Here is a 72,089-nt window from a genome sequence, read left to right on the forward strand (position 1 = left end):
CACCCATATTGTGGTCTACTCAACAGTGATTGCTATATGCTAGATTCTCTTCCATTACTTTCCCCCAAAATACTGTTTATTAGACCTTTGGTACTGAAAGTGTGGTCCACCAACCAGGGACATCACTGGGAATTTAAGAAATACTGAACCTTAGGGCCTATCCCAGATGTACTGAATTTAAATCTTCAACTCCCCACTCAAATGCCATTAAAATCTGAGCAGCACTGGTCTATACCACTAAATTAAATCCTTTCCAGATTGCACACTATACACAAACAAAACTATGATTCTGTGTACCCCCACAGGACCAGCAAGGCTCAACACATGATAGAGCATTCTATGCTGCTTAGAGCACACACTGTAAATGACTGAAAAATCAACTAACTTGGCACTGAAGGCATTTCAGAATTGTCTACTCCAACTTCCTTTTCGTGGGTCAGGAAACTACCCCAGAGAATATGTGGGCTATTTAAAGTCTAAATTATTCTTTAATGACAATATAACCCTTTAATAATTCACAGATTACCAAAGAAGATAGCAGGAGGGGAAGAAAGAATGGGGGAAATCAGAGGGGGAGACGAACCATGAGAGACTATGGACTCTGAAAAACAAACTGAGGGTTCTGGAGGGCAGGGGGGTGGGAGGATGGGTTAGCCTGGTGATGGGTATTAAAGAGGGCATGTTCTGCATGGAGCACTGGGTGTTATACGCAAACAATGAATCATGGAACACTACATCAAAAACTAAGGATGTAATGTATGGTGATTAACATAATAAAATTTATAAAAAAAATAATTCGCAGGTTATCAAACACCAGGATGAGCAAATCAGTATGTATTTATACTCTTTAAAAGACATGCTATCAATCATAGTATGTGTAGCTGTTCAAGAACCTTAGGAATTCAGTCCCAAGAAGATAGATGTTCCTTATGAATGTCCCCCAAAGGCCAACGCTTCACCTCTCTTGGCATTTGTCATTAAATAAATTGCCTATTTGCCCATCTCTAAGCCCCAGTAGCCTGTAACCGTAAGATGCTGTGTGACACTACCGTTGACACCACCGTACACACATGCCTGGTGGACTGCACAAACCTAATAGTTTTGTTGAATTAATGAACTAATATAACCAAATAAAATCAACTAACCAAAATCAGACAACTGTTAGTGGTAAAGACAGTATTAAAAGCCAGTCTTTTAACACCTGGCAGGAGAATTAGGGGCAAGTATTATTAACTTAACCCACATTTTTGACTAGATAAAACACAATTAAATAAACATTTGCTGAGGTCTTAACCTATCCAGGAATTACATTATATACAACTCCAGGAAGGCAAGGATGAGCAAGAAGAAAGCCCTTTTTTTTTTTTTTAAAGATTTTATTTATTTATTTGACAGAGAGAGACACAGTGAGAGAGGGAACCCAAGCAGGGGGAGTGGGAGAGGCAGAAGCAGGCTTCCCGCCGAGCAGGGAGCCCGATGCAGGGCTCAATCCCAGGACCCCAGGATCATGACCTGAGCCGAAGGCAGATGCTTAACGACTGAGCCACCCAGGCACCCTACTCTTGAGATTTCCTTGGAGGCACCACATATTGACATTTACTACAAGTAGACTTTTTTTGCAGGGGGAAGGGGGCTCTAAAACTCAGATGACTTCAATATGATTACATTCAAGAGTGAAGATGATTGGGACGCCTGGATGGTTTAGTCGGTTAAGCGTCTTCCTTTGGCTCAGGTCATAATCCCGGGGTCCTGGGACTGAGTCCCGCATTGTGCTCCTTGTCCAGAGAGGAGCCTGCCGCTCCCCCTGCTTGTGCTCTCTCTCGTCTCTGACAAATATATAAATAAAATCTTAAAAAAAACAAACAAACAACTACAGCTCTCTTCTCTTTAAAAAAAAAAGGGGGGGGGGAGATGATTACTGGAGGATGTAAATTTGAAATGTAATCTTTTCCTTTAATCATGTTTCTTAGCACATTCACTTTATGTGGGCTGCATATACGAAATTTTCTACTGGAATGTAGCTGAAATAGTGGGGCCTTCAGCCCAAGTTACGCAAGCTCTCTTTTGCACTACAAGTAAGTTACTTCTTTCCAATGGAATTCATTGTAAAAACTGCTGATACCAAAACAACCGTGCCCATCCAGATGTGGATCCACCAGGCCCACCACACCCAGGAGCAGGACAGGGGGAAGGGATCCTCTGGCCAATGTCAGGGGTGCCAGTCATGCCAGAACTAACATCCAGAAGCCCATCTGTTTACCTTCAACCATGACCAGAAATTAAATTCATCCAGAATGCACAAGTAGCTAAATAAAGCCTACATAACCTCATATAATTTTTGAAAAATCAGCCCACGCTTTCCACAGTAGACACTTAATGCAAATGCGTATTTTAACATAACTTAAGATTTAATGCTTAGATTATTATTTTTAAATGCTACCACTTATTGATCACTGTATCAGACTGTAAATAAAACTTTCAGGGGCGCCTGGGTGGCTCAGTCGTTAAGCGTCTGCCTTTGGCTCAGGTCATGATCCCAGGGTCCTGGGATCGAGCCCCGCATCGGGCTCCCTGCTCAGTGGGAAGCCTGCTTCTCCCTCTCCCACTCCCCCTGCTTATGTTCCCTCTCTCGCTGTCTCTGTCAAATAAATAAATAAAATCTTTAAAAAAAAAAAAAAAAAAAAAAAAAAAAAACTTTCATATTATTTCATGAAACCACAACTCTGGGTAAACATGGACTTTAAGAAGAAAGTGAAGATTACAGAAGCTAACTGGCCTAAAGTCATAAGGCACATGGCAAAACAGTATTCACCCCAGGATTTGCACTAACTTCCTCTCTACTGCTCTTCTTCATTTACCAATTGTTACTATCCTGTTCACCTTAGAATCCTGTTCACCTTAGAACCTTATTGCTAATGGGCACTTAGGCTCTATCAGTAAAGAGTACCTCTCCTCCTGCCAACATCATTCACTCAATAACCAAGAGTTGACCATAATTTATATTTATGTATAAACTCCATATTATCATCTATATTCATGTACTAATAAGTGGCATTTCATAAGGACTTAACACAGGGAGTTCTTGAAAACAAGTATCCCAATGTGTTTCGTAAACAGAACTCAATAAAGTTTTCATGACATAAAAAGTTACCTCATATCTGGTAGTCATGATTCCAACAACTTTTAATCCAAATAAATAATTCTAACATTTCTTTGTAGCCAAATACATTTGCTTTCAAAAGGTGATATTTTTAAAAATCTTATTTCAAATAAGAAAACATCCAATTTTTTAGTTTCAAAAAATATACTTTGGAGGTATGTTATTTAAAATTCAAATAATACAATTATTAAAATACATTTATAAATAACTTACAACTTTACTGTGATGATCATGACCACCATAGTTGGCTGCTTGGACATCAACTCTCAAAAGTTAAAAGCCAAAAACATCAACACAAAGCCAAGGAGGACAACAGAGATAGGTTGAGAAAAAGATCTACAATCAGAGTGGTAAAGAAGTTAGGAAGGACACAGGATTACAAACATTAACAGAGGTGGTGAACAAAGGGCACATGATAGGAAGGAGTCAGAGCATATCAACTGATTCAAGCTGGTGAAACAATCTCCCAAGAGTATTGTTCAAATTCATGGTTAATGTTGATGCCAAAGGAAGAGGATGGAGATCACATCCAGGATGATGTGGAGAAGAAAACTGAAAGTGCCTGAAGGAACTGCAAGGAAAAATCCACTCAACAGGACAGAAGAGAACTGGTCACAAGAAGAACAGAGGTGACCATGAGCTGATGGAAACGGATATTCACCAGAGCATGGTGACACAGTACTCAAAACAGAGAGGGAGGGGTCTCTTTTAACTGCAGTTTATATTCTAAAACAATACATGTGTTTAGCACTCCTTACCACTGAGCTTGGGGATCATACCATTTAGCTTGAAGACATCATTGATTAAAATGTGTTACCCTAGAAACTAGTAATACACTATATGTTAACTAACTTGAATTTAAAATTTTAAAAAAGGAAAAATTGTTACCATAAATTAAATTAAAATGTTATCAGTATATCAAGTTACCTATCATCACCAATTATAATTGTTATTCCTATACAGGACCACAGTGACAGTAAAGTGAGTATCACTGTAATCCTTCATAATCAAGGGTTTAAGACAATTGTGGTCTCAAAGTAGAATCAAAGACTCAGGAATTTTAGTTCTTTGCAAGAACTGTCTGGCTAACAGAAAAGAACAGTAGTGGACTTAATAAAGAATTGTATTTACACCAAACGAAGGTCAGATAACATAGCAAAGATGCTTCTGTAGCAGTCTGGCAAGGGAAAAAAGGTAAGAAAATTTGAAATATGGTAGCATATGGCAGCACATCATAGTATGGACATGGCAAAAAAAAGGCGGGGCGGGGGGGCAGCCAAAAAGAAACACCACCAATATTTACATTTCAAGCAGATTAAATAAAACATCCTCAATTCTAAATTATTTTACATTTTAATTACTCTGCAGTTGAATGTAATTTACTTTATAATTTTATAAAGCCCAAGAGCGTAAGTTTATACATTTGCATTAGTACAGTTTTATGCATTAAACAATGTTTTAACAATAATTCAAAACAATACTGAGTCCACAAGTACTATTTTTCTCCTTAAAGAAGTCCATACATTACTCAAGATTAAGAAATCTAGGCATTTAGATATTTTACTTTTCTTGTGTACTCAATTATTTTCATTTGAGTATTGCAATTACTGAATAAAAACCTATCACCCACTTTGAATTTGTCACCCACTAAAATTGTCTGGAGTTTTTAAAATTATAGCAAAAGAATGATAATTTATGATAATAAGCTGGACATCTGACAATCGTTACTTGGCCAATGTGGCTTGAAAAGGAGCAAAACAGTAATACATTACTTTGTCAGTTATCAACTGTGAAGAAAATCTACTATTTTTTCTCTATTAAAGACTGCTAAACTACAATTCATCCCACCCTTGTATAATAAAGCATTTACATTTACCTTGCTTGTTGACTGTAAAAGGAGTCGTCTTTGGACCCCCCAAAAATGACATTATCAAAACAAATTTTACTACATTTTAATAGGAGGATATCCTGTTAAAATCTCACATTATACTGTAAATTTTCCAGGTTACTTTTTTATCTATTGTTTTTAAAAAAGCAATTATACTACATGAAGAATATACACTCAATTGTTAACAGTGTCTTTATAATCTTTGAAAAAATATTTTAATTTTTTTTTAAGTTTTTTTTTTTTTTTTTTTTTTTTTTTGACAGAGACAGAGAGCACAAGTAGGCAAAGCGGCAGGCAGAGGGAAAGGGAGAAGCAGGCTCTCTGCTGAGCAGGGAGCCAGATGTGGGGCTCGATCCCAGGACCCTGGGATCATGACCTGAGCCGAAGGCAGACGCTTAACCAACTGAGCCACCCAGGCACCCCGAACAAAATATTTTTAAAAATGATCCAACTACTGCACTGAACAAACTAAAGTTTTTACTCTCAACTCAGTAATTTGCTTCTTTGCTGGCCACAGGTTTCTCATTACTACTGGATTCTTAGTGCCAACTATTAGTCTTCCTTTGGGGTAAAATATTAACTTCACTTTTGTATAATTTCTTGGCTGCAAAAACTTCCAGATAAACAGCTGTGCATTTCTGAACAAGGACAAGATAAAAGAATTCACACAAGCCTACATTTGGCAGCCAACGGATCACTGCACGAACCTTACGTGGTATTTGGTCAGTTACTCATTTTAGAAAGAATGATTCCTGGAACCTTTCTAAGTTAAGAAAGTGAGATCTATCTGGCTTTGATCATTGATTTCCTAATGAACTTGCCAAAAAACTCGTGGCTTGGTCTTACACACTACATGGGAAATGAGATGAAGCCTACCCTCAGGAACTTTTTTTGGTGAGAATATCCAACTAAGGATGTAAACACCATGGCAACCTCTTCATATCCACTGTACTCACTCCATGAGTTCCCCAAACTCCCTTATTCCACAAATTGATGGTTTTGACATCATTTTCTGTATCACCAAATACCTTCAAATTTTTCTCTTCAGAAAATGCATATGGTGTATCTTTTATTTTCAATGTTCCACTATACTTTTAAAATAACATTTTCAGTGTGAACTATGGTAAGATTTCCATCCACTCAACATAACTTCTATAAGGCATATTAACTTTAGCATAAAAGGTATTTTATTTCCATACATTTCCTGCTTTTTAGTAAACACAGTTCTGGGTGGGAATTAACTGCCAATGCTCATATAAATTCTGTAATACACTGTATCCATTCCATTCCTTTTTATAATGTTTCTATTTTACATACAAAATACATATGCTTCCCAAAATTGTGAGAATTGGAATCTTTTTGTGAAAATAACCAAAAATCAATCAAGATGATACTGGAAAATTACATTGATACTTATCAGAAAAGTAAAATCAGTGCCTTTTAGATCCTTCCCAGCAATAAACAATACTATGATTCTACACATAGGTCTAAAAAATATACTTCTAAAATGAAATCAGGGGGAAAAAATTCCTTAAATACCTACCAAATCCCACTATTCATTATACTAGACTTTATCATTAGTACTTACATTCTTTAAACTGTACATAAGAACACAATCATGTGCTCATTAAAAGGGTTAACATAGTTTTGACCAAAGTCTGTTAATTCCATGATGCACCTACCTGAACTGCCCAAAGCCATACACACCAAATCTATTAAGGATAATGTACTAATATTTTCCAGCTGTGTCCTCTAAATTTTTAAAACAATATTAATTTCACATGTATTTATCAGTAAAAATATATACAGTGGGAAATATTTAAATCAATGAATTGGCATTAAGTAATCCAGACTAATAAATCATATGTGAGTAAAACTAATGTACTCTCCAAGCACTTACTCAAACTGAAGTGTGATAAATTATTTTAAAAGGATAATTTGAAATTATAAATTTCCTCTGTATTACACCCAGAAGACTCAAATGCCACTATCCTTACAAATGTTTATGTTCCAAAATTCTGAAAAGTTACACTTAACCCATAACAAATGCCATCACTTTAAAAATATAAGAAAAAATATGTTAAAACCAGCAATTCTGAAAACTAGTAACTAAAACCATTAAAACATAACACTGACCTAATAGGACAAGAATTTCATTTTTGTAATCTTTATTAAATGTGTTGATCATCCCCTAGGATTGCAACTGGTAGCCTTTTAAACAAATTTTGAAGGCAATTTTACAGTTCATTTAATACCATACACTCCTATAACCTTAGCCACTTTAGAAGACAAAGGAAAAATTGCTTCAAAAATGCATTCTTAGAAATGTTACTATAATTAAGAGCGGTTCTATATTAGCTCCTTCTATAATCAACCAGTGTGTTTCAGATTGCCATGTATATCTTGATTGTGACATGCAAATGGATTCTGCTTTGGAAACGGTCTAATTGGCATGCAAAATTCTGCAGAGATCCACAGTCCCAAAAACAAAACAGGGGAAATAAATATCCTCAGGCCAACTCAGACAACATATACTTGGGGAAAGAAACCCTTCACAACAGTGGATTTGGAAAAGGAAGAGGACAAGAGATCAAGGTACCCAGATTTTCAGCGCACCAATATAATTTAACATTCAAATGGTTATTAGCTACACTGTATGACAAGACACGCTTCCAAAGTGGAAAAGTAGTTGCTAGACTGATTTAGACCAGTAATGGTCTTAAAATGAAGTCACTGTAATTCAAGTTAATCTTCAACCATTTAAAAATTTTAAGAATGTATTCCAATATAATTCATTTCAAACCTACTTTAATAAATTACACATGCACTAATTTATGGGTATATAATTTCTATGTATCATCTGAAAGCATTTTAAACATCTTTGATAATTAAAAATAGCCATGTAGAAATTAGTAAATTTAGACAAACTGTCACTAACTTTCATGTATTATTAACCAAAAAAAAGTAGCTCAGAGCTTTAACTGTGAATGACTTGATAATAACATGTCAGGCATCTTTGAGAAATTTGTCCTTGTTACCTAACTGCCTTTCTATTTTCTTCATGGAATTCATAAGAAAAGAACATTTTCAACAAAGTAGTATACCCAGTGCTTTGAAATGAAAAACAGTGACTTAAAGCCTTGAGTCATTTTGGTAAAGGTAGACCATAAATGAGCTTTCAATTAAGAATTACTATTCGCCAAAGTGGAGGTTAAGTGAAACTGGATAAAATTAATTGCGATTAGTAAGTATTAGAAGCATTGGGGGAAGAAATGTCACAGAAAACTAAAGAAAAAAGAGGTTCCAAAGAAAAAATGGAATGTGTATTCAGATAATTTGCAATTTATAATTCCGTAAGAACTGCTAGAATTCAAACATTTTTAAATAATAGTCTGGTAAACTAAAATTCAAAATATAATACCTGGGATTCCTTTCTCCAAGGAAGAAATTAAACTAATTAGGTAATTTGTTCTCTGAAATACTCTGCAAATTCCAATTCAGAAGAAGTATATAAAATAGGATAATAATAAAAGGTGTTTATAGATGAATAGCTACAATAATTCCAATTTTTGCTACCTCAGCAAGGTACTGTATATATACCACATCAATATAATAGAAATGGCACAGTTTCTGAGGACACGTTCCACATTTTATTTACATTTTAAGACTAACTTTAATCTCAAAATCACATATCCATACACCTATTTCCTTTTTGTTGATTTCACTTAAATGCATGGTTTGTCAAACAAAGACTGTAAACAAATATTTACCATGTCTGTTACATGTAACACACAGGAACGGCTTTTAACAGAAATTCATCGACCTCCCCCACAACATTTTTTTATTATAAATACAGGTATCAAAACAATCCTGAACATATTTTTGATACTACTAGTAGTCAGCACCCACACCGCTTCAAAAATTAACACAATTTGTGACAATATTCATTGTACCTGCTACTTTAGACAATTTCAACTGAAGCTCAAGCAAGATGGATAAAGCATGCCATTTCTGTTTTTCCTTCTTGAGATTTTTTTTTACTTTTCAGAAACACATATGCTTCCACAGCATCTGACTCTTCTCTCCATGCTTTCATCTTGTAAACCTGAATTCTATTTTGAGTACTCCAGGTTTATGCTTAAATGACAGTGCCTTAACAAGAGAAAAAAAATTGTGCTGCATTTTTCCTCCTGTAACCTGAAAACATAATGGTGTACATATATTAAATATATTCTTACAAATGTCCAGGTCATGTTTACCAGCTGGAATTCTTGTACTTAATGTGTGGGTATTCTGCATTGTGATATTTAATCAAGACATTAACATGAGTAGAAGGTTGTTGATTTAAGACAAGTTTGAGAGCCACTAAAATTAATTGTTGTATGTTTGTCCTTCTGGTGGCTGTGGAAGCTTCATATTTTCTTTGGACATCATTAGACGTCTTAGCTCTTGAAGTACAACTTTAATGCTATATGAATTTTGCCATTTTGCTAACACTGGTATGCTCCGTGCATCCACCTGAAATGGGGGGAAAAGAGCAAAATTAACTACAAAGTTTAAAGTACTATGGCACCAATTTATTAAACATACTTTAATGAGAAGAAGTGCTTTTAAAATTCATAGCCTGGCTCTATTTTCACAAAAGAGAACATTATGAAACTACAGGTTCATATCATACTTAGGAAAAATAGTTACTTCTGTAACAGGTATTTCCTAAAAATGTATCTTTTGTGTGTATGTGCTTTTCTATATCTTACAATAAACATGTAGTGAACTTTGGACATCAGAAATAAACAAATGTTAAATAACTACACTGTAAACATATTTAACAATTGCTTCTTGATGAGATAAGGTCTGAAGGTTCCTCTCCATTTCCAATGCCACTACCCAGAATCTGGGCAATTATCTTCACTGGGATTTAGGAAAAAGCTGTGAACCTGATCTCTGCTTTTGGATTTTTCTTTCCAGTGCCTTCTCTGCACTATACTAAAATAACCTTCCACTGAAGAAGATGGATAGAATGGGACTGCAGCTCCTTCAAAGCCTTATTCCCAGATAACAGACATCACTTGACCTGTCTGGCAGTTCCCTGGAAAACCCCACTCACAGGGTTTTTCTTCATCTGACCTCAAAATTCACCCATTGAGTACTGCCTACTACTCCTCCCAACCACATCCACACCTACCCCAGGAATTTGTCAAAAATAATCAGCGTCAATTGCTTTAATATCTCTGCTGCCTGGGGAGACAATACAAACAGGAAGGTGATCAAAATATTTCAGAGGAAAAACTGGGAAATAAGATGCCCATAGGGGCTTTGAAAAATTCCAACATATCCCTGGGAATCTAGAAGACTACACATGTACAGGGCTGTGCACAGGCTCACAAAGCTGTGGCTTTGTGACTCCCACCTGTGGCTGACCTTGAATAACACATAAAAAAGATTATAACCAAGCGGGATTTATCCCAGAAATGCAAGTTTGGCTCAGGATTTTAAAAATTAGTCAATTAATAAACCATATTAATAGAGAACAAAAACCATAATTATTTCAACAAACACAAAAAGACATTTGATAAAAATCCAACAACTTTTCATGATAAAAAACACTTAACAAACCAGGAATAGAAGGGTACTTCCTCAGCCTGAAAAAGGGTATCTATAAAAACCTACAGCTAACATCATACTTAATATCACTGCTACTCAACATGGTACTGGAGGTTCCAGCCAGGCAATCAAGCAAGAAAATGAAGTAAGAGGCAATCAGACTAAAAAGAATGAATAGATCAATCTCCATTTGCAGAGGACATGATCTAGTATATAGAAAATCCTAAGATATCCATTAAACAAACTAGCAGAGCTAATAAATAAATAAAGCTGCAGGATACAGAATCAATTTATAAAAACCATGTCTATATACTTGCAATAAACAATCTGAAAATAAAATTAAGAAAACAATGCCATTTACAACTGGATAAGAATAAAATGCATAGGTATAAGTGTAGGACTGATATAAGGAAAACTATAAAATACTGTTCAAAACTTAGACCTAAATAAATGAAAAGACATCCCCTATACATGGATCAGAAGACCTAACATTGCTAGGATGACAATACTCCCTTAATGGGCAAGGGGTTTCCTCTGAGAAGTTCTAAAATTAGATTGTGGTAATGGGTCCACTACCCTGTGAATACTAAAAAAATACTGAATTATATGCACTTTGAATGAATTCTATGGTATGCAAATTATATCACAATAAACTGCTTAAAATAGAAGAGAAAGATAATTTTTAAATAATTCTCTTACAAGTAAATGAAACAGTAAGAAGAGTATTATAATGTTAAGATATATGAGTGCTTACTCTAATGCTTTAACTTATGGAGTAGCAAGCCCCTTAGCCTATTTTAAGTATACTCCATTAGTGAACAACAGTTTACAAGTGGAGAAAATACCAAGTTCTTTCCAAAGCAGAAACAAACACTTCCAGCTGTAAAGTTACATGATAGTTAAATAAACATAAGTGATTGCAAATCCTGTGAAATACCAACAGAGTACACAAAAAAATTGGGGGAAAAAAAGATGGAGAGAGGAGAGAAAAAAAGAGCATGGGAAAATAAATATCATGTCAGAACAACTCTGCATCTTATCATTCTATAATATACAATAAACTCCAAAACTTGAGACCTCACAGCAAAAATAACTATGATTTACGTTTTACAGTGCTAACCATCCACAAGGAATAAATCTGCCTTGCTGCATTAAATAAATATAAACCAAAATTACTAAAGCAACACCCATAATTCATCAGGTACTTAAATAACCTCAAAATATATAAAATTATCCTGGCATATCACCAATGGTCAATGTGAGATTATGGCTATTTATTTACTAGTTACGAAAGTAATACTTTAAATTCTTAAATATCAATCAAAAGAAAAACTGATGTCCAGTGTATTCACCCTACCTCTAACCCTCTACACACTCATCTACACTCTAATAATTAAAATCAGTATTTCCTTTTCCTGTTTTCAAATCCCCATTCCAGATTGACAATATGAAGTGTTGGTGAGAATGTACGATCACAGGGTACTGTTATACACAGCTAGCAGGACAGACGTGGATAAAGCCCTGTAGAGAGTAAGCTGGCAATATTCAATCAAGTCGAAGGCAAGCCCCACACCTCAGCAGACATTCCACTTCTAGGTGTATGCCCTGGAGCAGTGCTACTCAAAGTATGTTCCATGGAATGATGCCAGGCCTTGAACTAATTTTTTGCTGGTGCACCACAAGATAAGCACAGAAATTGAGAGTATGTCAAGAGTTCTATGATAATTTGACATAGAAATTTTTATTTAAAAAATCTGAACTTGTATTTTATCTTTATTTCATTTTCTTGGTAATTTTTATTTTATTTTACAAAAGTATTGATCTGTAACATACTGGAACCAACAAACCAACCAACCAATACCCAAGTCTTAGAAGCACTGCCCTAGAATAAAAGAATACATATATAAGAATGTCCACAGTAGCAATCTTTTCAGTGAAAATTGAAAACAGGGGTGCCTGGGTAGCTCAGTCATTAAGCGTCTGCCTTTAGCTCAGGTCATGATCCCAGGGTCCTGGGATCGAGCCCCACATCGAGCTCCCTGCTGGGCGGGAAGACTGCTTCTCCCTCTCCCATTCCCCCTGCTTGCGTTCCCTCTCTCGCTGTGTCTCTGTCAAATAAATAAATAAAATCTTTAAAAAAAAAAAAAAGTTGAAAACAGCCTAAATGCCCAGAAAGTGAAAAACAGATTAAGCAATAAAAAGGAACAATCTAATTTAAATGACTCAACATGGATTAAGCTCAAAAATCACTGACAAAGGCAATACAATACACAAGTACACACACACATGCATAGTAAAAGCACAACAATCATGCTCAGAAATGATAAGCACCAAATTCAAGATGAGACTACATCTCTGAGGAAAGTGGAAGGGGAAACTGGGGAAAGGTACACAGAGCTAACAACTATTGAAAATACAGTCTTTAAAAAAAAAAATACTAATAAGGGCTATTACAAACAAGACCAACATTCTAAAATTTGACAAGGGAAATGGAAGATGTTGGTTATATCATCTTCTAAAACTTGTCTACATGTTAAAAATATTTCTTTTAAAAACACCAAAAATGAGGGCGCCTGGATGGCTCAGTCAGTTAAATGTCTGCCTTCAGCTCAGGTCATGATCCTGGGTTCCTGGGATCAAGCCCCGAATCTGGCTCCCTGCTCAGCAAGGAGTCTGCTTCTCCCTCCTGCTTGTGTGCTCATTCTCTCTCTTCTCTCTCAAATGAATAATCTTTTAAAAAAAAAAAAGACACCAAAAATGAAAAAAAAGAGAAAAGTGGTAATGAACTTATAGTAATTGCTACAAAGAAAAAGATTATCAGAGTAAAAAAAGAAACAGAATTCAGACTGGAGAATCAGGAAGGACTCCTCTGAGAAAGTGATGTTTACAATAAGAAATGAAGCATCTGTAAGGATTAGCCAGAGTGGAACAGATGTCCAGACTGAAGAACAGACAGTGCAACAGTCCTAAGGCAAAATGAAAGGTGTGTGGGGCAATGTGTACCCTGTGAGTCCCAATGAGCCACAGCAAAAAGCATGCACAATGAGGCTGAAGTCGTTAAAGGATATTAAAGCACAGAAGTGACATGTCACAATTTGTATTTTAGAAAGATCCTCTGGCTCCTTGCTCTGCAAAGATTGGAGGAGGTAAAAAAGCAAATTCAGAGATAGTGTTGCAAGACAAGAGATGATGGTCAACATTCATTCAGTGGCAATGTAAACAGAAAAGTAAGACCTGACTCAAGTTACATTTTCAACAAAGACTGACAGGACTGATGGTAGATGGGTAAGGGAAGAAAAGCAGAGAGAGAGACAAAATTTCAAAAAGTAGATTAAGACACCCATGAGATCAGATAAACTTGTTAGAGGTGTGCCTGAAATTTAATCCTGAATTTCCTAGTTCCCACAACAATGCAGAACCCACCATTAATTAATTTAGAGAGTCTATAATATGAAAACAAACCAGCAGTTGAGAAGAACAGCTCCTCCTGGTAGAGAAATTTAACAAAAATATCTTCCTCATAAAGGCAATGCTGTATGTCACAAAAGAAATTCCCTAAACAATATTCTTTCTGTAAATTCAAAATGTTTTATAATACTGCTTCTATAACATCTCTTAATATTACCTGACATAGAAATAATTATTTCTAGAATAACCACTGAAAGAACAGAAACAGAATTCAAAAAGTTGAGAACAACCATTTCAAAAGTACACAAGAAACAGAAACACATGGAAAAACAGAAACCACAAAATAAGGTAATTTATTAAACCTAAATGTATTAATATATTGTATATTAAATGGACTAAATATTCCCAGTAAATTACAAAGATTGACAGACTGACAAGAAGGACTCTCAGAACCCAGCTTTTAGTTGGCGTGCACCAGGTAGAGAGGTTTGGAAGTGACCCAGCAGGTCCGGAGCTGAGATTTCCAATGACCTGTTCACCTTCTTCCTGTTAGGGTCATGCTTTCATCCAGTGCACCCAGCAGCGAGGCACCAGCCATTCTGGGGCCTAGCTGTGTGCTTGCATATTTGACTGAGGTTGGGGGCTAGAGGGATAACTCTATGTCCAAGGCTCGACTTGTAGCCAGAGGGAATTACAAATGTGGAATAGATGAAATATGGAATATGCTCTATCGTGTTGGAATAGAACTGAAGGTACTAGCATAAACTCATGTGTTTTTTTGTTTTTGTTTTTCATTTATTTGTCAGAGAGAACGAGTGAGCAAGAACGAGCAGGGGGTAGGAGGCAGAGGGAGAGGGAGAAGCAGGCTCCCCGCTGAGCAAGGAGCCCAATGTGAAACTCAATCCCAGAACCCTGAGATCATGCCCTGAGCCGAAGGCAGATGCTTAACTGACTGAGCCACCCAGGTGCCCCATAAACTCATGGTTTTTAATAGATATATTAAGGTAGGTAAATAGGTAGATAAACAGGAAGAAAAGGAGGAGGAAGGATAGGTAGACACATGTGATACACTGGGTAAAATTTAAAAAAAAGTAAGAGCATAAAAGAAAATCTTTAAGATGTTAATTACCATTGGTGAGGAAAAGGAACACAGGGATGGGATGAGGAGGAACACACAGGAAGTTAAGGATATTGATAACACTCTATTTTCTAAGATGGATGACGTTCATTTTATTATTATGTTGTTGTAACACCTCCTAACATGTATTTTGCATGTCAGTGTGCCCTCAACATGGCATCTTAAGAGTCTGGATTTAAAAGTCTTAACATAGGGGACACCTGGGTGGCTCAGTCGGTTAAGCGTCTGCCTTCGGCTCAGGTCATGATGGAGTTGTGCATCGGGCTCCCTGCTCAGCCTGGAGTCTGCTTCTCCCTCTCCCTTGCCCTTCCCTCTGCTTATGCTCACTTGCTCTCTCTCTCTAATAAATACAATCTTAAAAAAAAAAAAAGTCTTAACATGAACCTTAACAAACTACTCATACTGAAATTCAGCCTTTCCACTAACTTCCCTATGTGAATCTGGTAGAACATGTCATTTTGGTTTATTTGCTTTCAACAGACAAGTGCTTAACCTGTTTGTTCTAATACAGACATACTTGTTCCTCAAAGAAAAGCCTCCTCTTTAAGAATATTCATCCTCTTAATTTCACCAAATGTACCTTAACCTAAAGAAAAATAACATTCAGGGCGCCTGGGTGGCTCAGTTGGTTAAGCAACTGCCTTCAGCTCAGGTCATGATCCTGGAGTCCCGGGATCGAGTCCCGCATCAGGCTCCCTGCTCGGCAGGGAGTCTGCTTCTCCCTCTGACCCTCCTCCCTCTCATGCTCTCTGTCTCTCATTCTCTCTCTCTCAAATAAATAAATAAAATCTTAAAAAAAAAAAAAAAAAAGAAAAAGAACATTCAAAAGGAAATAATGGTCACCTTTTCACCAAAAAGGATTCAACTAAAATAGGAATACTGAAGCAATTAATAAAACCCTAAGAAAATTGCTGTCTTCACATCTATCTAGGCTGGTACATAAAGGTTTTTTAAGGATAGGTTGATTTATAAGAGAAAAACAACATTAAGACTAACTTCTTTTATACTTCCAGCTCAACAAAGGTCCTTTTTAAATTCTGTTTCTCCTGACTACATATTATTCATTATATAAGAATAAAATGACTATTTTAACTTACCATTCCACTGGAATTATTAATTCCATTCATATTAATTTTGGTTACAAATCTAACTGATGGAGGAGCTTCTGGGTATTTAGGTCCACATTCTACTTTCAGGCTATATATTCTGTTTTCATAATTTGTCTGAAAGGCAAAAAATAATAATAGTAATAATAATAATAATAATTACATTCAAGTGCTAATAAAGAGCAAAAGTACAATATGAACATATTTGATATTACTTTATGATCAAGAATTTGCTTTTCTACATTCCAATTTATTTGACTTATATGGTCAGAAAAAAATGGAGCAAGCATACTTAAAAGTCAAGATTTTATAATATTAAAATAATTCTACAAAGTAATATCGAGACAATCAGAACTTGCTTTTTGTGGTACAAACAATACCTATAACAAAATTAAAAGTAAAAAACAAACAAAACAAATTCAGATTTTATTAAAAAGTTTATATTGTGGGGGAGGGACTACTTGACTTGTATCAAACATATGTAAAGGTTCCCATTTGTCCAGAACAATTCTATCTATTCCTACTGTCCCAGTATTAATTATTAACAACACTTCTTCACTCTCAAAAGGGTCTGGCTGGACAATGAATTACACGGTTATACAGCAATCAAAAACTTCTAGCTAAAGGGAAACCAGCATATTATACCACCTTACGGCAATAAAACAATTATTTCATGCCTATTATATTTATATTACTTCATTAACCTTGTGATTCATTAAATTCCATTTTCAGAGCTACAACAGCAAGCTTTATGTCTCCATATCATTTTAAAATAGTTTCTTAATTAAGAAGTTGAACATCACCACATTATAAAACAACTATTTTAAAGCTCCCAAACTAAAATACTTCCAAATTATTTAGGCTTATTTTCATGCTATAATTAACTCTTTACCCTATGGCTCTTGCTCACTTGGCTAACTTATTAATGTAGAATTAATAATAGCAAAGAAAAAATAAATGAAAGTGACAAATTTAATACCTGTTGGTTACTGCATAAACCTGGAAAAACAAATTAGCTAACCATCTACAGATTTCACTTACCCAAACTGATCCACAGCTTCCTTTCCCTTAAGAGCTATTCCCAAGTGGAGGTCAGATCTGGGATATTAAACTACTGTAATTTAAAGTGTATGCAACAATCTTGTACATATGATTATTAAATATTTTGACACTTTAAAAAGAAACACCTGCATAAAAGTCATCCCAGTTTAACGGCATAAATCAATTAAACAACACGCCCAGCACTTTGGATATGTATAGACAGGACTAAAATCAGGGAGATCTCAAGGAAATAATCCAGTCTGTGGTTCTCCAATCTGGATACACATTAGCCTCTCTATAAAACTTGCATTAAAAAAAATAATAGCCCCCAAGAAATTCTACAATGCTGGAAATACTCACTGTATGTAGAAACAACCAGAACTCTCACACTTTGCCGGGAATAGAGAATGGTATAACCATTTTGGAAACAATTTGGCATTTTCTTATAGAGAGAAATAAGTGTCCACCTACCCTATGATGTAGCAATTCCAATCCTAGGCATTTTATCCCCCCAAAAATGGAAACAAACATGTTCACAAAAGACTTTTTAAAGAATGCTCAGAGCAGCTTTATTTCTAATAACCACAAAGTAGATAAAATCCAAATACCATGAACACATTGTGGTATATATCCATACAGTAAAATACTACAGAGTAATAAAAAGAAAGACACTCCTACCATATGGAACACAGCTGAATCTGTAAGATACTGTGCGGAGTCAAAAGCAGCAGACCAGTAAATACAAACACTGCATGATTCCACTTATACCAAGTTCTACAACCTGCAAAACTGCTCCAAGGTGCAGGAAGTAGTGCCTGGGGTGGAGGTGGGAAGAGGCACAGGTGACTGAAATGTTCTGTATCTAGAGTATAGGCAACAAGGTATATTTGTGGAAACTCATGGTAAGATTTGTACATTTCATTATACATAAGTTAAAAAACTCTAAGCTAGCCTTTTGATCTAATTCAATGCTTAGAGTAAACATCATCTAAACTTTGGACACCTTGGACTAATTTTATAACCTCTAAATTTTATTTATTTATTTTTTAATTTATTTTACTTATTTGACAGAGAGAGAGACAGCGAGAGAGGGAACACAAGCGGGGGGAGTGGGAGAGGGAGAAGCAGGCTTCCCGCCAAGTAGGGAGCCCATGCGGGGCTCGATTCCAGGATTCCGGGATCATGACCTGAGCCGAAGGCAGACGCTTAACCGACTGAGCCACCCAGGTGTCCCTATAACCTCTAAATTTTAAAAAACAGCCACATCTTTCTGTTATCTAATAAAATAGTAAAATAAAGTAAAAAAAGGCACTAATATTTACTAAATATATACTAGTCAGGCACCTTCCTATTGTCTAATTAAGTCATTTAATTCTCCATATTTCTTTAAGATTTTATTTAAGAGAGAAAGAGAGCACTTGTACATGCGTGAGCAAGGGGATAGGTAAAAGGAGAGAGAATCTCAAGAAATCTTCGTGCTGAGCCCGACACAGGGCTCAATCCCACGACCCTGAGCTGAAATCAGGAGTCAGACGCTTAACCGACTAAGCCACCCAGGCGCCCCTCCATATATATATATATATATAAAGATGGATAGAGTATCTTCATTTACACATAAGGAAACTTGGAAAAGTTACTAAACCTCTAATGCTAAAAAGTATTGCTTCAGAAAATTTAAAACACAAACATATATGAAAAACAAAATTGCTAATCATATAAATCCAACAAATACTGGAGTAACATAAAGAAACAGGGATCTTAATAATGCATAAAACAATTTAAAAACCATTAACCAAGTAACAGTATGGTAAGGTAAAAATTTTCCCATTATCCGGGTTAGATGTAGATACCTAAAGCTGAGGACAAACTGCTTTAAACATGGTACCTTCTAAAGAGAAAACAACTAAGGTGAGACAGCAACCCCTGCAGGTTTTATTAAAAGGCAACTGAGGGCGCCTGGGTGGCTCAGGTCATGATCCCAGGGTCCTGGGATCGAGCCCCGCATCGGGCTCCCTGCTCAGCGGGAAGCCTGCTTCTCCCTCTCCCACTCCCCCTGCTTGTGTTCCCTCTCTCGCTGTGTCTCTCTCTGTCAAATAAATAAATAAAATCTTAAAAAAAAAAAAAATTCAAAAGGCAACTGAATGAGTGCACAAGGCATTCACCCCACTGGGTCCCACATGCCTCAGTGAGGAAAGCTAAGTGGAGAGAAAGCGGGTGATGCAAGGGAGAAATCACTGGCTGGCTGGAAAGATGCTGTGCCTTTTTAAGGTGCTCCCCTCTTGCCTCTTCCTGGCACCCAAAGGAAGTGAGAAGAAGCTCCAAGACCCCCACCCCCAGAAAGGGGGAAGGCCCAATGAACAGAAGCCCAGCATGGCCACTGGCGGCACTGTGTCTACATGCCCTTTTCAAGCAAGCCAGATCCACTCGTCCCCAAGCTAGAGCAGCCTTCACTATGCACTGGGCATAGCCTGGACACAGAAGCTTCCTGCAGTTCAGTGACACCAGGAAAGGCAGCTAATCTGGGGAGCCCTGCTGGTGACCCCAACGGTGAGATCAGTGGGAGCTGCTCTTCCATATTTGGGAACTATGCTATGGGACAGCCCACAGAACCACTAAGGAACTCATACACAAGCTTCAAAACATTCCTAACATTTGAAGTCCATTGGAGGTAGTGCCTGGAGAAAAACGAAATCTAAATAATTTCAAATTTATATTCTACCAAGTTCAGACTGTCAAATCTTCAAACTATTCATTAAGAGTGTTCATAAATCACTTTTTTTAACCAAACATGGTAATAACGTTCATAGGCAGTGAAAATCAAGATTTTCATTACAAATACCAAGTTATAAAATACATCAATATTACATATCCTTCCTCAACTATCTTATAGAAAAATCAAAGCAGTGGAAGAAGTGGGAGTTTGTTAGGTTAGTAGTGTGCTCAAATCTTGCAAAGGAATACCAGAAAATATAAAACATACATTAATTCACTCTCTAAAGTTAACATTGCTGATTACTTGGATCCATTTTTCTTTTGTGATAATCAAGAGGAAATCTAAACTATATCCAAGAGCAAAACAGTTGAAATGCTCTCATCATAAGGCAGCCAATAGTATACAAAACTGAAGACTAAAAAAAAAAAAAACCTTCGAATTCGTGTTCTTTCCATTAAGTCAAAAACATTACGCAATATATATTTCAAAGACTCACTGCCAAGAGTGCAGTAAATGGGACCTTTGAGTAAGGAATGCAATGTAGAAAAATACTTCCCAGTCTGGAAAAGATTCTGAGTACAAATAAAACTTCATAAACTTGAGAAAGACCTAAGAATAAAACACAACTGGATCTGTTGCCAACAATGCTAGAAAATATGCAAAAATCACAGACTTTTCTATATACTTTATTAATGAAGAAATTGAGGCCTATAGCATTTACAAGGCAAGTCAAATGTCAAAAGGGCAAATAGCAGTGTGCACTCAAAACCAATTTAGAAACCCTTGGTTACACACATAGCAGATTAGTAACATGTTATGTCAAAATATACTGTTTGCTCTTCCCAAATACCCCTCCATTTCCTCACCTTTTCTCCTCTCTATCTGGAATGTTCTCCATCCCCATCACCACCTTCTGAAATCCTACCAGTCAGTCCTTTAAGGCTCATTCCAAAGGCAACTTCCTCCACTGTTCAGCCTTCCTCAATTATTCCAGCTAGAAGAAACATATTCTAAAGTCCCGTAGTGAACTTTCTCTGCCATATTTAAAGTCTGTCATTTGTACTTATTTTTTCCTCTACTAAACTGCTAACACCTTGACAGCAATGACCATATCGATCTTTTCCCCCCAGTCCTCCATAAAATCAAGCATTATACCTTACACACAGGAAGCATCAATAAAAGTATACAAAATGAATTAAAAGGGAGGAATTGTTTCAGTTAGAAGTGATAATTATTTTAATATCAATACTATAAAAATGCTTATTCTAAAATGACAATAAATAATAAAAAATATGTAATTTATAGCACTGACCCTTGGTGGCCCAATAATCATGCCTGTCCACCTTGTAAGTGTCATATCTTCATCATCTTCAAGGCCCCAGCTAACCGTACCATCGCCTACTCCTTTTTGTCCTTCTTCAAGTTCTTCCAACAAGCGAAAATTACGAGGAACTTTAACTCCTATACAAAAGAATGTCATGTAAATGTAAAAAGCCCGTAATTACAAGAGCTGCATATATTCAAATTCAGCTTTTTCCAAATTAACTTCTATAAATTATTTCCCCAAAAAGGCAAAATTCCCTTTAAGCATTCTGCTCAGAAAATGCTCAATCTAAAAACTGCTCAAAATGCAAACACTAAACACTGTACCAAATATTTACTGCAATATAGAACATGTATATAAATTCCTAATTAATCAGTGTTATCCTGACATAAATCAATCATAAAGAAATCATTATAAAATGAGTATTTTCCATAATTGAGATTTCTGTTCCAAGCCTAGAACAATGCATCAAATAAATGGGCAAAGACCAGAAAGTTCATAAAAGCTCAAATTTATTAACAAACACTCTCTAATGCTTTTTAAAGAATAGAATTATGTTCCATCTTTAAAAAAAAGCCCTAGAGGGTATTATTTTTTTCTAGAATGCTGAAGCAGCCCCATCCAGTCCCCAGTCAGTCTCCTTTCCTTTTCTCCCCCCAAACCAGTAGGGTCTTACCTCTTCCATGTCAGAACAGCACTTAATCATCACTTGGAGAGTTCCTCCATTTAAGAACAACTCTCCTCATGGATGTAACAGTTTCCTAAGACCCGCCCTTCAACTCTGGGCCCAACCTAGCACAACTGTTGATCCATTAGCCCTTCTCATACCTGTCCTTCTTTAGACCTCATTACCCCTACTTTATATCTAAAATCTTTTCTTTTTTTTTAAGATTTTATTTATTTATTTGAGAGAGAGAGAGACACAGCGAGCGAGGGAACACAAGCAGGAGGAGTGGGGGAGGGAGAAGCAGTCTTCCCGCAGAGCAGGGAGCTGGATGCAGGACTCGATCCCAGAACTCTGGGATCATGACCTGAGCCGAAGGCAGACACTTAATGACTGAGCCACCCAGGCGCCCCTATATCTAAAAGCTTAACACAGACATCTTCCCCTCTGCCTAGAATCTCCTAGCATTTCACAGTTTTCACTCTTTCATTCTCAATAAACCTGGTCTTTGCCACCATTGTGACCTCCAACCCCTAGAATCCAACCATGATTCTTCTAATTGACCACAACCTTTCCCAAAATTATTGGCCTAGCCTTTCCAAAGGATGGACCCTGTGGTCTCCCATGTTCTCAGCAGCACCTAGTTTCAAACATCCCCCAGTTTGACCACGTAAGTCTTAAAAAAAATTATGTAAATGACCCTAGAAGCCTCTCTCTCTGGCTCTGGAGCTTGCACACATATGCTTGTGCACTCTCTCTCTCTCATGCATGCACACACACAATCATGAAACAGAAAGAACTGACATCTCTTGCATTTTTTTTTTTTAGAGACATCTCTTCTAAAACTCATTTTGTGTAACTTCTCTCTTGGTACTAATTCATAGTAATCCTTCTGGACATACAATAAAAACGCAATAAATATTGTAACTTATAAAGAACACTAGCCATTTTATGTACTGTGCTTTATTAAAAAAAATGCTTGAAAATTTTGGGCCACAGAAATATGGAGCGGTCATAAATTACAAGAAACAAGAGTAGTCATTTATTACAACTACTATGATTACTAATAACCACTTGCTCAGCATACATTATGTGCTACTTTAAGCAAATTATTCCATTTAATCCTAAAAGCACCCATTTTACAGTTAAAGGAACTAGGATATGAAAAAGTTAGGTGACCTACCCAAAGTCACACAGCTGTAAGAGGCAAATTCTCAGTTTCTAGACCAAAGCCACTTTTAACCATCAAGTTGCACAGCAGTACAAACTACACAGGCAGTATGTGAGGGCGATGTGGCTGCGACATCTGTCACCCCACTGATCGCCAGGGTTGATTCAGCTGATCTGACTGGCTAGGCTGGTGTCCCCTTCCTCCCTCACCGCTCCATGTGCGTCCCTCCTGAAGCTGCGCGCTCAGTCGAAGACGACGACCTTCCTCGATAAAGGAGGACCATTCTTCGGTCAAGGGTATACGAGTAGCCGTGCTCCCCTGCTAGAAACTCCAAACAAGCTCTCTAGATCCATTTGTAGGAGAACGTAGGGTAGTCAAGTTTCCAAGACTCCAGACACATCCAAATGAGGTGCTGCATGTAGCAGTCTGCCTTTCTTAGGGGAGGAAAAAAAAAAACAAACCACACACGCAGCATATTCTGGCATAGATCTAAGAATCAGACTGCCCAAGTTCAGTTCTGCGAACCACTGATATGTGACCCCCCAGCCCTGTTTTCTCACCTGTAAAAGTGAGGTAACAGTAGTTCCTACCTCACGGAATCACTGTGAAATTAGACAAGGTAATCCATCTTAAACTCAATAAATGTTGACTATGATGGTAATTTTAGTTATTTGTTTTTAGACAGAATTACATAAAAGTTCTATTAACCTCCATCTAAGCTATGTGAGAAGAAAAGCTCTTTGTACAACCCTGAAGGGAGGACCCCAGAAATTGTATCCTAAGCTCTAAGTTTCTATTCACCTAATATTGCTATTTTCCTATAACTGTAGAGTCATGCATGACTTCTACAATATATTACTACTGAATTGTTTTTTAAAGTAATCGTAAATGAGCTTGATTACCCTTATCCTTATGAAGTCATTCCCCAAGAATTATTCTAAATTTGCATTGAATTTTGCTGCCTCCTATTTATAAACAATTCAATCAAGTGACCTTTATGGCCACCAAAACTACAAAGTGAACAATGTAAAATTAATGTTTTTTTTTTTTTTACATAAGTGCCATAAAAGTGATAAACCTAGTTACTGCTAAACTTTTTCACCCTTTCTTTATATAGCTTTTTGGGGAAATAGTTCTAAGATTGATAGATCAATTACTGACAATACTAACATTCAAAAAGTTATAGCAGCTAAGACTACTCTGCTTTTAAAGTATAAGACAAACAATAACCAAAACACACTGTGCTGTAAATCAGGACTAGAGCACTCTGGCTTTATTTCATCCAACCACTAATATCTGTGAAGAAAAAAAAAAGCCACAAGATGGGGATGTTGTTCCATGAAAACTGAAGTATTACATAAACTGCCTTCTGGATCTCTGCCATCTACGAGCCCTTTTCTATAGTTCTACTTGTCTTTTTCCTGTATGTCTCTGTGTGTTGTTTTTTAATAGTTTTAAATATTTTACTCCCTTAATCTGGGATCTTTGCTAAAAGAAAAAAATAGTAACCCACAAATCTACCCCTTTCTAGCTGTAACTTTTAAAATGCTGTCAATTTTTGGTCCAGAAGAACACCAGAGATCATCGAGTCCAAAACTTAACACTTTAGAGGAAAGAAAATTATCACAAAAAGTCACTTAACTATTTGTTAGTTGACAAACCAATTCAAAAACCCATCTCCAGGCTTCTCCACTAATCTAGTTTTCTCTTGAGTACATTACAATGTAACCTGCACTTCTGAGAGATAACAGCAAAAATATTACCATCCTTTAACACAAACAACCTATAAAACATGCTTCCAGCTTTTTAAATCTGAAGGATATCAAATTCCAAATCACCTGCCTTTAACTCCCATAATACTAAAAATAAAGGCATAAAGACTACCAAATAAATAGAATAAATCTTGCCATGCCATATTTATTAGGAAAAAAGATATCCCAACTTTAATTTACAAATTTTTACCTTTTTCAAGTTACAGCAAAAAAAGTATATATCCCTGAATGTAATAAATCTGTCAATCTATCCATACAAACATGAGAAACAATAACAAAGCAAATCAGTTTGCAATTAATCATCTAAATTAAAATAGTTCTAAAGTAACACTAAAAAAAAGATAAGAGGTAGTGCAGTTTTAGAGAGGGCAGTGTGGATTCCAGTTCCAGCTGATGGTAAACAGTCTAAGATGTACAAAAGTTCCCAAAATTCAGGAATAATTATTGTTACCATTTAGTGTACTTCTCTTCAGATTACTACTTCCCATACACAATATGTGATTTCCATATTTTATCAAAATGAGATCATGAATCATAGTTTTGTAACTTCCTTTTTCCCCTACTTATGAACATATTTCTATGGCAGACATTATCAAGTGCTATTTTAAAATGCCCCAATGAATAATATTGGTCTTGCTTGAGGGGCAGGAGTAGGGAGACCGGACCAGAGGAATCATTGCCTACTCAAAAATTAAAGGAAAACACCTGTAGGGATGGAATAAACCTTTTCTGTGTTATGTGCTTTAGCTGGTCCTCAAGAACACCCAAGTTGGCTATGGGTCCCTTCCCCTTGTCCCACTACCCAGAATACCTATGAGGTTAAGGAAGAGAGTATCTGGGGCATGTGTGCTGTGGGATGCAGCCAGGCCGTTTACCTGGCCCCTGCAGGGTTCTTAGGTGTGGGTTGCAACAAACCTGAGCAGACACACTGTTAAGATGGAACTCGTGAAAAGTCCCACCTGTGATTTTAGTTCTCTGGTTCTGCCCCATTTTGGGAGTTCTCAGTTCTCCTCAAACCCCCAACAAGCTGACTTGATTAAAGATAATATATTTATTGAGCTCCTCCTATGAGACAAACATTTGCTAAAAGCTTTACAGACAGAAAGTACTTCATTAAATCTCATCTTGTAAATTGATATAATATCACCATTTCACTACGTAAGAAAATTAAAGCTTAAATTATTAGGTTGAACCTTATAAAATGAAACTGCTACTATTCAGGCATCTTTTTAACCAACAAAAAAAGTAATCTCATAAAATTCAATCTAATTATATGGAGAGTGAGTGACTCAGGGTTGAAGCTCTTAGCCATTATTCTCCAATGCCCCCTTTGGAACCCACTAGCCCCGGATGGAACTCATTTCCCTAGCTACTGCTAACTTGTCCTCAGTCCCTGCAAACCTGATGGGGATGAGAGACACATCTTGGCCAACTGTGGAAGCAACTCTGACAAAATACATACTGTTCTGAACTTCTTAAAAAGAACCTTTCCATATGTCACAGACTGGGTGTACTCAAAGCAAAATATTCCTATCCAGGGAAATAACATAGCATTTTATATTTTTCAAATTACTTTCTCATACAGCCATCTATCTGTATATAAAAGAAATTTTTTGAGCTATGATGGACAGCTATATCCACATTTACAAAGACCCAAAGACATGAAGTAACTTATTCAAGCCCATGGTAAGCTAGCAGCTGGGTCAAAACTAATACTCAAATTTCCCAACACAGCTACAACACTCTATCACTGTATACTGCATCTCAAACTCCAGAAAATTTTACTCATTTTTATTTTTTTTTAAGTAAGCTCTAAGCCCAATGTGGGGCTTGAACTCATGACCCCAATATCAAGAGTCACATGTTCCACCAACTGAGCCAGCCAGGCACCCCAAAATCCAGAAAATTTTTTTTAAAAAGTAGGGAGATTACAGAATGTATACAACTTAAAATATGTATTTTCTAAAAACCATTGTTGAAATATGTCATATAAACAAAGAATTTCTGTAATTTGTCATGTAAAAAATACTGTAAATAAAGTATTAAAATTGAAGTCCATGAAATTTCTGGTTTTATGGTGCTTAAAATCATGTATTAATAAAAGCATTTATAAAACCTCTCTGAGTAATACTCTACAGTTTTTCAGTAATTTAAAACTCAAATACTTGTCTGATTTTCACATTATCTTCCTTAATGGGACAAACAAAATTATGAAAACACAAAGTAGAGGAACACACATAAGGTAGCAAAGTATCAGGAGACCTATATTTTTTTTAATAGATTTTGTTTATTTATTTGACAGAAAGAGACACAGCGAGAAAGGGAACACAAGCAGGGGGAGTAATAAAACCTAAATCCAGAAAAAGAGAAATAATATAGAACAGAAATCAATGGAATAGAAACCAAAAGAACAGAACAAATAAACAAAACTAAAAGCTGTTTCTTTAACAGAATTAGCAAGATTGATACGCCAGCCAGACTTACTGGGGGAAAAAAAAAAAAACAGAAAGGACCCAAATCAGTAGAATCATAAATGAAAGAAGAGCAATCACAACCAACACTAAAGAAAAACAATTATAAGAAAATATTATGAGCAACTATATGCCAACAAATTAGGCAATCTGGAAGAAATGCATACATTCCTAGAAACGTATGAACTAACAAAACTGAAACAGGAAGGAACAGAAAACCTGAACAGATCCATAACCAGCAAAGAAATTGAAGCAGTAATCAAAAACCTCCTCACAAGCAAGAGTCCAGGCCACATTGCTTCCCACGGAAATCTTACCAAACATTTAAAGAAAAATACCTGTTCTTCCAAAACTGTTCAAAAAAACTGAAATGAGAGGAAAACTTCCAAACTCATTCTATGAAGCCATCATTACCTTGATCCCAAAACCAAAGACCCCACTAAAAAGGAGAATTACAGACCAATATCCCTGATGAACATGGATGCAAAAATTCTCACCAAGATACTAACTAATAGGATTCAACAGTACCTCAAAAGGATTATTCACCACGACCACCAGGAGTGGGATTTATTCCTGGTCTGCAGTCTGCAGGGGTGGTTCAACATCTGCAAATCAATCAATGTGATACACCACATTAATAACAGAAAACATAAGAACTATATAATCCTCTCAATAGATGTAGAAAAAGCATTTGACAAAATACAGCATCCTTTCTTGATAAAAACACTCCACAATGTAGGGTTAGAGAGAACATACCTCAACATCATAAAAGCCATATACGAAAGACCCACAGCGACTATCATCCTTAATGGGGAAAAACTGAGAGCTTTCCCCCTAAGGTCAGGAACATGACAGGGAACATCCACTCTCATCCCTGTTCAAAACAGTACTGGAAGTCCTAATCTCAGGAATCAGACAACAAAAAAATATAAAATAAAAAGCACCCAAATCAGCAAAAAGAAGTCAAACTTTCACTCTTCACAGATACTCTATGTAGAAAACCCAAAATACTCCAAAAAATTGCTAGACTGATACAGAAATTCAGCAAAATCACAGGATATAAAATCAATGCACAGAAGTCAGTTGCATTTCTATGTACTAAGAAAGAAGCAGCAGAAAGAAAAATCAAGGAATCGATCCCATTTACAACTGCACCAAAAATGAAAAAATACTGAGGAATAAACCTAACCAAAAAGGTAAAAGATCTGTATTCTGGGGGCACCTGGGTGGCTCAGTTGGTTAAGCGACTGCCTTCAGCTCAGGTCATGATCCCAGGGTCCTGGGATCGAGTCCCGCATCGGGTTCCCTGCTCTGCGGGGAGCCTGCTTCTCCCTCTCCCACTCCCCCTGCTTGTGTTCCCTCTCTCGCTGTGTCTCTCTCTGTCAAATAAATAAATAAAATCTTTAAAAAAAAAAAAAGATCTGTACCCTGAGAACTACAGAACACTTATGAAAGAAATTAAGGATGACACAAAGAAATGGGAAAACGCTCCATGCTCATGGATTGAAAGAACACACACTTAAAATATCTATGCTTCCCACAGCAATCTACACATTCAATGCAATCCCTATCAAAATACCATCAGCATTTTTCACAGAGCTGGAACAAATAATCCTAAAATTTGTATGGAGCCAGAAAAGACACCAAATAGCCAAAGGAATTGTTGAAAAAGAAAACCAAAGCTAGGGTAAAACAATTCCTAGACTGTATTACAAAGCTGTAATCATCAAGACAGTATGGTACTGGCACAAAAACAGACACATAGATCGATGGAACAGAATAGAGAACCCAGAATGGACCCTCAACTCTATCGTCAACTACTCTTCAACAAAGCAGGAATGAATATCCAATGGAAAAAGAACGGTCTCTTCAATAAATGGTGTTGGGAAAACTGGACAGCCACAAGCAAAAGAATGAAGCTGGACCACTTTCTTACACGATACACAAAAATAGACTCAAAATGGATGAAAGACCTAAATGTGAGACAGGCATCCACCCAAATCCTAGAAGAAAACACAGGCAGAAACCTTGGCCACAGCAACTTCTTGCTAGACACATCTCCAAAGGCAAGAGAAACAAAGGCAAAAATGAACTATTGGGACTTCATCAAGATAAAAAGCTTTTGTACAGCAAAGGGAATGGTTGACAAAACTAAAAGGCAACCTACGGAATGGGAGAAGGTATTTGTAAATGTCTTACCAGACAAAGGGTTAGTATCCAAAAACCTATAAAGAACTTATCAAACTCAACACCCAAGGAACAAATAATCCAATCAAGAAATGGGCAGAAGACATGATGAACGGGTATTTCTCCAAAGACATCTGGAAATTAAAAAAAAAAAAAAAAAAAAAAACAGAAAGGACCCAAATCAGAAAGGGAAGGGAAGGGAAGGGGGAAGACATACAAATAAATGGCCAACAGACACATGAAAACATGCTCCACATCACTCGGCATCAGGGAAATACAAATCAAAACCACAATGAAATACCACCTCACACCCATCAGAATGGATAAAATTAACAATTCAGGAAACAACAGATGTTGGCAAAGAATGTGGAGAAAGGGGAACCCTCTTACACTGTTGGTGGAAATGGAAACTGGTACAGCCACTGGAAAACAGTATGGAGGTTCCTCAAAAAGTTAAAAATGGAGCTACCGTAAGACCCAGAAATTTCACTATTAGGTATTTATCCAAAGGATACAATCATAGTGATTCAAAGGGGCATATTCACCCCACTGTGTAGAACAGCAATGTCCACAATAGCCAAACTATGGAAAGGGCCCAGATATCCATCAACAGATTCCATAAACAGAAAATATGGTGTATATATGTACAATGGAATAGTACTCAGCCATCAAAAAGAATGGAATCTCGCCACTGGTAACAACCAATAAGAGGGTATTATGCTAAGCGAAATAAGTCAGTCAGAGAAGGACAATTATCATATGATTTCACTCATATGTGGAATTTAAGAAACAAAACAGAGGAACAGAGGGGAAGGGAAGGAAAAATAAAATCAGATAAAAACAAACAAGGAGGCAAACCATAAGAGACTCTTAACTATAGGGAACAAACTGAGGGTTGCTGGAGGGGAGGGAGTGGGTACGTTACTGGGTGAGGGGCATTAAGGAGGGCACTTGAAATAACGGGCACTGGGTGTTATATGCAACTGATGAATCACTAAATTCTATCCCTAAAACTAATAATACAGTATATGTTAACTAAATTGAGTTTAAATAACAAATGTAAAAAAATAAATAAATAAAGCTCAGTAGTGGGAAATTTGGCAGAATCTGAATAGGGCCTGTATGTTAGAAGTTCTGTATCAATGTTCATGTCCTGATCTTGGAAAATTACATTGTTGTAATGTAAGAGAATGCCTGGTTTTAGTAAACACATAGAGACATATTTAGGAGTGAAGAAGCATATGTCTGTCACTTATTTTCAAATGGTTCAGAAAAAAATGTGTCTGTGTGGGAAGGGAAGGGGGAAGAAAGCACATATGCAAGTGCACATAAAACCGTTAAAATACTAACATTTGATGAATCTGGGTGAAGGTATATGGGAATTTTTGTACTGTTTATGTAACGTATCTGTAAATCTGAAATTATTCCAAAAGAAAAAACTAGGAAAAGAATGTACTTTTCAGTTAATGGTGTTAGGACATTTTACCTATATGGAAAAAATCAGATCCCTATCTCACAGTATACATAAAAAATCAATTCTGGGCCAACTGATTTGCTAATTCTAGCAAAATATTAACTTTAAGAAAATATAAGGTATCCTTATGACCTTGAGATATAGAAAAGGATTTCTTAAAAGTAAAAAAAAAAAAAAAAGCAAAATCAAAGGACTGATAAACTTCACAAAATAAAAAACAAGTTCAATGAAAGATAAAAGATGAGCCACAGACTGAAAGAAGATTCGAGTAACATAACTGGCAAAATGTTACCATCTAAAATATAGAGACAAGGAAAAGACTATTATGAATAAGAAACTCCACAGAACAGGAAAAAGGACTGAACAATAAACATATAAAAAGATGCTTAACATCAACAGTAATCAGGGAAACATAAATTAAAACCATAATAACTATCCCCCAGAAAGACAAACATTAAGTCTCACAATACTTGATTTGATGAAAATGTAGAGAAGAGAAGCTCATTCACTGTTGACATGAGAATAAACTAGTACAACTACTTTGGTGAGCAAACTGTAATATTTAGAAAGATCCAAGCATAGAGCTGAAGAAATTCATTTGAGTGCTCAGAGGAAGACAGGAATAAGAACGCTCACTAGGCATTATCTCTAATAGTGAAAACTTAGAAACAACCTAAGACTAACAAGGTATAATCAATGACACAAGACTATTGCAATTACAGTAAAAGAATTAGAGCTGTAAGTATCCATCAATGCTGAAGTTTTTTGTTTTTTGTTTTTAAAGATTTTATTTATTTATTTTAGAGACAGAGCACAAGAGGGGGGAGCGGGAAAGGGAGAAGCAGACTCCCTGCTGAGCAGGGAGCCCGATGCGGGACTCGATCCTGGGACTCCAGGATCATGACCTGAGCCGAAGGCAGTTGCTTAACCAACTGAGCCACCCAGGCGCCCCAATTCTGAAGTTTTTAAAGCACACTATTTAATGAGTACATGGTTTGTTTTGAAAGTTGAAAAAATTCTGGAGATTGTTGCAAACAACATGAATATACTTAACCTTACTGAACTGTACAGTTAAGATGGTAAATGTTATGTTATATATATTTTACCACAATTAAAAAGAAAAAAAATGAACCCCTCAAAAGCCATATATAAATAAGTCTTTATACTGTTCCAGAGTACACACATATGCAGCAAAAGTAGAAAGACGCTTGTGCAATATACTCCAAAATCAGGATAGCAGTCATCTCTGGGCAAAGAGAAAGAGGCCTAGTACTTGGAACGGTACTGATAATATTTTATTTCTTCAAAAAACACCTGAAGCAAGAATAATTCACTAGAATTTGAGAGAGCTTTTTTCCTGCCGTTTAAAGTCTCTTTAAAAAAGGAGGGACATCACCAAAAAAAAAAAAAAAAAGAGAGAGAGAGAATGGTAGGCAATGTTTGGGGATAGTAGTTGAGAATGAATGAGCAAAGAGCCAGATATGGCCTGGAAGGCAGGGCTCAACACAGAAAGGACAGGTGCACTTGCAAACTCAGACTTTACCTGCAGCAAGGGGTGGGGTTGGGGGAGGGGGCGGGCCATAAGCATTAACTCCAGATAAGGAAGGAAGAAAAGGAAAACAGCATCAGTTGTGATGAAAGACCAGGAAATGCCTCAACTAAGAAAACTGTGGTTCATTTTATTGTAATTCTGTAATTTTATTTACTTCCAATTAACCAAAATCAAAAATCAACTACAAGCTAGAAACTATGTGACACAAATGGGATCTAGCACTGACACACTCCCAGCCCTCTTGCAGCTTACAGTTTAATAGGGGAGCAAGACACAGAAATCAGAGTATGAGAAGTGCTAAAGACAAGAAGAAGCAACACAAAATTTTCATTAATATTTTGCTCTACCCAGAAACTAGCCAGGTGACTCTGAGCAAATAGTGTTTTCTTTTACACTTTGTGTATTTCAGCATGAAATGTGAAACTAAACTACATCAGTAATGTACAACCTTTTGTCCATCCCAACAAATCTCAATGATCAATACATAAAAGCTTACTATAGGAGGGAATCCACCAGACTAAGGAGAAAGAAGAGGCAACAGGAAGAAGAAATCCTCTCGCCTTTTCTCTGCCCTCATCTCCATTCTCTGGTTCAGAATCCTTCCTGAACCACATTTTTTCCAAATTTAGGATTCTTGAACTCCATGAAAGCAAGTTATCAGAGATCAATTTTGAAAAAAAAAAAACAACTTACCTATATGATTCCTGAAACGCCTTTAAATCAAAGATAAAATGCAGTTTTAGTGTTTGCAATTTATACTGCTTTACCTTCTAAATATTCATGATTCTTTTATTAACTTGCAATCAAAATAGTTGAGAATCACTGTACTTTGTAGCACATTAAAGGTGGCCAGAAATTCTTTGCTTTTTCTACCACTGAAAAGTGTAGTCTAATTTTCCTCCCCGTTTAACCTTCCTTCATTTTATCTAGAGGACTGTTTCAGAATTATCAGACATGACCCTATCCTAAGAAGTTGAAAAGAAAAATAAAAGAAGTACTAAATATAAGGTATAAAATTTTCAAGTTGATTTCAATACTTCTTAAATTATTAAAACCTGCTAATATCAATAACCAGTTCCTTGAACAAGCAGTAAATGTTCACACACGTTTATGACAATAAATGGGTAATATATATTTCACAGACACGACAAATGATAAAACAAGAATATAAGCCAAACAAGAAAATTTTTTAAAAACAGGCAAGCTAAAGTATGATGAAATTATACATCCATCAAAAAATAAAATTTAAAACATGCTAAACACAGTGCTGGTAGAACTGTGAGAAAAGTATATTTATACATAATTACACACAACTGGAAATCAATTCTACCTTGCTTAAGAGGTAATTTGACAAAATATAACAAGAATTTTTACTCATATGCTTTGACTTAAAATTCCACTTTATGAATTTGTCCTCAAGAACAGAAGACAAGGACGGGCACCTGGGTGACTCAGATGGTTAAGCGTCTGCCTTTGGCTCAGGTCATGATCCCAGGGTCCTGGGATCAAGCCCTGCATCGGGCTCCCTGCTCAGCGGGGGGCCTACTTCTCCCCTTCCCTCTGCTTCTCCCCCTGCTCATATTCTCTCTGTGTCTCGAATGAATAAATAAAAAAAAAAAAAAAAAAAAAAAAAAACTTTAAGAACAAAAGACAAGGAGTAGTCTATAGACTGCCTCCAAAGCCAACTATGAACAATTCTTCTCCCTCAGGACACAGCCCCCTCCCCCATCAAGGGATAGAGGCTATTTCCCCTCCGCTTGAATCTGGGATGGCCTTGCCACTTATTTTGATAGAATATGGTACAGTGATGCTGGTGCAGTTGTGAGAATAGCATTCTCAGAGGCATGATGGCTTCTCTTCTTTTCAGCTCTCTTGAAAGCCACACTACCAGGATGTGAAGAAGTCAAACAGGCCAGAGAATGGCCAATCCTTATTGAACCAAGGCACCTGGGCAACAGGCCCAGCCCAACATCACGTGAAACCAGCAGAACCACCTTGTTAATGAAAATCATGAGAAAGAATGAATCACTGTTTGAAGCCACTAAGTTTTGCAGTGATTTTGCTAAATAGCCATAGATAGGTAAAGGTGAGAAGAGCAGGTTTGAAAAAGTACTCTGGAGAAAAATGTTTAGCAATGCAAAAACTTAAAAGGCCAATTGCCGTACATTCAGGTAACTGTCGTATTTAAAACATTATATAAAATCATTTTAAAATACATGAATTATGGGCGCCTGGGTGGCTCAGTCGGTTAAACATCTGACTCTTGATTTTGGCTCAGGTCATGATCTCAGGATCGTAGATCCAGCCCCACATCGGATTCTCCCTCTCCCCCTCCCCCCCCACCCCGGTCTCTCTAAAAAAATAAAATTAAATACATGAATTGTATCCCACAGCTAACATCATCCTTAATGGGGAAAAACTGAGCGCTTTTCCCCTAAGGTCAAGAACAAGACAAGGACGTCCACTCTCGCCACTGTTATTTAACACAGTACTGGAAGTCCTAGCCACAGCAATCAGACTACAAAAAGAAATAAAAGGCAATCAAATTGGTTTGGAAGAAGTAAAATTTTCATTATTTGCAGATGACATGATACTCTATATAGGAAACCTGAAAGCAAGTCCACCAAAACACTGCTAGAACTGATAAACAAATTCAGTAAAGTTGCAGGATACAAAATCAATGTATAGAAATCTGTTGCCTCTCTATACATCAATAATGCAGCAGATGAAAGAGAAAGTAAGAAAACAATCTCATTTCCCACTGCACCAAGAATAGTAAGATACCTAGGAATAAACCTAACCAAAGAAGTGAAAGACCCATATTCTGAAAACTGTAAAATACTGATGAAAGAAATTCAAGACAACACAAAGAAATGGAAAAATATTCCATGCTCATGGACTGGAAAAACAAATATTGTTAAAATGTCTACACTACCCAAAGCAATCTACACATTTAATGCAATCCTTAGCAAAATACCAACAGCAATTTCCACAGAATTAGAACAAACAATTCTAAAATTTGTATGGAACCAATAAAAGATCCCGAATAACCAAAGCAATCTTGAAAGAGAAAAGCAAAACTGGAGGTATCACAATTCCAGGCTTCAAGGTGTATTACAAAGCTGTAGTAATCAAAACAGTACAAAAAGAGACACATACACATAGATCAATGGAACAGAATGAAAAACCTAAAAATAAACCTACAACTATATGGTCAATTAATCTTTGACAAAGTGGGAAAGAGTATCCAATGAGAAAAAGTCTCAACAAATAGTATTGGGAAAACTGGACAGCAACATGCATAAGAAACTGGACCACTTTCTCATATCCTACACAAAAATAAATTCAAAATGGATTAAAGACCTAAATGTGTAACCTGCAACCATAAAAATCCTAAAAGAGAACAAGGCAGTACCTTTTTTCACATCGGCCACAGCAACTTTTTTCTAAATATGTCTCCTGAAGCAAAGGAAATAAAAGCAAAAACAAACTATTGAGACATATGAAGGAAACAATCAACAAAACTAAAAGACAATCTATGGAATGGGAGAAGGTATTTCCAAATGACATATCTGATAAAGGGTTAGCATCCAAAATATATAATGAACACCCAAAAAACAATTCAATTTAAAAATGGGCAGAATACATGAATAGACCGTTCTCCAAAGACATACAGATGGCCAACAAAGATGCTCAACATTACTTAACATCAGAGAAATGCAAATCAGAAGTACAATGAGATATCACCTCACACCTTAGAATGGCTAAAATCAACAAAAGAAACAACAGGTGTTGATGAGCTTGTGGAGGAAAAAACCCTCTTGCACCACTGGTGAGAATGCAAACTGGTGCAGCCACTGTGGAAAACAGTAAAGGTTCCTCAAAAACCGAAAAATGAAACTCCCCTATGATCCACAATCACACTGCTGGTTATTTACCCAAAGAATACAAAAACACTAATTCAAAAGGATACATGCACCTCTATATTTACAGTATCATTATTTATAATAGCTACAATATGGAAGCAGCTCAAGTGTCCATCAACTGATGAATGGATAAAGGTGTGTGTGTGTGTGTGTGTGTGTGTGTGTGTGTGTGTGGAACATAATGAATATTATTTAGCCATAAAAAAGGAAGGAAATCTTGCTATTTGCAACGACACGGATGGAGCTAGTGTAGTGCTAAGCAAAATAAGTAAATTAGAGAAAGACAAATACCATATGATTTCACTCCTATATGGAACTTAAGAAACAAACAAGCAAAGGGGAAATAAAAACGAGACAAAAATCAAGAACTTATAGAGAGTCTTAAAGAGAACTAATGGTTCCCAAAGGGGAGTCGGTGGGAGAACGGGTTAAATAGGTAATACAGATTCAAAAGTGCACTTGTGATGAGCACCAGGTGATGTATGAAGTGTTGAATCACTATATTGTACACCTAAACTAATATAACCCTGTTTACTAACTGTAATTAAAATGAAAACTTAAAAAAATAATAAAGTACATGAATTACATTTACTGTGTATAAATGAAAAAACAGGCCTAATTAACAACACATACACATCGGTCATATTTATCGGAAGTTTTCAAATGTTCATCAATATGGACCCAAAGATAACCTATAAATGATGCTTTAAACTCATTAGGACTTTTTATCTTACAATGTCATTAATAGCAGAATATTTTAGAAAAGTATGAAGTCATTCTGTGTCACCACTTTACTGCCCTCTATTTTGGACTACATACACTTACTCTCTTCCACACACCATCAGTGGAATTCCTAGCTAAGTAGGCCTATCATCCTGTTAGCTCTGACCACTTGTTCAGCAAAGGAACAAATATGACTGAATCATTAATCCCTATTCACAGTTCTTCACTCAGAAAAAAACCCATTCCACAATTGTAACTAGCTTTTTCAAAACCAGCAATTACAGTCCCACATTAAATGCTATCATCAAGAATGTCAAAAATGTTAAGAATACAGAATTATTGACATCAAGGCTTATGACTTACATTACAAAAAACTTTAGAATGGAATTATATCCATCAATAGTATGAAACGGTAATATAAACACTGATTTAATATTAAAAATTATACTTACATTAAGTCACAGAAAAATATATTAAAAATATATTCTTTAGCTGAAATGAAGGTTTATCATGTATAGCAATTTTAACTTTTGTCTCTAAAATAAACATTTCAAGAAATTGCATGAGATTAAAAACTATTTCACTATATTGTTTTTAAGATTTTATTTTAGAGAGAGAGCGTGCACACATGTGCACACACAAGTGGGGGGGGGGCAGAGGGCGAGAGAGACTCCTCAAGCCGACTCCCGGCTGAGCACAGAGCCCAATGCAGGGCTCAATCCCAGGACCCTGAGATCATGCATGACCTGAGCCGAAATCAACAGTCAGGCACTTAATAAACTAAGACACCCAGGCGCCCCTACAATACATTTAAGTTTATAATAACTACTTAATATTTAATCAAGGAATGACAACACACGTTAACATGCTTGTAGAACCCTGTACTTTAAAATCTGGTATATGGGGCACCTAGGTGGCTCAGTCAGTTGGATGTCTGCCTTCAGCTCAGGTCATGATCTCGGGGTCCTGGGATGGAGCCCCATGTAGGGCTCCCTGCTCAGCTGGGGGTCTGTTTCTCCCTCTCCCTCTGCCCCTCCACCCCGCTTGTGCTCTCTCGCACACACGCACGCGTGTTCTCTCTCTCTCAAATAAAATCTTTTAAAAAATAAAGAACTGATTAAACATGGTAAATAAAAACATCTGAAAAAAACAAAATTCAAATCAAATATTGTACATCTGAAGCATCTGTACTATACCTTTAAATATAAGTGGAAAAACCTCTGGAATACAGGATCTGTAAAGAATCTCAATTCTATGGTTTAGGAGATGCATTATGCACAGAATATTAATTATGCTACTGATACTCTAGTTTACAACCAAAACCACTCAGCCCCTAGATACTCCCAAAAAATTCTGGAACTATACGAATAATTCATTCATATAGTTATGTGCTGTATACTAACTCAGCTAGATAAGGAGAAAATAACCAACTTAATGTGTTTATTTAATGAATAAACTTGAACATAAAATCTTATAATACTGTTTTACTTCAGAAAAATAAACTAAAAACAGAATTCATGTGTAAAACATAATTTACAAAGAGAGAAAGCTAGATTTTACTTCAACCATTTATTTTCTCACTAAATCACTTAAATAGAAACTGTACCATAATGATGGCAACACAAGAGGCACTCAAAAAACACTTCGTGAATTTATGGCAGGTGCTTACTTTCAATCTTCCTCTCAACACTTATCGACCGGACTGTCGTCTGGTAGCAGGTGCTGCTGATTCTAACACCAACACAGAATCCTTTCCCCAAGCTTACACTCAGGTGTCAGATACATTCAACATTCAAACACAATGCAGTAAGTTGTTGAAGACTTTGCTCAGATACTCTAGATATCTCAGTGAGATAGGCAAACCAAGGGAAAACACAAAAGTAACAGAAGTTACTATTCTCCAGGAGAGCAGCTAACAATGTCTATTCTAGAACTAGGAAAGGACATTTCCCTTAGAATAAACTAAGAAGTGGAGGAAAGTTGGGTAAGCTGTGATATACCATGGTTCCTCTCTAATATGAATGTCTAAGTAAAATTAAAAATGGCATACACTCTAGAAGATATGAGGTCTTCTGACAGAGACCATTTAAATGAGTATAACTGCTCTCCTATGAGTCCAATTAGCTTGCAGTCAGAAAACCGTATTAAGCAAAATAATTAAATATCCCTCCAAATCACTGCTTGTAAGGTAAACACTTAAGAAAATTAAAAACTTTACAACTTAAGTGTTTCAGGAAATAACCACTTATGTGAATAGAGTTTAGTAAGCCACAACTGATAAATTAGGTAACAGGTGACACTAGCATAGATAACAATAGTAAGCCAACCTCTGCATTGTTTAGATTTTTCAATAACATTCCAGTCTCTAAACTGAAAAATCCACATCATAATTACAGTACTTACAAATCATAAACTGTTTAGAGTATGCCTTATATCTGGCTATTTAACTTCTTTAACTGTAAGGTTAAACCTCATACCTGGCAAGAGAGAGCTTGGACTCCTACAGCCCTCTGTCATACAATAATTATGTAAAACAATCATAATCAGATCATCAATTAGAAGTTACATTATGTCATCACTTCTCCCCCTTCGGCTAAAATCAAGTGCAGAATTTACATATGTCAACATGATATTTTTAAAACAAAGAGACAATGAAATACATACCAAAAGCCATACTTTGCATCTTAATAAAGTGGAAAAAATAGATAACTGGACTTAACCAAAATTTAAGACTTTTGGGTTTCAAGGATACCATCAAAAAAGTGCAACGACTGGAGCGCCTGGGTGGCTCAGTCGTTAAACGTCTGCCTTCGGCTCAGGTCATGATCCCAGGGTCCTGGGATCGAGCCCCACATCGGGCTCCCTGCTCCGCGGGAAGCCTGCTTCTCCCTTTCCCACTCCCCCTGCTTGTGTTCCTTCTCCCGCTGTGTCTCTCTGTCAAATAAATAAATAAAATGTTTAAAAAAAAAAAAGTGCAACGATTACCTACAAAATGGGAGAAAATACTTGCAAACTATATATATGATAAGGAAGTTGTATCTAGACTATATAAAGAACTCTTAAAACTCAACAAAAGATAGCCTAATTTAAAAATAAGCAAAGAATCTGAATAGACATTTCTCCAAAGACCATATACAAATGACCAATAAGCACATAAAAAGATGCTCAACATCATTAGTCATCAGGGAAATGCAAATTAAAACCACGAAGGGTGCCTGGGTGGCTCAGCTGGTTAAGCATCTGCTTTCGGCTCAGGTCATGATCCCAGGGTGCTGGGATGGAGTCCCACAGGGAGCCTGCTTCCCCCTCTACCTCTACCTCTCTCTCTCTCTCTGTCTCCCATGAATAAATAAATAAAATCTTTTAAAAAAAAACACACACACACACACAATGAAGTATCATGTTACACCCACCAGGCTGGAATCAAAAAGTCAGGCAGTTTGTGAAATGTGGAGAAATCAGGACTCTTAGAAGCTACTGGTGAGAATAAAATGGTCTCCCTTTGGAAAACAGTCTGACAGTTTCTCAATTAAATATAGAATTACCATATGACCCAGCCACTGTACTCCTAGATACATACCAGAGGAAACGAAAATATACATCCATACAGAAACTGGCACACAAATGTTTATAGCAGCATTATTCCTAATAGCCAAAAAGTGGAAACAATCCAAATCAACAATGAATGGATAAATCAAATGTGGTGTATAGAATATTATTATTCAGCCAGTAAAAGAAATGCATAAGAACTGATAAATTCTACAACATCGATGAACCCTGAAAACATTATACTAAGTGAAAGAAGTCAGACCCAAAGACCACATACTCTATGACTCTATTCATATGAAAGTCCAGAATGGGCAAATCTACAGAGACAGAACATAAATTAGTGGTTGCAGGGGCTGGAAGGGGACGATACAGGGATAAGATGGTGAGGGTTAAAGGATACAGGGTTTTTGAGGTAATAAAAATGTTCTCAGGTGACTGTAGTTAATGGTTGCTTACATCTGCAAACATACCAGAAAACAATGAATTGTACACATAGGTGAACTGTATGGTGCATGAATTCTATCTCAACAAAGATTTTCCAAAAAAAAAAAAAAAAATTAAGTAGAAAAGAGTAACTCCCTGAAACTAAATTCAGTATTTATTTACAGTTCCATCTCCCAGAAGCTTCAGCTTTCTCAGTGAACCATCACTCAAAGGTATAGTCAAGGACCTCATGGAGAAGACTGGCCTTTTTCCAAAGGACCCTGGATTTTATCTTTTTCTTTTTTAAGATTATTTATTTATTTGAGACAGGGAAAAAGAGAGAGAGAGACAACAAGAGAACACGAGTGGGGGGAGGGGCAGAGGTAGAAGCAGATGCCAGGATAAGCAGGGAGCCCGACGCGGGGTTCAATCCCAGGACCCCGGGATCATGACCTGAGCCGAAGGCAGCCGCTTAACCAACTGAGCCACCCAGGCACCCCAGGACCCTGGATTTTAGAAACCATTTCAAACCCCTGGGGAGAATAAGGAGCCCAGGTTACATAGCTGTTGCCCAGTCTTCCCAGTCTCACAAAGCTTGGAACCAGGTTCTTCTACCTGATGAACATACACAGTCCTGTCCAGAGGCACCCTACTTGGAGAAGTAGGTAAGAAGAATGGGGGAAAGGGGAGTCAGTATTAAGTGTCCTTAAGGGCCACTTTATGAGCAATATGGAAATGTTTATGATAACTCATCAGGTTATGCTTCCTACTTCTGATAGAGCTGAATTTCTATAAACCTCATAGCACTACCAATAATAACCTCTTCTCCATCCCATCCCCAAAATAAGCTCAGAGGAAAAATGTTAGATATTATAAGAATCACCAAGGGAAATAACTACTATGTGTATGTGCCCGCAATACCAAATTTGTGCTCACAAAAAATAATTTTGTTTAAATGTGTAACAAGATTTAGCTATTAATATCAATTGTTAGATTTTTTTATTTTTTCAACATAATCATTTACATCTTAAGAGAACATATAGTTTTAATTACTTATAATGCCATTACACTCTTTCAAGTGTTTTGTCTTGATTCTTAATGACATTTATTTATGAAATCACACTGTTAGGTTCCTACAAAATAAAAGCAAACAAAAAGTTTATAGAATACAGTGTAATACAAAAGTAGTATCAAAGAACTTGAAATCAAGAAACCAGCTCTGAACTCAACATCTAACTAAATAATCTTGTGAAAGTCATTTCATATCTGTATTTCCACTGTTCATCTATAAAATGAACTTGGCCCAGGGCCTAGATAATCAATAATGTGCTTTCCTTTAGAACTACTATTTCAACTTATGTAAAGACCTACACAGGCTTTACGGATTTCTCTCCTGTGGTCTGGAACTTTGCTGAGTTCTAACTTAAACTGAATATAACATCTGCTCTTATACAAATCAGTGGAGACTTTGTAAATAAGAGTAAGTCACTCACAAACACCAGTCCTGAAGACCCACCTTATAATATTACCTCAAAGATTTACTTATAAAAGCATCAGCTCTTTTAAAAAGTCAACTATATTTGAAACAAACTTTTGAACACTGAATTTTATTCCATTTATTCTAGTCTGCAAGCCTCATGTATCCACTTTGAAATTTTGTGTCAAACGGCTCCCCAAATAATTGTCAAGTGGATGTTTCCACTAAGGATAATCTTTGCTTTCCATAGTTTCCATTTGCCTGACTGAATTTCAGTTAGCATCGTTTAAATAACACCAGTCCCCCAACAACATGGCTGAAGCTTCAATTAGCAGCCTAGTAACTGTGAGTAACTGCATTAAGTACAAACTTTGCTGCTAGCTCCCCAGTCCACGAATCACTAAATAGATAGATGAGCATCGTAACCAGTGGCCAATCACTTCACATCTGTTGGTGATGGGTCATTGCACATTTGTTAGTCACATACAGACAGCAAAGCTTATAGTAGTGTTGCCTCCTTGTCTGCCAGTAGTAAACCCATGTGATATTCTCATTATTTTCTTTTTAACATTTTATTTATTTGAGAGAGAGAGAAAGAGAGCATGAGAGAGACAGCACGGCAGGGGGAAGGGAGATGCAGTGGGAGAGGGAGATGCAGACTCTGGGTCGAGCAGGGAGCCCGATGCAGGGCTCAATCCTAGGACCCTGTGATCATGACCTGAGCCAAAGGCAGACACTTAACTGAGCCACCCAGGCACCCCAACCCATGTGACATTCTATAAAAATAGCCAATAAATTAGCCAACAAAGATCAAAGCAATCAAAGCACAACGAAGAAATGAAAACTGAAAGTGCAGCAAAGAAACAAAAACTAGTAACACTGAAGTGAAATGTGAATCAAATATAAGTAGTTATAGAAGAAATACCCGACCATAAAGTGTTGGAGACTCTAGATGAGCAGCCACATGAACTTTGTGAATGTGAGCTTATGGATGTATATGAGGGAAGTAATTTAAGAAAAGGATGATGAGAAAAAGGAAACATTGTTCCAACTACTCTTGACAAATTTTTTAAAATAAAACACTCTAATTCTTAATGTCTCATGTTTAATTTCGAGTACTAAGCAAATACTATTTTACAATTTTTTTTTCATTTTCCTATACACTTGTAACCACAGGAAGAGTTTTTAATGTCTGAGCAAACATTTTCAAAGGTCACAGAGTAATAATTTTTCTTATTTAATAAAACTGCTTTGGGGGCACCTGGGTGGCTCAGTTGGTTAAGCATCTGACTTTGGCTCAGGTCATGATCTCGGGGTCCTGGGATCAAGTCCCATCAGGTTCTGTGCTCAGCAGGGAGTCTGCTTGTCCCTCTCTCTCTGCCCACCCCCCCACTCATGCTCTCTTGGTCTCTCTCTCAAAAAAATAAAATCTTTAAAAAAAATGCCTTGAACAGTTTCAGTTTGAATCGTCATTTTTACCACTCTGTAGTACTGTACAAAGGGATGACTGCCTGTATAATAAGGCTGTATTATTTAATCATATTGTCAAGAGCAAACGTGTATGTAGCAAAAGGGTATGTAGGTTCCTAAGGGACACAGAAAACTCTATCAGGCCAGGTAATAAAGTCTCAAGAGGGAAATGTACTAGACTACTGCAATTTGGCTCTCCTACTGTTTAGTTCCCAGATTGTATGTTATGATCTACACATGTAGATCTTTTCTGTTACTACTCCCAAATTCTGCTCATTAATCTTGAAGATGGGGAAAACAAACTCATGTTGTCCAACCTTTTCATAGAAGGGATGGGGAAAACAAGGCTTAAGAGATCCAGTGGCATGCCTATCATGCCACAGTAATCTATCAGGGGCTGGCAGGGGAATTAAAACACTGCTAATCTAGTTCTTGTTCCCATATATACAATGCTACCCACTTCTGAAGAGAGTAATTAGTAAGTTTTATTTTGGTTTCATTTTTCAACCATATGGCTTACACAGACCCACTATCAAAGAAAAAATACTCCATTTTTTCCTGAGCTTCTCATTACTTAAAGATATTTTACAATCATCTACATTCAAAGACTAGAACACCACTGTAACACTAGTGTAACTTAAGTGATACGAAATTTTAAAATGTTTCACATTACAATGTATCCCAGATGGGATCCTGAGACAGAAAATCTACATTAGGTACTCTAATGTACAATCTTTATGTACTATCTTCACAACTTCTCTGTAAAACTGTTCTAAAATTTAAAATTTATTTTTTTTAAAGTACTGCACATACTTTTTTTTATCTACGTCTTTTCTTAGTGCTGGGATCTAATTAAATTTTTGAATCAAAGTTACTAAATGAACTAATAAATTTATATTCCTTAAAGTAGTGTTTAAGCTATGTCCTATGAAATCCTCTTGAGCCCCCCAAGGTGACTCTGCCTCTTGGAAAAGAGGAACCTAGCCAGTGGGTCTCCACCACAGCCCAATTTCCATTCATAAGAGTCTAACAGTCTGAAACAAAGATTCTGCTAGAAAGAAAAGTGTGAAAGTCACTCTCAAGCATAAAAAGGAGTAAGATTCATGTTTGAGGAATATTCCAAATTCACAGTTCCTCATAACAGAAAGAACATTAAACTGAGGACAAAAAAAAAACCCAAATTCTAATCTTGACTCCATCACTATGTACAATCTTGTATTTCTTTAGGCCTCAGTTTTCTCATCTGCAAAATAAGAGGACCAACAGTTCCCATTCTAATTAGAATTTTTTCTCCCCAATTTTTCTTCTAGTAAAAGGAAGGGTAATGCACCTTTAGATAATGCACATTAAAATATAATTCCTGGGGAACCTCGGTGGCTCAGTTGTTAAGTGTCAGCCTTAGGCTCAGGTCATGATCCCAGGGTTCTGGGATTGAGCCCCACATCGGGCTCCCTGCTCAGCGGGAAGCCTGCTTCTCCCTCTCCCACTCCCCCTGCTTGTGTTCCCTCCCTCGCTCTCTCTGACAAATAAATAAAATCTTTAAAAAATAAAAAATAAATAAAATTCCTTAGAAAAGATCAAAAAATATTTGTCAGGTTTCTCTTCTTTTTGTCCTATCAAATAACTATTTTTATCCAAGATTACTTTGTCTATGTACATTTTTAAATGATTCTCTTTTTTACAAAGTTTTCTTTTTTTTTTTATAATCTCTTCACCCAAAATGGGGCTCAAACCCAAGACCCCGAGATCAAAACCATGTTCCTCAGACTGAGCCAGCCAGGCACCCCAAAACATGTACATTATTACATCCATCTAGCTCATCTCATTTTAATAAATTTCAAGTTACATCATTTATTTCACATATACACATACTGTTTCCCTTCCATGCCACCAAGAAGCAAAGAATAAAAAAATATAACAAAGTATAATTTAAAAAGTCCAAAGCTGCTTCTGCACTCATATCCCTCTCAGTTCAATACTGTCAATAATGTAAAGCACATAAACTGAGTAGAATAATTCTGAAATTTACCAGGGGAAGTTTTTAGTAATAGTTTCAAAATGAATTTCAGTGGTTTAAGAAAGCTCAAATGCCTAAATAACATCCTTAATAATTATGCTAAGGCTTCAAATTTCATAAATCTAAAAACAGAGTGAAAATATAACAATTGTGATGCTGAAATATAAACTAGAAAACACAAGCATCCGATGTATGCATAAGGAAATATAACAATAATCAGCAACATCTTTATAATTTATATTTGACTTCCTTAAAAATGACTAAAAGTAGTTAACAAAAAGTATCTGCCATTAATATCATCTAATATTTGGTCTTTTCAAAGTATTTCCACACTTTCTCATACGTATAATGTTAAGGAAAAAATCATGTTTAAATAAACAATGCAATCCACAAAATTACTAATAACTATCAAATGACTACAACTCATAACTATCAAAACTAAATTTTCAAGAACCCATAGGTACTAAGCACAGTTCTTAAAAAGATACGGCCCATTCATAAGCACACAGGATTTCAAATAGCAAGTCTTAACAGTAAAACCTCATTTCTGAAATAATCCTTGTTTTACTAGTTCGCTCTGACCTCAAGTATATTTCTCAGCGCTAAAACTGTTAAAGATCTCATCACCTATGACATCTGTAAATAAAGATGAGACTTAAAAGACACAATTTTTCATTAAAATATATGTTGAATGTATTCTGAGGTGTTCCAGTAACATACACTGCAACCTTCCATTTTTCAGCACAATATAGATTTAAAAATTCGTTTTCATGCAATGATGGCATGAATTATTAAATCACACTATTCTATAACCTGGTTTCAATAATGACTAGGAAAAATGAAAGATCAAACATATGTTTAAGTAGTAAAACCTAACATTTTCATTTTAACATTTTTTAAAATGGTCAAGCTTCGAAAATCTCAGCGTCAATATTTAATTTCAAAGTCTGTGCTCATAGGAAACCACTTTACTCAGTACGAGAGAAGAGTTGAACAGCTTGAGAAACCACTTCTTCAATTAGCTTTTCCTTGCTCTATGCTTTTATTTTACTTGCACTACAGTTTTGCATTTAAATGAATAAAAAGACAACACGTATTCAGTCAGGTAGGAATGGTCATCCTTTCTCCGTTATTACAAAGATTAACAGTTCTCCTCAGTCCTCTCTTCCTCCACCCATATAAAAGCAAGCCCAAGGGAACGCAAGCCCCACTCCATCCATGACGCCCCTCAACCCTGAAACCCTTCCTGGCCTGAGGTTGACACCGCCCACCTTGGGCCTCCTCTCCTCCCTCCCACACCGTCTTCCGCTCAGCAATCGGACCCGAACCCGCCAGACCCCGCGAGTGCGCCCGCGCCAGAGCCACCCCGCCCCCAGCCTGAGGACGCGCGGCCGACGCGCAAGCACGACCCACCGCCCCCGACGGCCGCCCCAAGCCCTGGGCGCCGGCGCCCGGCCCGCCCGGCCCCTCCCCGCTCCCGGGCTTCGCTCCACGGGGAGCCCGGTGTCCGAGAAGGCGCACTCCAGATTCTCCCACACAGTCAGTGCCCGGCCGCCAGCAGCAGGTGGAGGGGCAAAGCCGGGTTGGAGTGGGAAAGCAGGCAGCCCAACCAGGGAACCGACCTGTGGAGACCGCCATCTTCTCCTGCAGCCCGACGCAGCCGCCTGCACGCACAGCGACGTCAGTGCCACTTCCGGAAGCGCGCCGCTTCGGCCCCCGCCCTGCGGCGTCCCGGCGCGCGTCACCATGGGCTCCTCCCCCGGCGGCTTTCGCTCAGGTCACCTAGACCAAGGGTATGCAGGGCCTCGGGGCTGTTTGGGCGGCTTCCTAAGCTACTACAGTTGATGGAAAGTAAAAGTCGAAAAGTCATTGGGACATCACGTTGAGTCAGTCATCCTAATGTAGAGCAAAAAGGCAAAGAGAAAATATTTGTTAAAAGGCATGTGCAATGGAGCGGAGGGGAAAATTTTCTTTTAATTTTTTTTTTTTAATTTTTTAAAAAAGGCATGTGCAGTGCGGCTGCAATCCCTAATACGGCAACCACGTGTATTATGAGCTCGTGCCTGGAGATGTGCTGTAAGGGAGACAGCGCAGGTTTGCAAAACCCTAACTGTTTAACAATTCATGTTAAGAACATCTCGTTAAGAATGTTTCATGTTGATTAAATATGGAAATAATATTTTGATATATTGAATTAAAAGAAGCATATTATTAAAAGTCAAAACAAAATAGGGCATTGACAATTCTGTGTTGAAAAATGATTCAAAGGCATTCAACAGAAAATTTAAAGAGCCCCTTAGAATTAAATGAATTTATTGCATTCATATTTTACTTTTGAGATATGCATGATAGTGAAACACTAAAATCTATGTCTAAGTCGGAAAGTTCTTTCAAAAACGTCTAAAATAAAATTTCTCAGTAATTAGGAAGCATGTCATTCAAAAAGCAAAGATTTTACATCCTTAGTTTTCACTATAGTGACACAGAAATGTTGCCATCTGGTATTATGTAACTATCATGGCTCTTAATACCATCCTCACAAATATAATTAGCAATATTTGATACTACCATCCCCATTTTATAAGAAATGAAACTAAACCCCAAAGAACTGAAATGATTTTCCTAACAGCGTGAATCTACCAGTACTTACAAAAGAGATGGAATTCGGACAAAATTCTCATTCCCAAGTTAATGCTCTTTTCATTCCCAGTTGCCCTTACAATGCTGGTCCTGATTGTAGATGCTGATGCTGCTATAGTAGTATTCAGGAGTCTGAAGTTTTTACTTTTAGTGGTTCTTAGTTCTTTCCATCCCACATACTTATTTACCCCATCTTTTTTTTTTTTAAGATTTTATTTATTTATTTGACAGAGTGAGAAAGCACAAGCAGGGGTATCGGTGGAGGGAGAAGGAGAAGCAGGCTTCCCACTGAGCAGGGAGCCCGATGGGGGACTCGATCCCAGGACCCTGGGATCATGACCTGAGCCAAAGGCAGACGTTTAACTGACTGAGCCACCCAGGCACCCCTACCCCATCTCTTAACCTGTGTCTGAAGCTTTGGGAAAGAAAGGCCCTATTCTTAATCTCTGAACTTGGAGCGCCAGCTGCTTTTTCTTTGTAGTCAGTCCCATCTCTGTCCCATAATGTGAAGTGACGCTATACAGCATTCTTCTAATGTTTGTTTCACTCTTTGTGGTAGGCAGACCTCTGAGATGGCTCCCAATGATCCCCTCCTGGTGTCCATGCCCTTGTTTTTTATAATTCCCTTGCCTTTTATGGGGGCTGAGTTTACTAACTAGCTTTCAGTGAATAAAGTAAAACAGGAGTGCTGGGATATCACTTTTGAGATTATGTTTTAGAAAGACTAGATTCCATCTACAGCACTCTCTCTTGCTCTCTTGCTTCCCCCGAGGGTCACCAGCTGCCATATGGAAAGCTACCCTAGAGAGAAGCCCAGGTGGCAAGGAACTGATATCAGCTTCTGGCCAACAGCATTGGAGGAAGTAAGGCCCTCAGTTCAACAGCCATGAAGAACTAAATCCTGTCAACAAACATAAGGGTGAGCTTGAAAGCATACCCTGCCCTAGTCAAGTCTTCAGATGACACTGCAGTCCTGGCCATCACCTAATTGCCTAGGACCCAGCTAAGGCATGCCCAGATTCCTGACCCACAGAAAATAAGATAATACATGTTTGCTGTTTTAAGCCGCTAAGTTTTGGGATAATTTGTTATGCAGCAATAAGAAACGAATACATTCTTCCTGCTTACTGTTACTTTGTGTTAACTATTCTTACAAACATTGTTCGAGTAACCATTATCATACATTTTTCACAAAGGTCCACTTACATTTGGATGTTGATGAACTTCTACTGACATATATTTACCATCTTATTAGGGCAGACTGATGGATAATGGCATTTAATAGCTTAAATCCTCTCCTCCCCACAACAGAATCAAAATTATCAACTAGCAAAACATTGACCAAATTCAATTCTACTTTACCAGTTGTAAATATTTTCTCAGGAAATGCTTGAATCTTAAAAACAAAATACACAGGGACACCTGAGTGGCTCAGTCAGTTAAACATCTGCCTTCAGTTCAGGTCATGATCCCAGGGTCCTGGGATCAAGTGCGGCATCTCCCTCTGCCTGCCACTCCCCCTGCTTGTGCCCTCGTGCACTCTCTCTCTCTCTCTCTCTGACAAATAAATAAATTAAATCTTTAAAAAAATAAAATAAAAAATAGACACCCTTTAAAAAAATACATAAATGTTGTCTTCACATTTTATAAACAAGACTGGCAAAGCCAATAGTAGTCCTACCATTTTCCTACCTATTGTTCTTTGAAGAGCAAATTACAGTCTATGGGAGGAAGCCAGATTTTGTGTAACTTGAAAACAAAAATGCTCAATTTTTGCTTATTCACAATAGTATGTAAAAGCAACAAGCCTCAGTGACAATGAGGAAAAACTAGGGGGAAAAGTTACTTCAAATTTTTTGGGAGTCGAAGAAACAGAAGAAAACAAAAAAGAAAATTGGGTGAAGGAAGAATAAAATCACAGAAATAAAAAAAAATTGACTAATCTAATACAACTTTGATCAATATGGAACTTAAATTGAAGAAAGAAGCAAATCAAAAGCTGTCTAGAGTGTTAGAAACAGTCAAAGAACACTGTGGAAGCAAAGTCTGGTATTTGTGGGGTATCAGCATGAGGCAAGGGACAGTGTGAAGGGCTCAAGAACCCGGGAGATTCAGAAAAGGCCAAGGTGAGCAATGGGTGTAGGTTCCCCCATCACCTTCCAGCACAGCTCCCTCAGCTCTTCAGTGTGCAATGAAGAAATGATGGATTTGGAATCAGAGAGATCTAAGTGCAACCACTTGTTCACCTTGTGACGTTAAAAAAGGCATTGAATCTCTTTAATCTTCAGTTTCCCACCAGTGAAATAGAAGTGATCTTAGGATTTATACTTAACACATATATTTTAAATGTAGTATCTGGCAATCAAATGTGCACAATAAATTGTTGCCATTCTTATGATGATTATACCATAAAAGAAAACTATTCTTTTTCCTAGTAGGCAAATAATTTTTATAGGCATTTTGTGTTTCCTTTGGCTCTGGCTGCGAAGAAACTCAAAACCAAATCTCTAGCACCTGTCTAGGAAATGTTCATGGTATATAATGTATGTTCCGACTTCACCTTTTCAATTCACTTTGTTTTCTCACTTATTCCATGTCACAATTTACACTTATTTGGTTCCTTATCTTGGTATTTGCTATACTGTACTGTAAACTACCACAAAGTCTCTTTTTTAGAAAGAAGTACAGTATTAATAAATGATAAATTAGCTATTTATTAGCTTTTGAGTTCTATATAACCACTGGATAACTGGTATATGTCATTTCCTAATCCCTTCTTGAGAAAAAATGCCCTATCATGTGCTTTAGTGGAAGAGACCCTAAGCTGTTCCTTGAACAAAAGTGGTCCAGCTGCAACAGTTAAACCACTTCCTGCCAGCTACAGCTAATATACCATTCCAGGGCACCCATTCTATTGACTGACTAGCAGCCTATGTGAAGGTCTGTCACAACAAACATGTTTGACCTTGGTCAAACATGAATATCTCTCCCCCCACCCTCTCTCTATCTATCTCTCCCTCATCTATCCAGGAAAATACAGAAAACAACTATGGATGGAAACAGAAAGAAAAGAATGACATACGAGAAGATGCAGAGACACAAAAAAGTCACAGAATCCCTTTAATGGCAACTTGAAGGCATTACGCAGACTAGGTCCTTAGATCCATGTTGGCTCCTTCTAGTTGCCAAAATAACTCTTCCTCTTCTTCCAACAGTAGAAGTACAACTCCCATGAAGTTCCTGCTTCCCTCATTGTCATTAATGTTTGTGCTGGACAGTCTAAGGCACTGCATGATCCTAGGATGTTCATGCCCTAGGATGTTCCCTTCCCCTTGAGGGTGAACAGGACTTGTGGCTTGTCTTTTTTTCTTTTCCAGCTTTATTATTATTGACAAATTAAAAACGTGTATATTTAACATAACGTGATGTTTTGATATATTTATACACTGTGAAATGATTCATAATCAAACTCACATAATTACCAATTTCTCAAGTGATGAGAACACTTAAGACTCACTCTCTTAGGGGTGCCTGGGTGGTTCAGTTGGTTAAGCATCTGACTTCGGCTCAGGTCATGATCCCAGGGTGCTGGAATCGAGCCCTGTGTCAGGCTCCCTGCTCATTGAGGAGTCTGCTTCTTCCCTCACCTTCTGACCCTCCCCCCATTTGTGTTTTCTCTCAAATAAATAAATAAAATCTTAAAAAGAAAGATTTACTCTCTTAGCAAATTTGAAGTATATAATACATTATTATTAACTATAGTCCCCGTGCTGTAAATTAGGTCTCCAGAACTTATTTGTCCTATTACTGGAAGTTTGTAACTTTTAATGAGTATCTCTGCACATCTCCTATATCCCAGCCCCTGGCAATCACCATTTACTCTCAGTTACCATAATATTTTTATTTAAGATTCCACATATAATTGAGACCATACAAAATGTTTTACTGTGTCTGGCTTATTTCACTTAACATAATATCCTCCAGGTTCATCAATAGCATTTACAAATAGTAGGATTTCCTTCTTTTTTAAAGAGGATAAATATTCCATTGTAGGTATACACATCTCATTTTCTTTATTTGTTTGTCAACAAACACTTTGATTGTTTACATGTTTTGGCTACTGGGAATAATGCTGCAATGAACATGGAAGTGCAGATATCTCTTCAAGATGGTGATTTTATTTCCTTCAGATATGTACCCAGAAGCAGGATTGCTGGATCATATGGTAGTTCTATTTTTAATTTTTTGAGCAACTTCCATATTGTTTTCCATAGTGGCTGTACCACTATAGTGGCTACCTGAAGAGCTATTTGGAGAAATCTAAGGCTATATTCATGCTCAGCAGAAAAAGAAGTGCTGTCATCAAAAGTTGAAGTCTAACATAGAGAGTTACAGCAAATAACTCTCTACTTAACAACCCGGACAAGGATATCGAACCCAAATACCTGACCTTCACAACCTTCCAGAATCCAACCTCTGCTGACCTCTCCTGTATTGTTTCTCATCACTCTCCAATGGTCAACCCGCACTTTACTCAAGCCATCTCTCAGGTATGCCATTGCTATTGCTATGTGCTAATTGCCACGTTCATGCTTATATCTCTACCTTAGATTTCCCCTCTCATCTCTATCTTCCAATATCCTGTCCTTATTCCAGGCCAAATTCAAATTCTACTTTCCTGAATCCTTTTCTGGTTAATATTTCTTGTCCCTTCATTAAACTGCTCTACCTCTTCTAGTCTGTATTAAGGAGGTAGTACAGAAAATGCAGACATGTTCTATCGGCAACATAAAAATCAGATCCATTTAAAGTCAGTTAACTTGTCGACTCAGGAAGTTGTAAGGCCTCAAAAACCAATGCAATCATGGATTTTCTCACAAATGGGAAGCTTAGCACCTGTGATTGAAACACTCTTGTGCACATATACACACACAAAACCTCATTATCCATTCTGGGAATATTTCTGTCTTCTCAGAATTTTAATGCTATCTTCTCTGTGTTGCCCTTTTATGTAGCTGGGCTTTTTTTTTCCCTCCTGTTTGGGACAAATCTCAATCATTTAAAGTCTTTGCTCCAAAGCTTACCTTTCTCCACTGTTGTTATCTTTTCCCTGCTTAAAAGCCTTCCGATATTGAAATGCTGTCCAATAATGGAATCTGATGGTTAATTCCCAGTGCTCATCCTACTTGACCTGCAAGCAGATGCTAGCATAATTGACCATTCTGTTATCTGAGAACCACTTTTTCATTTGGCTTCAAACTTATCACATTTTCCTGGTATTTTAAGGGTAACTGGGATTCATTTTAATCAGATATGATAGGACACATAGATAGAGAAATGACTGTCATGAAGAAAAAAATTTGTTATACTCACAGTTCCCTAGAAAAAGTAGGCATAGACATCCCTGTCGTGTTCCTGACCTTAGGGGAAAAGTTCTGTTTTTCCCCATTTTCAGTCAAGAAATGAGCAGAAGACATCAATAGACATTTCTGCAAAGAAGACATACAAATGGCCAAAAGACACATGAAAAAATCCTCAACATCACTCAACATCAGGGAAATACAAATCAAAACCAAAATGAGATACCACCTCACACTGGTCAGAATGGCTAAAATGAACAACTCAGGAAACAATAGATGTTGACGAGGATGTGGAGAAAGGGAAACCCTCTTACACTACACTATTGGTGAGAATGCAAACTGGTGCAGCCACTTTGGAAAACAGTATGGAAGTTCCTCAAAAAGTTAAAAATAGAGCTGCCCTAAAACCCAGCAATTGCACTACTAGATATTTATCCAAAGAATACAAACATAGCGATTCAAAGAGGCACATACACCCCACTGTATATAACAGCAATGTCCACAATAGCCAAACTATGGAAAGGGCCCAGATATCCATCGACAGAGGAATGGATAAAGAAGATGTGGTATGTAATGGAATAGTACTCAGCCATCAAAAAGAATGAAATTTCACCATTTGTAACGACCTGGATGGAAATAGAGGGTATTATGCTAAGTGAAATAAGTAAGTCAGGGAGGTGCCTGGGTGGCTCAGTTGGCTAAGCATCTGCCTTCAGCTCAGGTCATGATCCCAGGGTCCTGGGATCGAGCCCCACATCAGGCTCCCTCTCCCTCCACCCTTCCCCCTCACTCATGCTCTCTCCCTCTCAAATAAATAAAATCTTAAAAAAAAAAAAAAACAGACAAGGAGGCAAACCACAAGAAACTCTTAACTATAGGAAACAAACTGAGGTTGCTGGAGGGGAGGTAAGGGGATGGGGTAACTGGGTGATGGGCATTAAGGAGGGCACTTGAAGTGATGAGCACTGGGTGTTGTATGCAACTGATGAAACACTGAATTCTACCCCTGAAACTAATAATACAGTATATGTTAATTAAATTGAATTTAAATAAAAAAATTAAAAAACAGAAGTAGGCATGGTATATCATGTTGGGCCACATGGGGAAGCACCAGTCAGTCAGGAGACAGAAGGGGTAAGGGAGAAATATAGGCAAGAATCTTTATTGTGGATTCCACAAGAAAGAATGGACAAGGCAGGATAAGCAGGTTTAGGACTGACTAATTTAAATAATTTCAGTGGGTTCTGGAACATAGGGGACGTCCTTAGTTTGATGCCTTACTCTGGAGTGATTAAGGCAGGAAATAGTGACCCAGAATGTCTAATAAAGGAGGTGATGCAGGTGTAAACTCTAGATTGTTTGGTTTGCTTTTGAAAGGCACAATCCCAGGAGAGTTATTTACCATCTTTAGGAATTAACTAACCCTGAAGTGGGCCATCCCTCAAGGGCCAACAAGACCAAAGGATATCAAAGCATTGAAATAGAGAAAATAAAAAGACATAGTTAATACTTCTTCTCTTCCTCCTACATCACTGGCCATTCCTTCTGAGTCTCCTCTTCTGATTTCTCCTTTTCTCTACGAATCAGAACAGTGAGGGCTAGTTCTCAATCCTTAGAAGTTTTTTCTCTCTCCACAGTCACTTAGTGACATCTAGACTCATGGTGTCTTATTGCTTTGCCTCCAAAATGGTCCTTCATTTCTCCTTCTCTCACATCATGTATTCAGTCCATCTGGAAGTTCTGCTGGCCCTACCTTTCATATATATCTGACAAACTACACTCTTCATGGTCTCCATGTTTCCTGCCCTGCTGTAAGCCTCCGATGTCTCTCACCTGGCTTATTCCAAGAGCCTCTCTGCTGCTACACTTCCCCCAAATAGCTCATTCCTTTTCCTTTTTTAATTTTTTCATTGTTATGTTAATCACCATACATTACATCGTTAGTTTTTGATGTAGTGTTCCATGATTCATTGTTTGTGCATAACACCCAGTGCTCCTTGGAGAACATGCCCCCTTTATTTTTTATTTTTTTTTACAAATCAAAGTGTTCTAACTTTATTTTTTTTTTAATTTTATTATGTTATGTTAGTCACCATACAATACATCATTGGTTTTTGATGTGGTGATCCACAATCCATTGTTTTCATATAACACCCAGTGCTCCATGCAGTATGTGCCCTCCTTAATACCCAGAACCCGGGTAACTAATCCCCCCCCCTCCCCTCTAAAACTCTGTTTGTTTCTCAGAGTCCATAGTCTCTCATGGTTCATCTCTCCCTCCAATTCCCCCCCCCCAATTTTTCCCTTCCTTCTGCTAATGTCCTCCATGCTATTCCTTATGTTCCACAAATAAGTGAAACGATAGGATAATTGAATTTCTCTGCTTGACTTATTTCACTTAGCATAATCTCCTCCAGTCCCATCCATGTTGATGTAAAAGTTGGGTATTCAACCTTTCTGATGGCTGAGTAATATTCCATTGTATATATGGACAACATCTTCTTTATCCATTCATCTGTTGAAGGGCATCTCGGCTCTTTCCACAGTTTGGCTATTGCGGACATTGCTGCTATGAACATTGGGGTGCATATGGCCCTTCTTTTCACTACATCTGTGTCTTTAGGGTAAATACCCAGTAGTGCAATTGCTGGGTCATAGGGTAGCTCTATTTTTAAATTTTTGAGGAACCTCCACACTGTTTTCCAATGTGGCTGTACCAACTTGCATTCCCACCGACAGTGTAAGAGGGTTCCCCTTTCTCCACAACCTCTCCAACATTTGTTGTTTCTTTCCCTGTCCATTTTTGCCATTCTAACTGGTGTAAGGTGGTATCTCAGTGTGGTTTTGATTTGGATTTCCCTGATGGCTAATGATGATGAACATTTTTTCATGTGTCTGTTAGCCATTTGTATGTCTTCTTCAGAGAAGTGTCTTTTCATATCTTCTGCCCACTTTTTGACTTGATTATTTGTTTTTTGGGTGTTGAGTTTGAGAAGTTCTTTATAGATCTTGGACACCAGCCCTTTATCTGTAGTGTCATTTGCAAATATCTTCTCCCATTCTGTGGGTTGCCTCTTTGTTTTGTTGACTGTTTCCTTTGCTGTGCAGAAGCTTTTTATCTTGATGAAGTCCCAAAAGTTCATTTCGCTTTTGTTTCACTAGCTTTTGGAGATGTATCTTGAAACAAGTTGCTGTGGGCGATGTCAAAGAGGTTACTGCCTATGTTCTCCTCTAGGATTTTGATGGATTCCTGTCTCACATTGAGGTCTTTCATCCCCTTTGAGTTAATCTTTGTGAATGGTGTTAGAGAATGGTCAAGTTTCATTCTTCTGCATGTGGCTGTCCAATTTTCCCAGCACCATTTATTGAAGAGACTGTCTTTTTTCCATTGCATGTTTTTTCCTGCTTTGTCAAAGATTATTTGACCATAGAGTTGAGGGTCCATATCTGGGTTCTCTATTCTGTTCCATTGGTCTATATGTCTGTTTTTGTGCCAGTACCATGCTGTCTTGGTGATGACGGCTTTGTAATATACCTTGAAGTCAGGCAATGGGATGCCCCCAGCTTTGTTTTTCTTTTTCAACATTTCCTTGGCAATTCGGGGTCTTTTCTGATTCCATACAAATTTTAGGATTGTTTGTTCCAGCACTTTGAAAAACGTCATTGGAATTTTGATTGGGATGGAATTGAAGGTATAGATTGCTCTGGGTAGCATAGACATTTTAACAATGTTTATTCTTCCGATCCATGAGCATGGAATATTTTTCCATCTTTTTGTGTCTTCTTCAATTTCATTCATGAGTGTTTTGTAGTTCGTAGAGTATAGATCCTTTACCTCTTTGGTTAGGTTTATTCCGAGGTATTTTATGGTTTTTGGTGCTCTTGTAAATGGAATTGTTTCCCTAAGTTCTCTTTCTACAGTTGTGTTGTTAGTCTATAAGAAAGCAACTGATTTCTGTGCATTGATTTTGTTTTCTGCCACCTTACTGAATTGCTGGATGAGTTCTAGTAATTTGGGGGTGGAGTCTCTCGGGTTTTCCACATAAAGTATCATGTCGTCTACGAAAAGAGAAGAGTTTGACTTCTTCTTTGCCAATTTGAATACCTTTTATTTCTTTTTGTTGTCTGATTGCTGTTGCTAGGACTTCTAGTACTATGTTGAACAACAGTGGTGAGAGTGGGCATCCTTGACGTGTTCCTGATCTTAAGGGAAAGGCTTTCAGCTTTTCCCCATTGAGGATGATATTCGCTGTGGGTTTTTCATAGATGGATTTTATGAACTTAAGGAATGTTCCCTCTATCCCTATACTCTGAAGAGTTTTAATCAGGAAAGGATGTTGTATTTTGTCAAATGCTTTTTCTGCATCAATTGAGAAGACCATATGGTTCTTCTCCCTCCTCTTATTAATGTAAGAACGTGCCCCCTTTAATACCCATCACCAGGCTAACCCATCCTCCCACCCCCTCCCCTCTAGAACCCTCAGTTTGTTTTTCAGAGTCCACCGTCTCTCATGCTTCGTCTCCCCACTGATTCCCCCCCTTCATTCTAACCTCCTCCTATCTTCTTCTTTTCTTATTTCTTAACATATATTGCATTACTTGTTTCAGAGGTACAGGTCTGTGATTCAACAGTCTTGCACAATACACAGCGCTCACCAGAGCACATACCCTCCCCAACGTCTATCACCCAGCCAGCCACCCATCCCTCCCACCACCCCACCACTCTAGCAACCCTCAGTTTGTTTCCTGAGATTAAGAATTCCTCATATCAGTGAGGTCATATGATATCTGTCTTTCTCTGATTGACTTATTTCGCTCAGCATAACACCCTCCAGTTCTATCCACGTTGTTGCAAATGGCAAGATTTCATTCCTTTTGATGGCTGCATAATATTCCATTGTATATATATACCACCTCTTCTTTATCCATTCATCTGTCACTGGACATCTTGCTTCTTTCCACAGTTTGGCTATTGTGGACATTGCTGCTATAAACATCGGAGTGCACGTACCCCTTCAGATCCCTACATTTGTATCTTTGTGGTAAATACCCAGTAGTACAATTACTGGATCATATGGTAGCTCTATTTTCAACTTTTGGAGGAACCTCCATACTGTTTTCCAGAGTGGTTGCACCAGCTTGCATTCCCACCAAAAGTGTAGGAGGGTTCCCCTTTCTTTGCATCCCCACCAACATCTGTCCTTTCCTGACTTGTTAGTTTTAGCCATTTGGACCGGTGTGAAGTGGTATCTCATTGAGGTTTTGATTTAGATTTCCCTGATGCTGAGTGATGTTGAGAACATTTTCATGTGTCTGTTGACTGTTTGGATGTCTTCCTCTAAAAATGTCTGTTCGTATCTTCTGCCCATTTCTTGATTGGATTATTTGTTCTTTGGGTGTTGAGTTTGATAAGTTCTTTATAGATTTTGGATACTAGCCCTTTATCTGATATGTCATTTGCAAATATCTTCTCCCATTCTGTCGGTTGTCTTTTGGTTTTGTTGACTGTTTCCTTTGCTGTGCAAAAGCTTTTTATCTTGATGAAGTCCCAATAGTTCATTTTTGCCCTGCTTCCCTTGCCTTTGGTGATGTTTCTAAGAAGAATTTGCTAGAGCTGAGGTCAAAGAGGTTGCTGCCTGTGTTCTTCTTTAGGATTTTGATGGACTCCTGTCTCACATTTAGGTCTTTCAACCATTTTGAGTCTATTTTTGTGTGTGGTGTAAGGAAATGGTCCAGTTTCATCTTCTGCATGTGGCTGTCCAATTTTCCCAACACCATTTGTTGAAGAGACTGTCTTTTTTCCACTGGACATTCTTTCCTGCTTTGTCAAAGATGAGTTGACCATAGAGTTGAGGGTCCATTTCTGGGTCTCTATTCTGTTCCTTTGATCTATGTGTCTGTTTTTGTGTCAGTACCATACTGTCTTGATGATGACAGCTTTGTAATAGAGCTGGAAGTCCGGAATTGTGATGCCGCCAGCTTTGCTTTTCTTTTTCAACATTCCTCTGGTTATGCGGGGTCTTTTCTGGTTCCATACAAATTTTAGGATTATTTGTTCCATTTCTTTGAAAAAAGTGGATGGTATTTTGATAGGGATTGCATTGAATGTGTGGATTGCTCTAGGTAGCATTGACATCTTCACAATATTTGTTCTTCCAATCCATGAGCATGGAACATTTTTCCATTTCTTTGTGTTTTCCTCAGTTTCTTTCATGAGTATTTTATAATTTTCTGAGTACAGATTCTTTGCCTCTTTGGTTAGATTTGTTCCTAGGTATCTTATGGTTTTGAGTGCAATTGTAAATGGGATGGACTCATTAATTTCTCTTTCTTCTGTCTTGTTGTTGGTGTATAGGAATGCCACTGATTTCTGTGCATTGATTTTATATCCTGCCACCTTACTGAATTCCTGTATGAGTTCTAGCAGTTTGGGGGTGGAGTCTTTTGGGTTTTCCACATAAAGTATCCTATCATCTGCAAAGAGTGGGAGTTTGACTTCTTTACCGATTTGGATACCTTTTATTTCTTTTTGTTGTCTGATTGCTGTGGCTAGGACTTCTAATACTATGTCGAATAGCAGTGGTGATAGTGGACATCCCTGCCGCGTTCCTGACCTTAGGGGGAAAGCTCGCAGTTTTTCCCCATTGAGAATGATATTCGCTGTAGGTTTTTCATAGATGGCTTTTATGATACTGAGGTATGTACCTTCTATCCCTATACTCTGAAGGGTTTTGATCAAGAAAGTATGCTGTACTTTGTCAAATGCTTTTTCTGCCTCTATTGAGAGGATCATATGATTCTTGTTCTTTCTTTTGTTAATATATTGTATCACATCGATTGATTTGTGGATGTTGAACCAAACTTGCAGCCCAGGGATAAATCCCACTTGGTCATGGTGAATAATCCTTCTAATGTACTGTTGGATCCTATTGGCTAGTATTTTGGTGAGAATTTTTGCATCCATGTTCATCAAGGATATTGGTCTGTAATTCTCCTTTTTGATGGGGTCTTTGTCTGGTTTGGGGATCAAGGTAATGGTGGCCTCATAAAATGGGTTTGGAAGCTTTCCCTCCATTTGTATGTTTTGGAACAGTTTCAGAAGAATAGATATTAATTCTTCTTTAAATGTTTGGTAGAATTCCCCTGGGAAGCCATCTGGCCCTGGGCTTTTGTTTGTTGGGAGACTTTTGATGACTGCTTCAATTTCCTTAGTGGTTATAGGCTGTTCAGGTTTTCTATTTCTCCCTGGTTCAGTTTTGGTAGTTGATACATCTCTAGGAATGCATCCATTTCTTCCAGATTATCTAATTTGCTGGCATATAGTTGCTCATAATATGTTCTTATAATTGTTTGTATTTCTTGGGTGTTGGTTGTGATCTCTCCTCTTTCTCTCATGATTTTGTTGATTTGGGTCATTTCCCTTTTCTTTTTGATAAGTCTGGCCAGAGTTTATCAATCTTGTTAATTCTTTCAAAGAACCAGCTCCTAGTTTCATTGATCTGTTCTACTGTTCTTTTGGTTTCTATTTCATTGATTTCTGCTCTGATCTTAACTATTTCTCTTCTCCTGCTGGGTTTAGGCTTTATTTGCTGTTCTTTCTCCAGCTCCTTTAGGTGTAGGGTTAGGGTGTGTACTTGAGACCTTTCTTGTTTCTTGAGAAAGGCTTGTATTGCTATATACTTTCCTCTTAGGACTGCCTTTGTTGCATCCCAAAGATTTTGAATAGTTGTGTATTCATTTTCATTGGTTTCCATGAATTTTTTTAATTCTTCTTTAATTTCCTGGTTGACCCATTCATTCTTTAGTAGGATGCTTTTTAGCCTCCATGTATTTGAGTTCTTTCCGACTTTCCTCTTGTGATTGAGTTCTAGTTTCAAAGCATTGTGGTCTGAAAATAGGCAGGGAATAATCCCAATCTTTTGGTACTGGTTGAGACCTGATTTGTGACCTAGAATGTGATCTATTCTGGAGAATGTTCCATGGGCACTAGAGAAGAATGTGTATTCTGTTGCTTTGGGATGGAATGTTCTGAATATGTCTGTGAAGTCCATTTGGTCCAGTGTGTCATTTAAAGTCTTCATTTCCTTGTTGATCTTTTGCTTGGATGATCTGTCCATTTCAGTGAGGGGGGTGTTAAAGTCCCCCGCTATTATTGTATTGTTGTAAACGTGTTTTTTTGCTTTTGTTCTTAATTGGCTTATATAATTGGCTGCTCCCATGTTAGGGGCATAGATATTTACAATTGTTAGATCTTCTTGTGGGATAGACCCTTTAAGTAGGATATAGTGTCCTTCCTCATCTCTTATTACAGTCTTTGGTTTAAAATCTAATTTGTCCGATATAAGGATTGCCACCCCAGCTTTCTTTTGGTGTCCATGAGCGTGGGAAATGGTTTTCCACCCCCTCACTTTCAATCTGGGGGTGTCTTTGGGTCTAAAATGAGTCTCTTGCAGACAGCATATTGATGAGTCTTGTTTTTTAATCCAATCTGATAACCTTTGTCTTTTGATTGGGGCATTTAGCCCATTTACATTCAGGGTAACTATTGAAAGATATAAATTTAGTGCCATTGTATTGCCTATAAGGTGGCTGTTACTGTATATTGTCTGTGTTCCTTTCTGGTCTATGTTGCTTTTAGGCTCTCTCTTTGCTTAAAGGACCCTGTTCAATATTTCTTGTAGGGCTGGTTTCGTTTTGCAAATTCCTTTAGTTTTTGTTTGTCCTGGAAGCTTTTTATCTCTCCTTCTATTTCCAATGACAGCCTAGCTGGTAGTATTCTTGGCTGCATATTTTTCTCTTTTAGTGCTCTGAATATATCATGCCAGTCCTTGCTGGCCTGCCAGGTCTCTGTGGATAGGTCTGTTGCCAGTCTAATGTTTCTACCATTGTAGGTTATAGATCTCTTCTCCTGAGCTGCTTTCAGGGTTTTCTCTCTGTCTCTGAGACTTGTAAGTTTTACTATTAGATGTTGGGCTGTTGACCTATTTTTATTGATTTTGAGAGGGGTTCTCTGTGCCTCCTGGATTTTGATGCCTGTTTCCTTCCCCAAATTAAGGAAGTTCTCTGCTATAATTTGCTGCATTATACCTTCTGCCCCTCTCTCTCTTTCTTCTTCTTCTGGGATCCCAATTATTCTAATGTTGTTTCGTCTTATGGTATCGCTTATCTCTCGATTTCTGCCCTCGTGATCCAGTAGTTGTTTATCTCTCTTTTTCTCAGCTTCTTTATTTTCCTTCATTTGGTCTTCTATATCACTGATTCTCTCTTCTGTCCTATTTATCCTAGCAGTTAGTGCCCCCATTTTTGATTGCACCTCATTAATAGCCTTTTTTATTTCAACTTGGTTAGATTTTAGTTCTTTTATTTCTCCAGAAAGGGTTTCTCTAATAACTTCCATGCTTCTTTCTAGCCCAGCTAGTATCTTTAAAATCATGATTCTGAACTCTAGGTCCAACATCGTAGTAATATTGGTATTTGAGTAGGTCCCTGGCAGTCGGTACTACCTCTTTTTCTTGAGGTAATTTTTTCCATCTTGTCATTTTGTCCAGAGGAGAATAGATGATTGAGAGAACAAAATGCTAACAGGGTAACAACGTCCCCAGAAAATATACTCTACACAAATCAAAAAAGACCTGAAACCAGGGGGAAAGAAAGGGAAAGAAAGAAAAAAGAAAAAGAAAAAGAAAAGAAAAAGATAAAGATAAAAAGAGAACAAAAAAAAAAAAAACAGAATATGATCAAATATAATCAGGCTGGTGCATAGATCAGTGCCACACACTAGATTTTGGGTGTATTTTGGTCTGTTAGAAGAAAGTGCTTCCCAAAATTTTAAAGAAAGAAAAACTTATATATGTACAAAAATAAGGGTTAATATGATGAAATGATGGAATATGACTATAAAGATGAAAATTATAAAAAATTTTATAAAAGGAATTGATAAGATAAGAAGTTGTTTGAAAAAAGAAAGAAGAGGGTTTTTTTTAAAAAGGGAGATAATGTGATCACACAGGAGACTAGAACAAAGCCATACACTAGAGATTTAGGGTATATTTTGATCTGTTAGAAGAAACTCTATCTCAAAATTTTAAAGAGAGAACAACTTATATATATATGCCAAAAATAAGGTAACTACTATGAAGGGATAGAATATGACTCTGAAAATGAAAAATAAAAATGTTTTTTAAAAAAGGGATTGATAAGATGTTGGTTGAAACAGGGAAAAAGAAAAATTCAAAAAAAAAGAGAGTTAAAAAATTAATTTTGAAAGACTAAAGAATCATGGTAAAAAAAACCATGGATTCTATGTGCAGTATTCCCCTAGCACTGGAGTTCTACCGTTCTCATTGCTTGGTAAACTTGGTCTTGGTTGGCTGTTCTTGCTGATCTTCTGGGGGAGGGGCCTGTTGCCGTGGTTCCCAAATATCTTTGCCGGAGGGGGAATTGCCCCGCCCTTGCCGGTCTGGGCTAAGTAATCTGCTCGGGTTTGCTCTCGGGAGCTTTTGTTCCCTGCAAGCTTTCCATACAGCTTTGGAGACCGAGAGTGAAAATGGCGGCCTCCCAATCTCCACCCCGGAGGAGCCGAGAACTCGAGGCCCCACTCCTCAGTGAGCCCCCAGAAAAAAGCAGTCCATCACTCCTGTGTCCCTGGTCTCTGGCCACACTCTGTGCTCACCCAGCCTGCAACCGAGTGTTTCTATCTCTGGCACCCAACCCCGTGTGGAGTCTCCAAACCCAGCAGATCCCTGCAGTGCGCTCCCGCGCTGCTCCTCCCGGAGGAGGAAGGGGAGTCTCCCCAGATCTGCCGCTTGTTGGGTCCCACCCCACAGAGCGGTGGCCCGACTGTGCCACAGATCACAGTTTATGGCAACCCCAAGCTGAGAGCCTGCGCCTCATCTCCGTCTCTGCAGCCAGCCAGCTTCCCCGCTCTGATACCTGGGAGCTCTGCTGCACTCAGGGACCACTGGTCTTTCTGTGACCCCGAGGGTCCTGAGACCACACTGTCCCAGCGAGTGTTCCACCCCCCCGCTTAGCCACTGGAGTGACATCCCTCAGTGGTGCCGACTTCTAAAAGTTCCAATTTTGTGCTCCACGCCTCTATAACTTGGCGGTATTGGCCACCGGAGTCCCCTCCCCCGCCATCTATCCTCCACAATATTGCCTCAGATTCACTTCTCCGCATGTCCTACCTTCCAGAAAGTGGTTGCTTTTCTGTTCAGAGAGTTGTTGCTATCTTTTCTTTGAACTCCTGTTGAGTTTGTAGGTGTTCAGAATGGTTTGATCCCTATCCAGCTGAATTCCTGAGACCAGACGAAATCCAGGTCTCCTACTCCTCTGTCATCTTCTCAATGATATTCCCAAATAGCTCATTCTTACCATAGTAGCCAGAGTGATCATTTTAAAGCACAAATCAGATTAAATTATTCCTCTGCTCAAAAATCTCCACTGACTCCCAAAATATGTGGAGACAACACACTTCCAAATAACACAAGTCAAAGAAGTAATCTCAAGAGAAATTTGTATTTTTAAATAAATGAAAATGAAAACACAATTTATCAAAATCTCTGGGATACAGTAAAAGCAGTGCTTAGGGAGAAATGTATAGCATTGAATACATGTATTAGAACACAAGAGAAGAACTAAAGTCAGTCATCTAAGCTCCCATCTTAGGAAGCCAGAAAAAGAAGAGCAAATTAAATCCAAAGAAAGCAGAAGAAAAGAAATAATAAAAATTAGAGTAGAAACCAATGAAATTGAAAATAAGAAATCAATAGGCAAAATTAACAAAACCAAAAACTTGTTCTTTGAAAAGATCAATAAAATTAATAAGCCTCTAGCCAGACTAATAAAAAAAAAAGAGAATGCAAATTACTAAATTGGAAATGAAAGAGGGGGCATTACTATAAATCCTATGGACATTAAATATACAATAAAAAATATATACTATGGGGCATCTGGGCAGCTCAGTCGGTTAAGCATCTGACTCTTGATTTCAGCTCAGGTCATGATCTGAGTCATGAGATCTAGACCCGAATTGGGTTCTGTGCTGGGTGTGGAAACTGCTTAAGATTCTCTCTCTCTTATTTATATAAGAATGAGCTTTTGGGGGGGCGCCTCAGTCATTAAGCATCTGCCTTTGGCACAGGTCACGATCTCAGGGTCCTGGGATGGAGCCCCACATCAGGCTCCCTGCTCGGTGGGGAGCTTGCTTCTCCCTCTCCCATTTCCCCTGCTTGTGTTCCCTCTCTTTCTATGTCTCTCTCTGTCAAATAAATAAATAAAATCTTTTTTTTTTTAAATGAGCTTTTTTTTTTTTTAACAATATCCTTTCAGAAATTTCTAACTACTTTGTAACTGCATGACTTAACCTGGTGATAAAAGCAGTTATTAAAAGTCTACCTTTTCAAAAAAAAAAAAATTCTTTCTCTCTCTCCCTCTCCCCTAACTCGAACATGTGCTAACTCGCTCTCTCAAAAAAACAAAACAAAACACTATGAGCAATTCTATGCCCCAAATTCAACAACCTAGATAAAATGGACCAATTCCTTAAAAGACACAACCTACCAAAACTCACAGAAGAAGAAATAGACAGTATAAATAAGTCTATATGTATATTCCAAAAGAGAAAGCACCAAGCCCAGATGGGTTCAATGGTAAATTCTATCAAACATTTAAGAAAGAAATTATACCATTTCTGTACAATCTCTTTCAGAAGATAGAGCAGAAGGAATACTTTTTATTTCATTCTGTTAGTTCAGCATCACCTTAATAACAAAACCAGACAAAGACATTACAAAAGAAGAAAACTATAAACCAATATGTCTTTTTAACATGGACACAAAAATCCCCAACAAAATATTAGCAAATAGAATTCAACCATGTGGAATGCCTGGGTGGCTCAGTCATTAAGCGTCTGCCTTTGGCTCAGGTCATGATCCCGAGGTCCTGAGATCGAGCCCCACATCAGGCTCCCTGCTCAGCGGGAAGCCTGCTTTTCCCTCTCCCACTCCCCTTGCTTGTGTTCCCTCTCTTGCTGTGTCTCTCTCTCTGTCAAATAAATGGCTAAAATCTTTAAAAAAAAAAAAAGAATCCAACCATGTATAAAAAGAATTACACAATAACCAAGTGGGATTTATCCCAGGGACACAAAGCTATTTCAACATTCAAAAATCGATTAATGTAATCAATCACACAAACAGATTAAAAAGAAAAGATGCAGAAAAGCATTTGATAAAATTCAACAACCATTCATGATACAAACCCTAAGTAAAATAGGAATAGAGGGGAATTTCCTTGACTTGATAAAGAATATCTACAAAAAACAACAGTTGACATGATACTTAATGGTGACCAATTATAAGATTTTCCACTTAGATCAGGAACAAGAGAAGGATCCCTTCTTCATCATTCCTCTTCAACATTATACTGGAGAAGAAAGAAAGAAACTGCCAATGACATGATTGTCTAGGTAGAAAACCTGAAAAAAAATCAACAAAAAAAATCTGAAACTAGCAAGGTTACAGGTTAAAAGGTTAACATACAGAAGTCAATCACTTTCCTAAATATCTGCAATGATCAAGTGGAATCTGAAATTAAAAACATAATACCATTTACATAAGCACCCTAAAAATTAATTCCTTAGCTATAAATCTAACTAACTGTATATAATATCTATATGAGTAGGGACACCTGGGTGGCTCAGTTGGTTAAGTATCTGCTTTCAGCTCAAGTCATGATCCCAGAGTCCTGGAATCAAGTCCCGCATCGGGCGCCCTGCTCCACGGGGAGCCTGCTTCTCCCTCTGCCTGCCGCTCCCCCTGCTTGTGCTAGTGTGCTCTCTTTCTGACAAATAAGTAAATAAAATATTTTTTAAAAAATTAATTAATTAAGCTGAAGGAATCTATAGTTGGAGACCTTGATTTGGAAAGTAACCTGACTGACTGAAGATGACTCAGTCATTCCTATTGAACTTTTTATCTCCCTGCATTATGTAAGGTTTTTATTTTCTCCTTTAAAATTATGTATTCTTAACTAGCAGAACATGCTTGAAATCTAGACCTGACAACAAGATTTCACATATCGGACCCTCTCAGAAAAGCCTTGTCACCACAAGGCATCCTGAGGACCCAGGACATTTATTGACTTCTAATCATCACAAATATGGGCACTCCTTCCATTTCTACCTGGCTGAGCAAATTGCAGGATTGTGATAAGGGAAATCAGAGGATTGGCTCACTATTTTGCAAAAGAAAACCTCCCTAGAATTTTAGTAGAAAATAAAGTGTACTATATTGCAGATGACTGTAGTAACACTCCTTATACAGTATCTAAGTGGTATCATTTCAGGTACACATGAACACTTAGAGAATGCTTAGTAGTGTGTCCAGAAACACAAATAATTTTATTATTTGTAAATGATTTTCCAATGACATAATTTTTTAAATGGACCTTTAGTGACTTCTGACCATAAGATTAACTTGCCTTTAATTAGACAAGTGTTGGAGCACCCCGCTGGCTCCATCAGTAGAGCATGCAACTCTTGATCTCAGGGTCATGAGTTCAAGCCCCACACTGGGCATAGAATTTACTTAAAAAAAATAATTAGACAAGTGTTAATCCAAAACACTAGGCCTATACTAGAGAGACCATTGTACTATTAATAAAACATGAAATTTATTAGCATTTATTTAATATTTGCTCTGCAAGCATTTATTGAGTTCTTACTGTTTTTATTAATAAATAATACTGTGGGAAAGAAAATGATAGAATAAGAAAATTAAGAAAAAAACTTTGAGGAGTTCCAATCCTGAGATGAGAACAGACTACATGTGAATATAAAGATATTAGAAAACAATTTTCACAAACAATGAATCATGGAACACTACATCAAAAACTAATGATATGCTGTATGGTGACTAACATAACATTAAAAAAAAAGAAAACAATTTTCACATACTAATAATACAATTAAAAAATATTGGGTGTTCACAACTAAAGCACACAATTTTAGGGGTTTAGACCTGAAGTACATAATATTTTCCCCCTTACTGGCAAATTCCTTCAGGATGTACTGCTGTATGACATCATCAAAAGCTTTTGGCATGGTAGGGCTCTTCAGAGAAAACAGTGAGTCTGTTAGGGTGGTAGAATAAAAGCTATATCTGGTCTTTGTTTCCTGTTCCTGGCACAGAGTTTCAAACATTCTTGGAATTTCCAGGGGCGTCTAGGTAGCTCAGTTGGTTAAGGGGCCAGCTCTTGATTTCAGCTCAGGTCATAATCTCAGGGTCCTGGGATTGAGCCCCGTCAGGCTCTGTGCTGTGATTCTCTCTTTCTCCCTCTCCCTCTGCCCCTCCCCCTGCTTTGAGCTTACTCTCTCTCTCAAATAAATAAATAAATCTTTTTTTAAAAAATTCTTGGAATTTCCATCAGGATAGGAGTGTCTTTGATATGTTAATCAGGTTACTCATTAAGATAATTTAAGGATGAGGAAGGGTCACCAGAAAAATGAACTACATGACTCAAAGGCTGGAACTTTGGGCCAGCCCATCTGAGGAGGGAAAGGGGACTGGAGATTGAGTTCAATCATATGTCCAATTGCTTAGTCAGTTATGCCAATATAATGAAACCTTCATAAAAACAGAAGCTCCATGGAGATTCCTAGTTGGTGAACACATTGGTGTGCTGAGAGGATAACATGCCTGGACCCTGTGAGGAGAGGACATGGAAGCTCTGCTCTCCCACTTCCCCAGACCTTGCCATATGTGTCTCTTCATTTGACTGTTTCTATCTATATCATTTGTCAGAGTTCTCCAGGAAAACAGAGCCAATAGGATGTATATATTGGGGAGAAAGATATGTATTATAAAGAATTGGCTCACATGGTTATGGAGGCTGAAAAGTCCCAAGATCTGAGTCAGCAAGCTGGAGACCCAGGAGAGCCAATAATGTAAGTTCCAGTGTGAAGGCTGGCAGACCCAAGAATGCTGATGTTTCAGTTCATCTGCAGGCAGGAAAAGACTGGTATCCTGGTTCAAAGCAATCAGGCAGGAAGAGTTTGCTCTTACTCGTGGGATGGTCCTCCTTTTCTTCTATTCAAGCCTTCAGCTGATTGGATGAGGCTGAAGGAGAACAGAAGACATGACCCAAAAATATGCCAGTTTGATATTTACCTCTCCATTAACATCCTAAAAGAATTTAGAAAGGAGGGCTGGCTCAGGGTGAGAGTATTACCAGATAACTTTTATCTGAATGACCTGTCTGTATGGCAAATCAAGCATGTAATTACTATACATCTGCTCTTCTTATCATCCTGTGAATCACCTCCTCTCCTTTGAAGCTCCAGGCTTCTATCCCATCCTTTAGCCCAGATTGGCATATAAGCCTCAATGCCCAGCTTGCCCTTGGGTTTCATATTACTATAGGTTTCGCATATGTATGAAATTAAATCTGGTTTTCTCCTGTTAATCTGTCCTATGTCAGTTTAATTATTAGAGAAGCCAAAGAATCTAGAAGAATAGAAGGAAAAATTTTCCTTCCCTACAGGGCCCACCCACAGTAAGGAGAGCAATCTGCTTTCCTCAGTCTAACAATTAAAACATTAACCATTAATCTTATCCAGAAACACCCTCACAGACACATCCTGAATAATGTGTAATTAAATATCTGAACACCCATGGCCCAGTCAGGTTGATAACATAATATTAACCATCACAGTATTCTTTATAATAAAACTGTAATGTTAAGAATAGCACTTTTAGTGAGTTCTGTGAGTAGTTCTAGTGGATTATAAAACCTGAGGGGATTGGGGGAACCTCCACATCTATAGCTGCTTGGTTAGATGGTGCAGGTGGCCTCCCAGACTCACAGCTGGCATCTGAAGTGGGGGCAGTCTTGCAACAGACTTTGTCTTTAACCCTTAGGATCTGTGCTAAGTCTGGTAGTTAGTGTCAGAATTGAATTGCAGTCCATCCAGTTGGTGTAGAAACAGAGCATTTTGGAATTTGTAGCAAGGTGAGCAGAAGTGCAGGTGGTCTGGGGACACCCAAAACTTGCAAATGACATCTGAAATTGAGGCATTTTTGTTGGAGATTTTGTCCTTAAGTTTGTGAGGTCTGTGTTAACTCTGGGTAGTTAGTGTTGGAATTGAATTGTGGGATACACAGTTGGTGTCAGAGTTGGTGTTTGAACACTGGTAGACTATGTGAAAAAGGTAACAATACTTGAGACACCTGGGTGGCTCAGTCGGTAAAGTGACTCTTAATTTAAGCTCAGGTCATGATCTCGGAGTCCTGGGATCAAGCCCCACATTGGGTTCCATGCTCAGTGGGGGGTCTGCTTGAGGATTCTCTCTACCTCTCCCTGTGCCCCTCCTCTCTTTCTCTCTCACTCTCTCTAAAATAAATAGATGAAAAGGTGGGTTTTTTTCAAGGTAGCAATACTTTTTATATAGCCATAGCCACTTGTCAAAAGACAAGGCATGTTAGTGGTGGTCGTGCCTTGGTCTTTTCAGCTTTATGATAGATCTTTAGTCATCTCCAACAACATAATGACCATATACTAAGAATACTGCAACATGACATTACCTTACAATATGGTGTTGCAAAGATAGTACTGTAAAAAAAAAAATCTTTTGGTGTGTCAGAAGTACAAGAAATGATATTCCAAAATCTCACATAGGTATTTGTCACCATCAATATATCTAGACCTTTGCAGACTCTTTATATGTTTGGTCACATTTATAAGTCAATTTAAGTATTAATAAAGTGACTCTGTAATGACAAGACTAGGTACATCACCAAAGAAAAGCATAGTGTATGTCCAGTTAAATTTTTTCT

General features: G+C 37.6%; 1 protein-coding gene across 3 annotated transcripts; it reads right to left on the reverse strand.

The window, feature by feature from the left end:
* Window positions 1-8,675: 8,675 nt before the first annotated feature.
* UBE2V2 (ubiquitin conjugating enzyme E2 V2) lies at window positions 8,676-48,035 on the reverse strand. 3 transcript variants are annotated; one of them, XM_064588356.1, is made up of 5 exons: window positions 47,881-47,922; window positions 27,989-28,065; window positions 21,371-21,519; window positions 16,296-16,421; window positions 8,676-9,566 (listed from the first exon to the last, which is right to left on the reverse strand). In XM_064588356.1, the coding sequence occupies exons 3-5, from the start codon at window positions 21,413-21,415 to the stop codon at window positions 9,420-9,422; spliced, it is 318 nt and encodes a 105-aa protein (XP_064444426.1). In that variant the 5' UTR covers window positions 21,416-21,519; window positions 27,989-28,065; window positions 47,881-47,922; the 3' UTR covers window positions 8,676-9,419. The 3 variants fall into 3 exon arrangements, with proteins under 3 accessions (XP_064444426.1, XP_045752533.1, XP_064444425.1); XM_045896577.3 differs by lacking the exon at window positions 27,989-28,065 and having other exon boundaries at window positions 47,881-47,979; XM_064588355.1 differs by lacking the exons at window positions 21,371-21,519; window positions 27,989-28,065 and having other exon boundaries at window positions 47,881-48,035.
* Window positions 48,036-72,089: the final 24,054 nt, after the last annotated feature.

Source organism: Mirounga angustirostris, unplaced genomic scaffold (assembly GCF_029215605.1).
Source record: "Mirounga angustirostris isolate CCGP_5_RB_7025 unplaced genomic scaffold, mMirAng1.0.hap1 SCAF_4, whole genome shotgun sequence".
Taxonomy (NCBI): domain Eukaryota; kingdom Metazoa; phylum Chordata; class Mammalia; order Carnivora; family Phocidae; genus Mirounga; species Mirounga angustirostris.

Excerpts from the sequence above, each read along its gene's own strand:
- UBE2V2 (XM_045896577.3), bottom strand. Across the intron at positions 16,422-21,370 it reads TGATTATTGGGCCACCAAGG|ACAAATTATGAAAACAGAAT; the intron begins GTCAGTGCTATA and ends TTTGCCTTTCAG. Across the intron at positions 9,567-16,295 it reads TTAATAATTCCAGTGGAATG|GTGGATGCACGGAGCATACC; the intron begins GTAAGTTAAAAT and ends CCCCCATTTCAG.